The sequence below is a fragment of the Lissotriton vulgaris genome, chromosome 8, assembly GCF_964263255.1.
Source record: "Lissotriton vulgaris chromosome 8, aLisVul1.2, whole genome shotgun sequence".
NCBI lineage: Eukaryota > Metazoa > Chordata > Amphibia > Caudata > Salamandridae > Lissotriton > Lissotriton vulgaris.
Genome location: NC_141696.1, coordinates 10,918,970 through 10,991,058, shown reverse-complemented (window position 1 = coordinate 10,991,058; position 72,089 = coordinate 10,918,970). Strand labels below are relative to the sequence as shown.

General features: G+C 48.5%; 1 protein-coding gene across 1 annotated transcript; it reads left to right on the top strand.

Moving 5' to 3' along the window:
* The first annotated feature begins 15,287 nt into the window (after nt 1-15,287).
* LOC147693219 (uncharacterized) lies at nt 15,288-54,949 on the top strand. Its single transcript, XM_086933612.1, has 2 exons — nt 15,288-16,275; nt 54,861-54,949. The coding sequence occupies exons 1-2, from the start codon at nt 15,288-15,290 to the stop codon at nt 54,947-54,949; spliced, it is 1,077 nt and encodes a 358-aa protein (XP_086789738.1).
* Nucleotides 54,950-72,089: the final 17,140 nt, after the last annotated feature.

Sequence of the window (72,089 nt, the reverse complement as noted above, 5' to 3'; positions counted from 1 at the left end):
ACACGGCCTCTTTGTAGCACAGAGGTAACAAAGCAATGCTATAAACAGCAATAATTATTTATAGACAAACTCTTTGCTTCCAGCCACCTCCACACCACATACAGCATTATTCTGGCAGGGAGAGACATGCATAAAGGACACAAAGAAAAGACAGAAACAAGCCTTCTCTATGCTCCCATGCTCTGCAACACGCAGAGACGTCTTAAGGATTTTGGGGGCCCTGGGCCAAAATTATTTTGATGGCCCCTATTCAAAGCAGTTTTGAATTTATGATCTTATTTCAGCTATTTAATTCCCTTTTTATCCAGATCACTATTTTAGGGACCTTACTGCCCCATCCACAGAATACATACACTGGAATCAAGTTGGATAGAACATTTTTCAATGATATATTCAAGTTTTGATGAATCAAAGTCGGTGATGCCAATGAACAGCGATAATACATGTCTCTCAGGCCTCTTTCAAGTGGTCGCTGTCCTTTATCCCCAGCCACCACCCCTCCCAGGAGAGGCTATCTGAGGGATAGCCCCGGGAGCCACAAGCTCTAGCTACGCCTCTGGCTAGGGTATTAGGCAAGGGTGGTAGTTGGGTCACACACCTTTATGGGGTTACAGCGGAAATTAAACAACCAGCCAAGAAACTCTCTAGGGGGTGTCACTCCATATGAGGTCCTCTTTGGGACACGATTGTGGGTACCTGATCTTGATTGTGAAGGAGCAGTGGCAGATAAAAAAATATTTGATATCCATGATCGTTTGGCTGTTTTACAGGATCTAAATGCATCCAGGACAAAACAAAGCAATTGCCATCTAAAGCAGACCGCCACTGAGGAAATCAAGGTAGTCACGGTAAGACCTGCATGGATCCCAAAAGTCGGGGATCTGGTTAGAGAGAAAATTGAGGATAAAAAGGAATTTGGACTCTCTAGCAGAAAACCTGTACCAGTCTGTAGGAAGGTGGCTACCTGACTATGGTTACCCCAGATTTTTTGCCTTGTGTTTAGCTGGTTTTCGACTTAGTTGGCCTGGTTCCCTGCTAATCAGGGCCCCAGGCTATCTGCTCTCTCTGTAAAATGGATTCCATGTACCCTAGGTGCATAACTAGATTGGCTTGGGTCACCTTATCAGCCCCTGTACAGAGCACTATAGGTGCCCAGGGCATAGGTGCATCCAAGGCCTACCAGGGGCTGCAGCATATCTTTTGCCACCCCTGGCTGGCTATCTAAAATTGACAAAACTGGATGATCACTCAGCTGGGGCAAGGTGGTGTAATCACCCCTTGCTTAGATATAGTATGCCTATATCTAACCCTAACTGGACACATATAAACCTGTGAGTCACTCCTATGGCAGGCCTTATCAATCCTGGAGGCAGAGTGCGTGGTTTAATGTGAGATGGTGCTCTAGCATGAGCTGAGCCTGTCTGCAGCTGTCGGGACCAATCCCCTTAGCTGTTCCGGGATAATGCCAAACCATATACTATTAAGTGCATTATAATCCTCGCGGTTATATGTCAACTTTGGTTTGGCTTTATCAAAACATGTCGTGTAAGGTGTCATACGAATTGGAATACTACCCCCTCGCCAGTCCTGGCGACGGGGGTAGCATTCCCCCCCTCTAGAGGGGACGACATGTTACTTTTGCTAAAACGCGGTTGATTTTTAAAAGAGCCTCAGATCCACAAAATGGATGCTTCTGCCACAGACACGGGTCTGGCCTCCTGCTGCTGACCGAAACTCAGCAAATGGTGGCCTGGACAAAGAGTTTCCTGTCGCAGGGCGGTGATAAACCACCCCAGACAGGAGATAGTGGATTGTAGCAGGGAGGTTTCAAAGAAACCAGACACTGCCTGGGGAGCACAAGGCTGCCCCTTGCATAATCCGGCCAAACCGGTTCTGGGGCCCACCAGCCCCAGTCCCAGGGCGGCCTGGATCAAAGGAGAGGGGTGTACCCACCCCCTTCCTGGGTCCCACTGAGGAAAATTAAATTTTGGTCATGATGTGTTCCCTAGCGCGTACCCCACCGACTCCATGTATCAGCTTAAAGTGCATGTAACTTCCCTCCTGTGCCAGCTATGAAGACGCAAATACATTTGCGTCCACCGTTAACTTGTCCTCTTTCAGATCCACCATGAATGGATTATATAGTCCGTTCCCAAGTATGCTATGCCACCGTCTTTTTGTAGTACACTTTTCGTATTTTTCCTGCTCTAGCCAGAGTAGGCCCTGAATTCCTGCCATCTGAACCTCTTTTGTGGCTCCTGGCTTTGCCCAGGCTACCTCTGTACTCGTGAACTCTGTCCTACTTTCAGCGCGGCCCCTCGCGCTCAGCTCAAGCCTGCTTTCTGCCAAGACTGACTATAACCTTCGAGTTATCTGTTCCGCTCCCCGAGAATACATTCCTGCCTACTAGATCCTGTAAACATCCTCTCCAGCTGCAGAGCCAAAAGGGCCGACCTGTCTTAATGCAAGTAATTCATAGCCTCCGTTGCCATGCTTCCATGGAAGGCCCCGTGCCCCCACGCTTCACATGTAGACACTTAGGCGCTCATACACGCATCCACAGTTAGCATAGAATAGCTTCTGCCCTAGAGACCTTTCCGCCCAGATAGTATAGTTCCTAAACATCAGATATCAGATATGATAGAAGTACAAGTTGATCTGACATGCCAGACTTCTGTCTCTTTCCGTCAGTGTAAATGTCAAGTCCCCTGCACCCCGTCAATCACACGTCATGCAGCTGCGCGCGCATCCAAGCTTCCGATTTTCTGCTGACATTGCAACATTCTGTTAGCACCACCCCTTGGTGCCACCCACTTGCGTCACCTATCAGTGACGTTTCTAGCACACACCTCTAGTTCACGCCTAGTTTACGCCTCTTGATGATGTACTAGTACCACGTGTATACTGTTATCTTGCCTTCTCTCAGCTGTTACGCCTCTTACATTGATTTCTATGTATAAATCAAGTATATAAGCTATGTATTGATAATAAACTTCAGCGCTCTATCCCTTCTGACACCCCTGTGGTGGTCAGAACATGATATCCTGATTCCTTTATGAGGAATAAAACCCTTAGAAACTCTAACACCACGGACTCTGTTTTCTTTCCTTCTGATTGAGTTATTATTGATTAAGGACTTACCTGCATAGAAATTAAGAGAGTAAATTAATTATTTACGTCATTTTGGCGCCCGAATAGGGACCCCTCCCCCACCTCACGCGCCGGTTGGTGCGTTGCATACTGTGTCCCCTGCCATCAGTTAGACGGACTACACGTGTACTGGCAGGATTTCCTGCATCCCCCTCTGACCCACGGAGGTGACGAAGACTGCGATCAGTGCCCAGACGAGGCGGTGAGGAGTGCGGAGGATCCCGACCAGAGCCCAGCCGAAAGAAGCAAGGTCCGAGGTGTGAAGAGGCCCACCAGTTTTCCGAAGTTTTCCGAAGTTTTCCGAAGTTCCGAGTCGAGTCCAGTCGAGTTTTCCGAGGCCTTCTGTTTCCGTGCTTCCCGGTGAGTACCATTGCTGGGTCGTATCTAGACGGGTTTGGGTACGCAAGTCCGGTCTGCACTGTTTTTAGGCAGTGTATCTGTACTGTTTAGCAGTATATCAAGTATTCCGAATTTCTGCACTGTTACACCAGTGTATCCGTACTGTTGAGCAGTACATCTAGTATAGGGGGTTAGTCATCTATGTTCTCAATGTTTTTATGTGATTAATGTTGTGGTATGAATGTGACTGTTCAAACGTGTATTATTGTGTTTCTCGTATAATCTAGCTGTCAAGAGTATTACGGAATAAAGACCTAGCGTTCAGTAATAAGTAAGCAAGATGCCGTTCTTTAACAAGTTAAAACAGATAGGAACTAGGAAGGGGTTACTGGAGGAAGAAATTCCTATCCCCCCTAGGGACACTCCAGGCAATTTTATGTATCAAAAACACGGCATAGATGCCATATTATATCTAGATTTATGGGCCGATTATACCAAACACCTAGACGAAAGACACAGATGGCCTGTTACCGGAACGTGGGATGCCGAGTGCATCATGAGGGTAGAAGAAGCATTATGGAAAAAGAAAGCTAGACAATCACAGAAGGACGCCATAGAGTTTTGGCGTAAGGAATCACGTAAGCGTGCTGACAAAGCACTTCGTAGAGAAGACAGACTTAAAGAATCAGATAAAGAGCAAGAAAACGAATTAGTTACTGAAGGGATCCGAGTAAAAACAGAACAAATAGACCGTGCCCGAAATAATCTTGTAAACGGTATGTATCTTGCAGCGGATGGCACATCTGAAACTGAATCAGAAATACCGAAAAACTTACCGACACCATTAGTTCCAACGAAAGTAATGCATAAAACTACTAAAGACATATTCCTAAATTCATATCTAGAGGATGTAGTACCAGCTTATACCAATCTGCCTGTTCGTGCCCTGCCTACTGACAGGGACGGGGGTGGCACTCCGCCCCCAGATCCGGCTCCGCCGGCACCGCGACAGACCCCCACTGTTCCGCTAGCTCCGCCACTTCCCCCACTCAAAACAGATCTACCGAAACCAGTCCTACCTGATCTTACTAAACGACAAATTCAAGTCCAAATCCAGACTCCGCGAAGAGATAATGCCCAAGCATCCGCCTCGGGAGGTGCGACAGCGGGTCTACAGACCCCGCCACCGACACACAGATTGCATTTAAGGGACACGCAGAATCCTTTCCAGTCTCCCTACTCATCCCGGCTTGACACCTTCAAAGATAGGATGTCAGTTTGTAGATATGATCCGGTACCCGGAAAAGACGATTTAATGGTATTAGCATCACTCCGATTAAGATCTGCCACCGATAACCTGCTATGCTATGTAGGAATGCAGGAAATTCTCGACAGACTATATAAGTTCGTACTGACAGGGAAAGACCCCGAAAGCGTTAAAGCTGCCATGCATAAACAGAAAGTTGACATTCAAGCACAGATATTACGATTTTTCATAAATTGTGTGATAAGAGAACGAGACAGGCCTGGGACAGATCAAAGTGAATTAGACGCATTAAACAAGTGGGGTCAAAATATAGCAGACGGAAGGCACGATAAAGGGGCTTGCATAGCCAGTATGTCCCAGAAAATTAGAAAGGCAGTATTGACTGCACACCAGGAAGAGAGTGACAAAGCTTCCTCCGAGGAGGAAGATGAACACGAAACACCAGGAAGGTCTACAGATACTATAGCGTATGTAGGTAGGGGAGCTTACCTTAGGAAAGGTGTCCGTCCAGAAAGCAAGAGAGTCTTTCTCTCGGAGTTAACAAATCCGAATTCTTCTGAACATCAGTTCCAGGAAACTGATAAAAGGCTTCGAGACCGAGTGGGGTACCATGTACTGAACTCTATGGACGAACAGGAACTAGCCCGGTCAGCCGTATTATGGGCCGAAAACCCAGACATGTATAATGATGACACGTTAGTGCAGACATTCTTGAACCTTTCCCCAGAAGAGCAGAAAATAGCAGGTGTATATATGATTCAGCACCTCCTTATCAAGTTCAGAAATCATCATTCTGATCCAGGTCCCTTACACGAGACATTAGAAGCACTACTCATGGATAGATGGAGAGGTTTTAGTACCAAATTAATACAAATAATTCTAGAGCAACGACGTAAGTATTACAACTTCCTAAGCTCCGAATATGTTCCCGCCCCGCCTCCAGAAAGAAAAACGTACCACATGCAATGCGGTGGTGGCATTGAAAGTCAGAATCCCTTACGAGAAGTACACCCAGTTATGGGTACGGACCAACGCTTGAAGCGTGTGTATGTTCACACACCCCTGACTAAGTTAGAACTGTTAGAAATGAAGAAATTAGTTCCGTGCCATGATAAAGACCCTGCAGGTTTTCACAGAGAGCTTAAAGACATGTTACTGATGGGAGATTACACGTATGATGATATTACGAAAATGTTGAAAGTACTGTTGCCCACGGGCATTTACGAGAAATTAAAGGAGAAGGATTGGGAGGTGGGAGAGTCAAAGATAGCATGGGCGGAAATAGAAGACGAAGAAAGCAAACGAGTCCCAGGGTTAGGCCTTGGGGATCTGACTAAAGCATTACCAGGTTTAATAGTACAGGTTTTGCCAAGATTATTGACAACAAGAAAGGAAGATTGGGACGCAATCTCGTCCTGTAAACAGAAACAAGATGAAGATACTAGTGACTTTTATTCAAGATTCGAGAAATGTTTCATCATAAATAGTGGCCTAAAAGTTAGTAGCGAGTCATATCCACACCTTTTTGTAACAAAATTAGTAGAGAACGCCCTACCACTAGTTAAAAATAGAGTGTACAAGGTTGAAAGTACTTGGCAGGCAAATACGCCATCACAGATGTTACAAATGTTACAATATCACCAGAACAGAATAAGGGAAGAACAAGATCAGGAACAGAAACGTATGAAAGACACGAAAATGAAAATGTTAGTAGCTCAGACGATTCCAGCCGAGGGTCACAGAAAAGGTGGGGCCCAGACCAATCATTCTGCCGCTCCCGTTAAAGGGACATGTAATTATTGCAAGCAGCCAGGTCACTACGTACATGAATGTCCAGTCCTGAAACATAACATCGAGACAGGTAAAACTAAAGAAAGACCGCGTCCGCCTAGACATGAACAGGGTCATCAACAGACCTCACAGAACGAACAGCCAACGCAGAATACACAGCCTATGCATGATCAGTCCCATACAGTTCAGACAGTAGCGGTACCACAGCCACAGCATGCTCAGACACAGCCCGCTGCCGCAACCCGGCAAGTCTCACAACAGATGTACCAGTATGCCCAGTCGGCATATCCAGATTATCAGCGATATACATGAAACAGCCTAGAGAGGGAAGGTGATTTGCCTCTTATTGAAATTCCTGTAGATCAAGAAGGTCCTTATGTACATAGTCACGTATTAGGAAAAGACAGAAAGTTTTTAATTGACACAGGGGCAAGTCGCACTACTATAAGTCATAATGAAGTTCCAGGGGCACCCCTCTCAGGCTCACAGAATGTTTCCCTTGGTTTTTCAGGACAGCCTATTGTAAATGAAGTGTCAGAACCAGTACCACTAGCTGTGGGTCCATTATCTCGAGTTACAGATTTGTTACTTACAAAATTATGTCCAGAAAATATGTTAGGAATTAAAACACTGAAAGCTCTAGGAGCTATCATATGCTGTTCCCCGGAAGGAGTCAGACTCTTTCTACGGGATTTCAAGGGTCATTACGTTTTACGTGACTTTGATGTCAGATTGAAAAATGTACCAGATCACTTATGGGCAAAAGGCCCAGCTGATGTAGGTTGTATGCATATCACCCCATATCGTGTTACACTCAAGATAGGAGTTGTTCTACCCAGAATCAGACAATACAAGTTACCACCCAATGCTGTAGTGGCTTTACTGAAAATAATTGAAGAGCTTATTGCCCAAGGAGTGGTCGTAGAGACCGACTCCAATATCTGTAATTCACCCATCATTCCAATTCTTAAACGTACAGACCGCAATGCACCGCCAGTATATCGGCTGGTGATTGACCTTCGAGAACTAAACAAATGTATTGTACCACAGTATCCTGTGGTCCCCGATATCTCCTCCCTATTGACTGCTATTGATTCAGAAGCAACGTTCTTTACTGTAATCGATCTCAAGAACGCTTTCTTCAGTGTACCTATTGACCCGGAGAGCCAATATCTCTTCGGATTCAGTTTAAATGGACGAAGTTTCAAATTTTCCCGCGCACCTCAAGGATTTACAGAAAGCCCCAGCATCTATAGTCAAGCACTGAAAAGACAACTAGATTGTATTCAAATGCCAGTTAATACCGCCTTACTGCAGTACGTCGATGATCTACTGATCACCGCACGAAGTGAGCCCGAATGTGAACAAGCATCACTGACAGTTTTGCATTTCCTGGCCGATAAGGGACACAAGGTGTCCCCTTCAAAGCTACAATTCTGTGTTCAGCAAGTTGTGTACTTGGGTCACTTGCTGTCCAAAGTGGGGAGACAGCTCACTCCCGATCGCATTCAATTAATTGTAAACATGCCACGACCCCAGACACAAAAGGAAGTGCGGGCCTTCATAGGCCTCACCTCGTACTGCAGACAATGGATTCCTCAATATGCATTTCTAGCCAAACCACTCATTCAATTAACGACACAGGAGGCAGCGACTTCGACTGTCCTCCCTTGGACTCAGGAACACACACAAGCCTTTGAGGAATTAAAGAAAGCTTTATGCCAAGCACCAGTTTTAGCGACACCATGTTACAGCAAACCGTTTACACTTTTTGTTACAGAACGTGACGGTACAGCGTTGTCTGTCCTCACTCAAGATCAAGCAGGTTCACATAAGCCTTGTGCTTATTTTTCAAGTACATTGGATTCAGTAGCTCAGGCACTCCCTGCATGTTTAAAGTCAGTAGCAGCAACAGCGTTAGCAATCAGACAAAGCGATTCAATTGTTTTAGGTCATCAGTTAACAGTACAAGTTCCACATTCTGTAGAGGTTTTGTTAAATAGAACCCAGACTCAACACTTGACTATAGCACGACTGACAGGTTACGAATTGACACTATTCCAGCCACACATAGAAATCAGACGCTGCAGTATCTTGAACCCAGCGACATTGTTACCTACAGTTATGACAGATCCAGCTCCACATGATTGTATAGAAATCATTAATGCAGTAACAAAGCCCAGACGAGATTTAACAGATGTTCCATTGACAAATCCAGACCTGACACTTTATGTGGATGGTTCATGCATGAGAACAAGTACAGGAGAGTTAGTGGCCGCATATGCCGTGACCACTGAAACCGAAGTTAAAGAAACACATCGTATTGATACACTGTCTGCTCAAGCGGCAGAGCTCATCGCTCTGACCCGAGCCTGTATTCTAGCCAAGAACAGAAATGTTAACATATACACTGATTCCCGTTATGCGTTCGGAGTCGTACACGACTTCGGCATGCTCTGGCAGGAACGAGGTTTCCTGACCTCTCATGGTACAAAGATACAACATGGTCCACTCATTCAAGCACTATTAGAAGCAATACATCTGCCTTCAGGCATATCCGTCATGAAGTGTAAAGCACATACTAAAGTCACAGATTCTGTTTCCCAGGGTAACGACCTGGCAGATCAGACAGCAAAACATACAGCACTGACTCACACTCAGACAACTGATACGACAAAGACAACAGATCCGACAAACTGCATGACAGTCAGGGATCCCACACTAGATGTTATTGACATTCAGACACATGCTACTCCAGAAGAAATAAAGAAATGGATTGAACTAGGAGGGATCCAGACAGATCAAGGTTGGATGACGAAGGGAAAATCTACATGGTTTCTCCCTGACTCTATGGTTCAAGTCATGATAAATACAGCACATAGTCCTGCCCACCTAGGAGAGAAAGCCATGCTAGACAGTTTGCAAAATCTCTGGTACAATAAACACTTACGAGCAGCAGCAAAACAGAAAGTGCGTACTTGCATGATCTGTTGTCAGTTCAATCCAGGTAAAAGCGTCCCTGTAGAGCAAGGTGGATTCCATCCTCCCGATCACCCTTTTGAAGTCCTCCAGATGGATTATATCCAGATGGACCGTTGTCGAGGATTCAAATATGTTCTCGTAATTGTCTGTGCTCTGTCCCGCTGGACCGAAGCATACCCAGTCCCAGATTACACTGCTCCGACAACTGCCAAACAGTTGGTTCGTGAATTTTTCCCACGGTACGGCTTGCCTCGTGTCGTGTACTCAGATAACGGTCAGCCATTCTCGTCTGCCCTAATGAAAGAAGTTTCCTTGTTACTGGGATACCAGTGGAAGTTCCATTGTGTCCGACATCCAGAAGCGGCAGGCCTTGTAGAAAGGCATAATCAGACATTAAAGATCCGCCTTGCCAAAATATGTCAGGAAAAAGGGGTCGACTGGATAGTCGCCCTGCCGGTGGCACTATTCTATATGAGAATGGTCGCCCATTCGAGATCAGGGCTATCTCCGTACGAGGTGGTTTTTGGAAGACCACCGAATATGTGGGGGACGCCCATTCCTAAAAAGATAACCGATGTTGATTCTAATATGTTGACAGATTACCTTGCCTCCTTGATGTCTGCACTCCAATCATGTCGTTCACAGGTTGCCGCAGCCTTCCCTGACAACACTGATGTGAAGCCGCATGACGTCCGCCCCGGGGACGTTGTCCTCGTCCGAAACTTCGACAGGAAAAGTCCATTGGAGCCCCGCTGGAAGTCTCCGAAGACCGTTCTTCTTACAACAAAGACCGCAGTCAAATTGGAAGGCAGAAAGGGGTGGGTCCACCTAAGCCATATCAAGACATTCCCAGGACTGAAACCGGAACAAGACACACCCACCCCCACCAGAGACTGTGATAACAAAGACTTTACCGAAGTTAAAAGAGAAAAGACTCCTCAAGAACAATACCGTATGAAATTACGATCTAGCAAGTCAGACAGTTTAATTGTTTAAGTCCTCCCCTAGGTGAATCGGTTAAATAGTTTCTGACATGTATCCCCTAGATCGAGTTAGAGAGAGAGAAGAAAAGAAAAGAACATATTGCAAATTACTTCGTAGTCACTGCATAGTGACACTTATAATCATGTTTATTCTCAGTATTTTAATCATTGTTGCTAGCATCTTGTTACCTATCTACTATCCTATTTTCAAGCGTGAACAATCTGCTTACAATGTCTCTGCTGAACACACTTTTAGTGAGTTACCTCCTCATGAGCTTTCCTACAGACTCGCGCTGCGCAACAATACATTCATTAGTATGTTACATCATTCTCATCAAACTAACAATGCTACAAATTGCTGGATATGTGGCCGACTCCCTCCCTACCAGAATTACAAGGGAGCCTTGCCTCTCTTTCCGTACCCATTCTCTCACAATGGCTCCTGCGGAGCATGGTTTAAGATAATTAATTCTTTAGATCCCGACATTGCTGTTTTCGATGGGGGTTGGGTTTGGGGAAACCTGAACTTGGTCCTACTAGACGTCTGTTACCCAGATAAGGAGGGACTCCCCACTAGAATAGGAACTGATCTAGAAAATGAAGTATATGGATTAGGTAATTATACAATTAGCCTTATGATTCTTACTGTCGAATCCGAAGCCACACCAGTTCTACCGATTATGTCAGTGCTGCCAGTCACTGGTGAATTATGTATCAAGAAGAAAGGTTCAGTACACTTAGGTCATAGTAAATGCACTACTGTGGTCGAATTCAGTGATGATGGAAAATCATCTTTCAAAGCTACCAGTCATTCTTATTTTGTTTGTGGTCATACCGCATACATTCGTCTACCTCCAGATTGGGATGGTACCTGTTATATTGCATTCCTCCTACCACCTGTTCTTCTAGCTCCTTCTGATTACCATAGAAATACCAATCTAGTAAAGAACAGACCCAGAAGAGACATCCCACTTGTCGACTACACAGAAACGGCATGGGAACAGTACACTGATTTTAATAAAGGATTCTTTTTCTTTTTTGGCCCTGTCCAGAATAGTAAATTAATACGCAGATTAACTAGAACACTTGAAGCCGTAGTAAATGAAACTACCTCCGCCCTAGGTAACTTAACAGAAGAGCAGTCCGCTATGCGGGTTGTTGTCCTTCAGAATCGTCTTGTAATTGACGTCATCTTGGCAGATAGAGGTGGAGCCTGTAAGGTCATCGGGTCAAGCTGCTGTGTTTTCATCCCACAAAATGCACCCTCTGTATATCAAGCTATCACCCGTCTCCATAAGATTGCAAATCAGATACATCAGACTCCAGGCCCCTGGACTTGGTCCGGTTGGTTCTGGACAACGTTAACAGCTTGGGGATGGAAGATCCTATCCTTCCTAGGCATTGGCCTAGTCCTAGTATTCAGTTGCTGCCTGTGCCTGCAGTGTGGGCCAGCGATTTGTGGACTGTGTGCCACCTCTTGTATTGAACATTCCAGTTTTCATTCAAAACGTAACCGAAAGAAAGAAGAACAAATGATGTTACAAGAACAGACTGATCGATTCATGAGGATCGATATTTCATGAAGGGTCCGTAGGGAACAAGGAGGGAATGAGGAAAATTAAATTTTGGTCATGATGTGTTCCCTAGCGCGTACCCCACCGACTCCATGTATCAGCTTAAAGTGCATGAAACTTCCCTCCTGTGCCAGCTATGAAGACGCAAATACATTTGCGTCCACCGTTAACTTGTCCTCTTTCAGATCCACCATGAATGGATTATATAGTCCGTTCCCAAGTATGCTATGCCACCGTCTTTTTGTAGTACACTTTTCGTATTTTTCCTGCTCTAGCCAGAGTAGGCCCTGAATTCCTGCCATCTGAACCTCTTTTGTGGCTCCTGGCTTTGCCCAGGCTACCTCTGTACTCGTGAACTCTGTCCTACTTTCAGCGCGGCCCCTCGCGCTCAGCTCAAGCCTGCTTTCTGCCAAGACTGACTATAACCTTCGAGTTATCTGTTCCGCTCCCCGAGAATACATTCCTGCCTACTAGATCCTGTAAACATCCTCTCCAGCTGCAGAGCCAAAAGGGCCGACCTGTCTTAATGCAAGTAATTCATAGCCTCCGTTGCCATGCTTCCATGGAAGGCCCCGTGCCCCCACGCTTCACATGTAGACACTTAGGCGCTCATACACGCATCCACAGTTAGCATAGAATAGCTTCTGCCCTAGAGACCTTTCCGCCCAGATAGTATAGTTCCTAAACATCAGATATCAGATATGATAGAAGTACAAGTTGATCTGACATGCCAGACTTCTGTCTCTTTCCGTCAGTGTAAATGTCAAGTCCCCTGCACCCCGTCAATCACACGTCATGCAGCTGCGCGCGCATCCAAGCTTCCGATTTTCTGCTGACATTGCAACATTCTGTTAGCACCACCCCTTGGTGCCACCCACTTGCGTCACCTATCAGTGACGTTTCTAGCACACACCTCTAGTTCACGCCTAGTTTACGCCTCTTGATGATGTACTAGTACCACGTGTATACTGTTATCTTGCCTTCTCTCAGCTGTTACGCCTCTTACATTGATTTCTATGTATAAATCAAGTATATAAGCTATGTATTGATAATAAACTTCAGCGCTCTATCCCTTCTGACACCCCTGTGGTGGTCAGAACATGATATCCTGATTCCTTTATGAGGAATAAAACCCTTAGAAACTCTAACACCACGGACTCTGTTTTCTTTCCTTCTGATTGAGTTATTATTGATTAAGGACTTACCTGCATAGAAATTAAGAGAGTAAATTAATTATTTACGTCACCACCCATAGGAGGGGACCTAGCAGGTAATCACGCCCCCCAGATTCGAATAAGAGTGGGAGCAGTGCCCTAGCACAGCAGATTATCCTGAAGAAACGAAACTCTGGACCCTTCGACATCCTACTCGACGAGGAAGACTGAAGAATCTCCCTTGTGGTCAAGGAGTGACCACCCTGTGCAAACAGGTACCAACCAGCACCTCAACCCTTGCTTTGTTGGAGTTCCCGCCGGAACTCGAGCGACAGAGATCGACGAGATTAAGCTTGCCTGCCTTCCAACAGCCCGATCCGCAGTCCCTGCAGAGCTGGGACCCGTGGAGGCGACCTGAAGCGTGGGAGCCGCCATCTTGAAAAGGCCACAAGACGCTGACCGTGCAGCCCACGAGTGACCCCGAAGCTGTACACCGGGGTTTGAGAAGCCCCAACCCTGAGCTACTTTTGCACCAAAGACCACCCCTCCACACTCGACGAGTGCTGCGTGGGGCCCTTCTGCTTGTGTTGGCTCAACGCGTTGGTCCGGTCACTTGCGAGCCGGCTTGTGGCCCCTGTGCCGACGAAAACCTTAATTCGACCTGCTTTTCTGGTTGCTCTAGATCTGCACCAGCTCCTGTGAAAAGGAGTCCCCACTCTGACCTTCCTGGCCCGAGTGAGAAGCAATCTCCTGGTTCCGCGTGGATTGCTTTTGCCAAGTGTTGTTTGCTCCAATCTTGAAGCCGACTGCGCCGACGGCGAGAGCCTACGTGGGACAGATCGTGACCTGCTCCTGGACTTCGCAGATGCCCCAGAGCCCACGTGACAGTGGAGAGAAGCTCCTCGACGACCACCTGATTGCGCCCGACATTGCCTGGTTCCGTCCTGGTTCCACGCTGGTCACTGCTGAGTGACCCAGACTCTGTCCCCTCTGCTTTCAGGTACTTTTCTACTTGGGTCCACCCTTGGATCCCACCGGACACTTCTGCTTCCCATCGCCTGCAGCCTCTTCAGCTCCAAGCACCAAGAACCTGCGTGTCAAAACCCGACGCCACTTCGACCCTGTGCACCCGCTTCCTGTGGGTGAGGTAACATTGCAACGCCGGTGTTCCCACACTGGTACACACCTCTAGGGTCTGTGTCTTAAGTTTTGTTCCTCTAGGTTCAGCGGAAGTATCTTTTAACTCACTTTGTGTAACTTTTACGCACCATTGACATTGCATTGGTGCAAGCCGCACTTTACGTGCTGCACCCGAATCCCGCGGGCTTTTCCCGACTTCAGCATTGCTAGTCCAGACTGTTCCCAGCGATTCCCTAGGCCCTAGGCCTAACCACTGTTCGATTGGTATCTCTTATACCACTTTCTTAATATATGGTTTGAGTGGCCCCCGCCCTCATCCATAATTTGTGCAACTTTGTATGTTATACTGTGCTTTTGATTTAACGCTTGTGCCCCTTTGCTCATAAAGAGTACTGGGGATTATTTTAGAAATAAACACATATATTTTTATAATATATACTTGTGTGGTGTCCTTTCATTTGATATTACAGGATTGTATGTGGTAAAACAGCTCGCTTAACACGACCTCTTAAGTTAAGCCTTTAAGGCTGCTTAGTCCATGCTACCCCTAGGATAGCTTGTCTAACAAGGTTGACTTACAACCAGACACCATAAGGGATTGTTTGGACTGATACAAGGTGGTTCCAGAATTGGAAACATCACATATCAGGCCAACTTCTCACATTGGTGCGCAGCGGTGCGGATTTGAGCTTGCTGCTGTTTTACCATTGCAATCTTTTATCAAATTGAAAGATCACATCAAGTACCTTAGGTACATATAAATCAAAAGCTTAGCATATTAAGTTCTACTGAACTTAGTAGTTGTAGATTAAAGGGATTAGCACACCCTGACTACCACTCACTAGCAAGGTACAGTAGGAAAACACTTAGTGTAGGTAAGTGCATCACTTACACCTCACTAGCAGTCATGTCTGACACAGGATCTGCTTCAAGCTCTGCCCCTGTGACAGTTGACCTTACCAAGGCAACTTCCAGATATGACAACCTTAGCAACAAAGACTTGGGTACCTTGTGTGCTGCAAGAGGGCTAAAGAAGGGCAGAAGCCCTACCATTCCTTCCCTGATAGCCATCCTGGAACAGGATGACTTAGATAAGGCGAGTCTGGCTCCCTTAGAGACAGGAGATGGAGTGAACCCCCCTGAGACTGAGCCCACCCCAGAGGTGGAGGAGGAAGTAGAAGAGGAGGAGGATTCAGACTTGGATGACCCTGAAGATCAGGATCAGAGAGGGACCCAGGCACAGGTTGGCCGGCTTAACCAGGCCAACTTGGACCTACATGGGAATGGAGAGGGCCAGCACCTCCCCAGACCCCATAACTTGATTCCCCCAGGCAATAGAAGGAGGAGATCTTCATCAGGAGGCTCTCATATTTCTAGTGCCTCAAGGGAATCACAAAGAGGGATGACTCCATCCCAGAAAAAGGAGCATAGGGCCAGAATGAGGGCTGTCCAACTCCAGATAGAGAGGGAGGAGGTAGCCTTGGCTCAAGCTAGACTTGCCTTGGCAAGAGAGCAAAAATTGTGTGGATTAGATTCCACTGGTGGCAGCAACATAATTCCTAAAGAGAAGACCAGGTCCTATGATAGTAGAAACCTGACAAAGATTGTGCCCCCCTACAAGGAAGGGGATGACATCCACAAATGGATGACTGCTCTGGAGAGAACCTGCATAGTACAGCAGGTTCCTGAGGAACAGTGGGCAGCAATCTTATGGTACTCCTTTTCAGAGAAAGGGAGAGATAGGCTCCTCACTGTCAGACATGAGGATGCCAACAATTACAAAGTCCTGAAGAGTGTTCTGATAGATGGGTTTGGCTTAACCACTGAACAGTACAGGTTAAAGTTCAGAGACACCCAGAAGACACAGACTCAGGACTGGACTGATTTTGTTGATTGTGCAACTAAGGCTCTGGAGGGTTGGCTAAATGGCAGCAAAGTACATGACTTTACAGGATTGTATAATTTGATTATGAGGGAGCAGATCCTAAGTAATTGTCAGAACCAGCTCTTACACCAGCACCTGGTGGACTCAGATTTGACCTCTCCTCAAGAATTGGGAAAGAGGGCAGATAAATGGGTCAGAACCAGGATTAGGCCTAAGAATCAGGACAGTAACCAGAAGAAGGAGTCTACCAAGCCTCAAGATAAGGGTGGGGATAAAAGTAAAGAAAAGACTTCCCCAGGGCCCCAAAACTCCAAGAATAGGGGTGGGTCCCAAGACACTTCATCAACTGAGAAAAAGCCTTATTGTCATGCCTGTAAACAGGTTGGGCATTACAAAACAGACAGCTGTTGTCCCAAGAATGGCAATAAAGAAAACATACCTCCAAAGCCAGCTCCAACACCTGCTGTTACTGTCAGCAGTAATCCCCCAGGAAGTGGGAGCACACCCAGGAATCTGGGTGGGTTTACTTTTGGAGCCCAGGAGGACCCTGGCCTATCCAGGTCCTCATCCCCAAATAATCTTGTTTATGAGACTGGCATGGGGTTTGCCAACTTCTCTGATTGCCCAAATACCTTGAGCAAATATAGACAAGAACCCATCATCAATGGTTTGAAAGTTGAAGCCTTTAGAGACACAGGGGCTAGCATCACCATGGTGGCTGACTGTATAGTCCCCTCTAAGCAACTTTTACCTGGTGCCACATACCAGGTAACAAACATTGATGGCATCCAAACAAATCATCCCATGGCAGTAGTAAGTCTCAGCTGGATGGTGTCATTGGCCCAAAGAGAGTGGCAGTGTCACCAAACTTGCCTGTAGACTGTCTACTGGGTAATGATTTAGAAATCTCAGCCTGGGCTGAGGTTGAACAGGAAATCCATTCTAGAATGGTAAACTCCAATGGAAAGGTTAGTGGGGCTGTACTGGCTATGGCCCCAACCCAAGATGTCCTTCCTGAAAAGGTTGGTAGGGCTGAGCAACTCTCTGCCCCATCTTTAACAGAAGCTCTTCCAAAACAGAATAGCAAAGCTGTTATGATAACAGCAGAAACCCAAACTGAGTCTCCTCCTGAAAAGGTTGGTGGGGCTGTGATGGCCACAGCCACAGCCCAAACTCAAACAGATACGGTTGTTGTGAAGCCTGAAATGATGGATCACTCCACCCAAACTGAGAGCATGGAGGAGGAAGAGAAATCTTCCCCTCACCAGACATTAGGACAGGATCAGCCTCCTCAGGGAACTGATCTTACCCCTGATGAAGGAACTGCCCCAGAGGTTGTTGGGCCTGGCCTGACAGAGCCTCTGATGGCAGTGGACCCTTCTCAGGTGGGACCCAGTCTGGAGCAGGTAACCTGCCCCTCTCTACCTTGCCTTAGTCAGCCCAGGGCTGCAGAGGACAAGAAGGACAGTGAGACCCAGAGGGCCCCCTGTCAAATAAAGCACCCCCCATCAACAGATTAGGGGCACCAAAACTAGTAGCCCTAGTGAGGTGAAAACTTTAAAAACTCCTGAGGGAGCCCCCTTAAAATCAGTTAGGGACCTCCCACAGGTGGATTCTGTTGGGCACAGCCAAACCTGGGACCCAAAGGGCCCAAACCTGAACTGTCCCTCCAGTAAGCCAAACAGAGGGACCCAGCCTCCAGCTTTAGGTAGCCAGAGGTTGACCCTGAGAGCACAGTGCAACTCAGTTGAAGAAAGAAAGGCACACATGGTGGAAGATAATTGGAGGAAGCTGAGCCCTAAAATAGTGGAGCCTCACTTCAATACTCCATATCCAAACCAGCCTTTTGCTTTGCATAAACACACCCAAGGTAGTGATTCCATATGGTGGAGACCCTCTAATACCCCAAGGGTGAGGGACTGCTTAGTGGACCATGAGACAGGGGGTACCCATGCTAGTGCAGGTACTTCCTTATATGGCCACTCAGGCAATATAGGCTTACCTGGACAAGGATAGCCTTATCTCCTTTCGTTTAGGGGGGGGGGGGTTGTGTAGGAAGGTGGCTACCTGACTATGGTTACCCCAGATTTTTTGCCTTGTGTTTAGCTGGTTTTCGACTTAGTTGGCCTGGTTCCCTGCTAATCAGGGCCCCAGGCTATCTGCTCTCTCTGTAAAATGGATTCCATGTACCCTAGGTGCATAACTAGATTGGCTTGGGTCACCTTATCAGCCCCTGTACAGAGCACTATAGGTGCCCAGGGCATAGGTGCATCCAAGGCCTACCAGGGGCTGCAGCATATCTTTTGCCACCCCTGGCTGGCTATCTAAAATTGACACAACTGGCTGATCACTCAGCTGGGGCAAGGTGGTGTAATCACCCCTTGCTTAGATATAGTATGCCTATATCTAACCCTAACTGGACACATATAAACCTGTGAGTCACTCCTATGGCAAGCCTTATCAATCCTGGAGGCAGAGTGCGTGGTTTAATGTGAGATGGTGCTCTAGCATGAGCTGAGCCTGTCTGCAGCTGTCGGGACCAATCCCCTTAGCTGTTCCGGGATAATGCCAAACCATATACTATTAAGTGCATTATAATCCTCTAGATAGAAATTTTCCCTTCTCCCCATAGTGACCTTGAGTCACCCGGTTGATTGAGATTTATCTAGATTGTGCATTCTTTGCTCGTTAATTGATTTGACCAAGTATTCACTGCTATTGTATTTGAATTTTTTTCATGTTTATCACGTTTTTTCTGATTTTCTCTACTGGTGTACATTGTATATAACAAGAATCCCTTTTCCCTTGTACATATCCCCACAAGATCCTTTCACTTGTCCTAAAGTTTTTCATGTAGTATGACTGTGAGTATGAATGGTGAGATTGAAAGAGCAGTAGTTGATATTTGTTTTGTCATGTAAACATCCCACACTACCCACACTCAACTTCTATTTGACAACCTTTTTGTAAATTGTTTTTGATGTTTCTTTGTTGTGCTTTCATGTATATATAAATTTTCCAAAAAAACTTTCCAAGAAAACTTGGAATCAATTTTGAATTGGTGGAAGTAGATAATAAAATTTCCCCTTTGGTATACATTAGTTGTTGACTGAATAATTGGTCGAAGAGGTTGAGAAAGGTCACTCGACTTCTCTTATCGTTTATAAATCACCAAGAGCAGTACTGGCAGTTTTTTTGTTTAGATACTGGCGACGGGGGTAGCATTCCCCCCCTCTAGAGGGGACGACATGTTACTTTTGCTAAAACGCGGTTGATTTTTAAAAGAGCCTCAGATCCACAAAATGGATGCTTCTGCCACAGACACGGGTCTGGCCTCCTGCTGCAGACCGAAACTCAGCAAATGGTGGCCTGGACAAAGAGTTTCCTGTCGCAGGGCGGTGATAAACCACCCCAGACAGGAGATAGTGGATTGTAGCAGGGAGGTTTCAAAGAAACCAGACACTGCCTGGGGAGCACAAGGCTGCCCCTTGCATAATCCGGCCAAACCGGTTCTGGGGCCCACCAGCCCCAGTCCCAGGGCGGCCTGGATCAAAGGAAAGGGGTGTACCACCCCCTTCCTGGGTCCCACCCATAGGAGGGGACCTAGCAGGTAATCACGCCCCCCAGATTCGAATAAGAGTGGGAGCAGTGCCCTAGCACAGCAGATTATCCTGAAGAAATGAAACTCTGGACCCTTCGACATCCTACTCGACGAGGAAGACTGAAGAATCTCCCTTGTGGTCAAGGAGTGACCACCCTGTGCAAACAGGTACCAACCAGCACCTCGACCCTTGCTTTGTTGCAGTTCCCGCCGGAACTCGAGCGACAGAGATCGACGAGATTAAGCTTGCCTGCCTTCCAACAGCCCGATCCACAGTCCCTGCAGAGCTGGGACCCGTGTAGGTGACCTGAAGTGTGGGAGCCGCCATCTTGAAAAGGCCACGAGACGCTGACCGTGCAGCCCACGAGTGACCCTCGAAGCTGTACAGTGGGGTTTGAGAAGCCCCAACCCTGAGCTACTCTTGCACCAAAGACCACCCCTCCACACTCGACGAGTGCTGCGTGGGGCCCTTCTGCTTGTGATGGCTCAACGCGTTGGTCCGGTCACTTGCCAGCCGGGTTGTGGCCCCTGTGCCGACGAAAACCTTAATTCGACCTGCTTTGCTGGTTGCTCCAGATCTGCACCAGCTCCTGTGAAAAGGAGCCCCCACTCTGACCTTCCTGGCCCGAGTGAGAAGCAATCTCCTGGTTCCGCGTGGATTGCTTTTGCCAAGTGTTGTTTACTCCAATCTTGAAGCCGACTGCGCCGTCGGCGAGAGCCTACGTGGGACAGATCGTGACCGTGCCCAACCATCCCAATGGAAGCTGATGATAACCCTTCGTTCCACAGATAAAATACGTGTTTCGAGATGCTACAAATGAGATGCCATTCGGGCTATCAAAAGTAAGTGTGGTGTTGCATTCACTTTTCCCTACCGCAATCGAACCTTTATTTCTAATACACAAATCGGCTTTAGTAGCAATGACATTAATGACATGTGAGCTAGATACATTGATATTTCTTTGATTGCTGTACACACGCGGGGCAGATACGTTGTCGGGCCTGTACTCTTCCCATTCGAATCGAGTACCCTCGGCCCGTGGAAACCCATCCTAGTCATGGGAGCATATTTTATTCAAACGGAAAAGCACCCCCCCTTTTGTTGGCCATCTCAAAGTAAAGAGGAGGGTGTACCAGGCATTGCAGGATCCATTATGCGAGAACGGGAGTGGAATGAGTGGGGTGCCCCCTCTCTTCTGGTGCCCCGGTAACATCCCACATACCCAGCAATTGGAAGTATTGGTCATATTATGTGTGTGATGAAGAATCTGAATAAAACTGTTATTCAGATAAGTTTGCCGATGTCGTTCTTCATGGTAGGGTAAGGTAAAGTGAAAATGTTCAGATGGAGCCGGGGTAGTCGGCAGCAAATGTTCACGTGCAGGTACCACAAGTTCAACTACCCAGGCTATTACAGCTATCACCACAATAGTCAAGACAAAGAGAATGGCACCTAATATTCGTTTATCTCGTGATGCTGATGATGCCATAGTTCAGAAAAGTTCTTGCAGAGTCTCAAATAGTTCGAATTGTTCACAAAGTCCCAAATACACATGCGTGTATACCTAAAAAAAAAGAAAAATACGGTGCTGAACTCCGAGGTAGCCGTTGTTTTCCTCTCCGGGCCAAGACGGGTGTCGCTACACTGGCAAAACTGATCCCCCCCCCCTTGGAATTCCCGGTTTCCGTTTCACAAACCTGGAGCGGTAACCAACCAGTCATATACAAAAAAACAAAAATCTTCTTATCGGGGACGCAGGTTGTAGTGCTCTCATCCGGCAACAGCGTGGTCCGGGAAGGCTCCCTCAACTTCGGCCGACGTCACAGCTGGGCTCTTTTCTTTCTCCAGAATCTCTTTGTAGTCAGTCAGCACAGCAGGAGTCACCAGATCCGGAGAGACACGGCGGCAGTGTGTCGAGTGCACCCACCGCTTCCTGTTGGTCACTCGTACAGCGGTCCGGGTCGCAAGGAGGACCTGTTCGGGGCCCTTCCACCTTGGCTCCAAACTGCTCGCTCTCTCAAACGATCGGATCATCACATGGTCGCCGGGGCGAAGATCATGGCCCTCTCCAGTAGAGTTGTCAGGGAGCGCTTCTCGAACCTGTTGATGAATAGAAAGCAAATCATTTGTTAATCGTGCCAAATAGTCGTTCATCATAACACAAGGCACATCATGTATTAATCGCGGCTTGGGCACCCCCCAGATATTCATGGGGCGCCCAAACACCACCTCATATGGTGTAAGGCCAGTTCGTGAATGGGGTACTGATCTAAGAGAGAGCAGTGCTAGCGGCAAAGCATCTGGCCACTTCAACGACGTGGATGCCACAATTTTGGCCAATTTAAGTTTCAACGTAGCATTGTACCGCTCAACCAGACCTGCCGACTGAGGGTGGAACACAGCGTGGAACTTCTGCTGAATCCCTAACCCCTTCAGTACATACTCCACAATCTTCCCAACAAAATGAGGCCCATTATCGCTCCACAAAAATTTGCAAACTCCAAAGCGAGGAAAGAATTCCTTAAGCAACACCTTAGCCGTTGTTAGAGCTGTGTTGTCTTTCGTGGGGAAGGCCTCAACCCATTTGCTAAAGGCGCATACCACCACTAGGACGTACTTCAGGTTGTTGCAACGCTCGAGTTGGATGTAATCCATTTGGAGTACCTCAAATGGTGCAGAGGGTGGAACGAACCTTCCTTTCGGAGTATGGGTCCCCTTTCCAGGATTGTGTTGTAAACATACCAGGCAGGTCTGCACTACTCTCTTGGCTGTATTAGCAATCTCGGGATGTTCCCAGACTCGTGTTAACAGTCGAGTGATTGCAAGAGCTCCGACATGCGCCAGTCCATGTGTCATCTGGACCATCGCCTGCAAGTAAGCCGCAGGCAATTTCCATTTCTCCATGTCTTTGCTTCTCCAACAACCCTCATCATCTAGTACCCCATCTGTTGCCCATGCCGCAAGTTCGGATTCAGTAGCTGATTTTTGAATATCCAAGATTTCTGCTCTAGCATCGCTCCATCGCTCAGCCTGCGATTGTGTCACATACATGGGGGAGCTAGTCCGGGACATAGCCGTTTGTCTCGCTATGCTGTCTGCGAAGGCATTTCCTTGGCCCACTTTATCCGTAATCTTTTTGTGGGCACTGCATTTTACTATCGCCACTTTCTTTGGGCCAAGCAACGCGTTTAGGAGATTACGCACTAGTTCTCCGTGCATAATGTGTTCTCCATGTGATGTCAAAAACCCACGCTCTCTCCAGAGTAGCCCGAAGTCATGTGCTACCCCGAAGGCGTACCGGCTGTCTGTGTATATGTTCACACATAGGCCAGCACTCAATTCGCAGGCTCTTGTTAAGGCTATCAGCTCTGCTGCCTGAGCCGATTTCTGTGGTATCCTAGCTGTTTCTACCACTGTCTTAAGTGTCGTGATCGCATAGGCTGCGGAAGTCGTACCATCTGGCAGCCTTAAACACGATCCATCAACCCACAGTTCCCCATCCACATCTGGAAGTGGCACATCCTGTAAGTCGACACGACCCTTTGTCTGTTCTTCGGTCAGGAAAACACAGTCGTGATGTTTTTCTTCCTGACCCTCCTCGACCGGATAGGGCAATAAAGTGGCGGGGTTCAGGGTAGCGCATCTTTTCAGTGTAATATGTGGCGCCAAAAGTGTCAGCTCATATCCTGTTAGCCGCGCACTCGTAAGGTATTGGGTCTTTGTTTGGTTTAGCAGAGCATCCACTGCGTGAGGAACTAACACCAGCAATTTATGCGATAACACTATTCCCTCACCCTGCCGTATGGCTACTGCCGTTGCTGCTACCGCTCGAAAACACCCAGGCAACCCTCGTGCTACAGGATCAAGAATGGCAGAGAAGTATGCACATGGTCTCTGCTTGTCCCCATGTACTTGTACTAACACTGACAACGCGCACCCATCATTCTCGTGCACGTACAATGTGAAAAGTTTCATGTAGTCTGGTGTGCCTAACACGGGTGCAGAACAAAGGGCCTGTCTCAACTGTTCAAAAGCCTTCTGACATTCATCTGTCCACTCAAGGGGCATTGGTGTAGCTTTGGACAGTAACGCTAGCAAAGGTTTTATGATGTGTGAAAAACCCATGATCCACTGTCTACAAAAGGACGTCAACCCTATGAAGGCACGTACATCTCTCTGCGTGCGGGGGACAGGTGTGTCTAGAATTGCTTGAATTCGATCAGATGTTAATGCACGCCCCTCCTTAGACAACAGATGACCGAGGTAGGTCACCTGGGGTCTACAGTATTGGAGCTTTTTCTTCGAAACCTTATGATTGTTCTGTGCCAAAAAGGAAAGCAACGCAATTGTACTTTCTTCACATTGTGCATAAGAGTCTGCAGCAAGCAGAAGGTCATCCACGTACTGGATGAGAACAACGCCAGTCTGCAACTCAAAGGAATCTAGCTGTCTTTTCAAAGCCTGGCTGTAGATGCTAGGGCTTTCAGTATAACCTTGGGGAACACAACAAAATCTATACGATTTATTATTTAACGTGAAGCCAAACAAATATCTGCTATCAGGATGGACAGGGATGGAAAAGAACGCGTTTTTCAAATCAATAACACTAAATGTTGTGGCCGTTGGTGGTACCAATGTAAGCAAGGTCGTAATATCGGACACCACCGGGTATTGGGGAATGACAATTTTGTTGATCTCTCGCAAGTCGATAATAAACCGATAGACTTTGTCGTCAGTATCTCTCTTAAGGATCGGAAGAATAGGGCTATTACAAACATTATAAGGAACCTCCTCCACCACTCCTGCAGAGATCAAATCCTGAACAATATGTGTCAATGCAATTTCACCTTCTCTCGAAATCTTATACTGCGGCACTCGTGGTAGAGGGGCCCCCTCCTTAACAGTAATGTGTATTGGTGGAATACGCATCTCTCCCACATCCGTATCTGAGGTCGCCCATAACGTGTGCGGTAGAGAGGCCAAAGCTGGAATGTCTAAGATAGTGTAAAACCTATCTGGGTCAGGATAATTGTCATTCAGGATAACCCGCACTCCCTCAGGAGCGCACCGTATCGTTGCTCGAAAATATTTAAGCAAATCAATGCCCAGGATATTATCTGGTGTATGGGGCGATAACAAAAATTGGCCAAAACTGAAAAATTTGTCAAGACATAGTGCAAGGGGCTTTGACAATGGGCTAGGGGAGGGTGTGCCATCAAACCCTACACATGTAATCATTTCGCCAGACAGGGGAGCCCTCTGAACCAAGTTTTTTGACAAAGCGCTACGAGTAGCTCCTGTGTCGACTAGAAATTGATCAGTAGAACCCAGAATACCCGCTGTTACATATGGACCCTGCTGATCTACCGGCACTTCAATTGATTCCTTACCCCATCCTACGCAGTCCTATGCATGCACATAATCCTGGTGCTCCACATTCTCACCCTCCGAAATCTGATATTGATTACGTCTATCAAACGTGTTTCGTTCATCCTGGCCACGGCCCCTTTCCTCAACTCTTCCACGATCACTTCCGCCGCCTCTCGCTCCCGTATAACCTCCTCTCGACCTACCACCTCCTCGACCACGCTGGCTACGCTGCTCACGAAGTACCGGACAATCATCAGCCCAATGCCCAAACTCCTTACAGTAGGCACACTGATCCTCCGCTATATCCGTACGACCATACGACGTATTCCCTCCACCTCGTCTACCTTCATCATTCCCTCTACCCTGTGTTCCCCGAACCTGCGCCAACATCACCTTCGTTTTCAATTCTTTCGCCTTTTTATCAACACTTTCTTTAGCCTCCAATTCCTGCCACTCATAATACTGAGCCATAGTTTAACAAAGACGCAGGGGTCGCCGTGGCCCAGGAACTTTCACTCGATTTCAATCGTTTTGCAATCTCCAGTAGGAGATTAGCCACATACTTATCTATGAACAAATGCCGACCCGCATCGTCTGTTAAAGATTGACCACTGTAATCATGGAATGCCTCCTCGAAGCGTGTAAAGAAATCTGAAACCGTTTCATCGGGCTTTTGTTTGCACGAGGCTAACATAGTCCAATCGATCTTTTTAGAAGGAACAAGCGTTTTTAATTTAATCAAGATAGCCGCCGGGAGATCTAAAATCAACTGACAAGGCTTACATGCCGGTTCCCTATCTAAATCGGCAGCATTTATTTCTTTCCATGTCCCCCCCAGTATTGTTTCATCATTATTTTTACGAATTTGCCTCCACATATCAGGTGGAAGAATTAGCCCAAAAAACAAATCTCTGTCAACAAGAGTCATCACACAAGACGAGATAGCCCCTTCCACCCCTTCATAAAATGCCGCCGGATTTTTTCGAAGGTCAGGTAGAGAATTTTTCAATGCCATAACATCTGCTCTATTCCAGGGCGTGTACACCCAATTGTATATAAAATACCCCTTCGCATCCTTTGACAATTTATCCTCATCTGTACCTTGCCCTTTAGGAGGGACATACAAAGGTGCGGCTTCACGCATAGGCATAACATGCAATGCAGAACTCTTATCTGAACCCCGGAGAGAACACTGTTTAATCTGCTCGTCAGGCTCCGGCTCGGCCTCCTTTTGCCTCCTTTTCCGCTCCTCCCGCAATCTGGTCGTTTCATCCCGCAGCTGGATCAGTTGCTTGAAAAGGCCGTCAACATCTGCAAGATCAAATAAACCTTTATCCAAATTCTCACGATGTACTGACACAGATTTAGGTTCTAACGTGTCTGAAAGGTCACGATATGCGGCAAAAACTTCATCCGCCAAATTAGACAAAAAATACATTAATTCAAGATCCGACCACCTACTCCTCTCCGCAATCACCTCATCCTGAGAAACACATTTCTTATTCACTTTACGAGCCCAACTACGTAAATGTGCGGACCTCTCCGTAGTAAACCTGAGAGCGGATATACCCTTCTTTTCCGACTTATCCTGCCCATCATCTCCCGAATCTTCAGCTGGAGCCGTTGGCGAAACGTACGGAGGCGGTGACCGATCTAGCAATGAAAAATCATCAACTTCATTATTAAGGACAGGATAAAGCGGTCGGCGAATAGGAAACTGACCAGTCGTTTGCAATTTACGTTCCCGTTCCTCCCTCTCTCTTTTCTCCTGAGCCTCTTTTTCCTCAAGCTGTAAAGCCTTATCCCGAGCAGCCTTGCGCTGCTCTTTGTCCGCCAAGGCAACTTCACGCTTCATTCGCTCGCGCACCGCTTTCTCCCACATTCGCACACAATCAAACATGTTTTGTCTAGACCTGCGTTGAAACAAACATTGTTCCACAAACTGTACTTTACGTAAATCGAACGACCCATGTAGAGGCCATTGCAATTCAGGATCGGTTTTTGTGTACTTATGCCATAATTTGCTGTACATAATAGGGGGAAGGCCAAATTTAATGTACATCTCACGGTTTGGTGTTCCTTCTGGGGGAGCCGGCTGTGCTTCTGCTAACCTAATTGTGGTACCATTTCCAAGACAGCACATCCCTCGGAGTGTGCTGAAAACAGGCATGTTCAAAAAGTATCACGAAAGCGTGACACCGTATAAAATGGCACTTACAGTACTTCACACAAATGTGCCGCTCAGAGGAAAAAAAACAAAGTTAGAGAAACATCTCTACATGCCTGCCTATGTGAAGTGCACTACACATATAAGTTCAAAGATCACAAATTCACAAACGTTAGCTAACTCAAATCAAATCATAGATCGTAGGACTTCGGCAAGCGTCCGAGGACTACCTTACCGATCACAAATCATAGAACTTCAGTAAGCGTCCGAAGACTACCTTACCGAACACAAATCATAGAACTTCAGTAAGCGTCCGAAGACTACCTTACCGAACACAAATCTTACCCAAATTCTCAAATGTCCAGATCAAATCAGCCAAACGGCACTTTCCCAGCAACGCAGACACTCGAAAACTCAGTCGGATACCGGCGCCACCTGGAAGGTCAGATCGGAAGGAAAGGAAGAAACACCGTGGGAGCCAAGACTCGGGTCACTCAGTGGCAGCGCGCGTCCATGGCGAGTTTCCAAGCCTTCGTCACGACCTCTCCTTCGGGCATCCGAGTCGCCGATGAGTCCCTTCGTGGTCGCCAATTTGTAGTAATCAGGGTTCCCAAGGCCTACATGCTCCAAAGATAACCCACTTACACTCAAGAACTGTTGGCACGGAAACTGTAAAAGGCAAAGAACAAGTTTATTAAGACCCCATGGGGTGGTGGTACACTCATACAGCACCCTTCGGTAATGCAAGAGGTATCACATCGAACACCGGTGTGACCCTGATTTATATACAGTTTTGGGGCAATAAAAGATAGGCGGCACAATTTAGAACACATTTATGTACATATATGGTCATGTTTTGGAACACAGCCAGCTCATTGGAGGGGGCACAACTCCGCTGGTCAGTTTGGCGCACATTCCTGAGGGGTAACTGGTCAATTGGGACTGCGCATGTGCAAGCTTGACCAGTACTAAAAATAGCCTGTTGCTGGGCAGACTGAAGTGGTCAGTGGTACGGACAACGGACTAAAGGGCACGCCGGCCACGAGGCCGCTTATGGTCTAAGATGGCCGCCGCAACATTCAAAATGGCGTTTTCATATATAGCCAAGTTAAGGAGGAAAACGTGTAGTTTCAGCTAATCGCTAACGCGGCCATGCCAATTACGACACTGGAACAGGATTTAGCCATATTACAACACAGGCAATCACAGTTACATTCTATCATGTTATTGCCGCTGGCCGCGCGACACGAAGGGGAGATAACGCGAGACAGCGTCTTAGTGACACATGCCTCGCGAGCAAAACGTCACCAGCGCGACCGTCAGGGCGCCGCCCCCCTTTTGGGTGTGGCCAATGCAGGCGCGAGCATGTAAGGTGGTGGGCGGGCCTAGGGCCTTTATCTAGGCCAGCCCGGTTCGGTACTTCCTCTTTCCGCCGCGTGTTAGCTGGACTACTCTGCGCTGTTTTCCGTGGTTCAAGCGCCGTTCTTGTGGCCATCCTGCCTGCCTGCCTCGCGTTTCTTGCGTCGGGTGGTTTCCCTCGACGGGTTTGCGGTGAGTTCAATGCAAAGGGTCCGCTTGCGCGGGTTCTGCGATGGTGGGGCTCAGAGCGGGACGTTTGTTGTCTCCGATGCAGAGCAGCAGTTTGTGTGGTCTGGGGCCGAGGCAGAGCGTGCGGGCAGTGTCGGTTCCGGCGGTGTTAGAGAGCTGTTTAGATGTAAAGTTTCAAGCCGCAGGAGAAGCTAATATTTGATGCTCACACCTCTGGACGCTCACGTGGGGCAGTCTCGTTTCTCAGGCACTATCGGTAAAAGACGGGGTGAAATCTCCGTGCGTGAGTCGGGTCGTTTGTGTTTTGTGCGCTCTCCCCTCCGGCTCTTCCGATACGCTGGGAAGGTTGAGACCCTGCTTTGGGTGTTCGAGGCTGCTGTTGTTCAGTGTACTGTGCTAACAGGAAAGCATGGGGACGCACACTCCGAGACATGTTTATGGTTGTGTGTCGTGGGTGTGACGGTGTGAGGAAAAGATTGCATCAGGCACGGTGGCGAATTCCGCGAGACTGGATGTGGGTAGCGAACCCCCCTTATCAGGTAGTCTCCCGTTTAGGAAGGTTGAGGTTGTAGTTGCTCCGATCTCCCTTGCACAGGCTGGCCCCCTCCCCTTTGCTCTATGTCTGCCATGGGTCCCGAGCGGGGCGTTCGCCATCGCTTGCGCGGGCCGGGTTGTGTATGAGGTTTTTTAGTCTGGAACCGTCAGACATTCTGCAATTTCTTACAACGTTTTATCTTATCTGCGGTGGTATTAATAAGCAACGCTGATTTCGATGGATTATTTTGCCTATGCAGCATACTGACAATTATATTCATTTATATCTCCAGAAACCGAAGCTGCTTTGTTTGCACTTGCAAATATTTACCTATGCAGAGCACGTTGTCCGCTTCCTAGTTTCGGCCTCTTTGTTTATGTAATTGTGTTCCATTATTCGGAAAAGGGGGGTTCTGGGAGTAGCGTGTGGAGCCGCTGGGAGGAAAAGGGTGCAGGCGAAGGTATGGGTCCGTGAGAGCGCTAGGGGCATGGTTTACAGGTATCTATTGGCGAAGATATGGGTCCGTGAGAGCGCTAGGGGCATGGTTTACAGGTATCTATTGTCCTTGCACTAAGTATCGATCATGCGGGGTATATCATTCGATATTCCGTTCTTGCCATTGATCATGTTACATGTCGCCTTTTTGTTGATCATGCGGTTATGGGGTCGGTGACCGGGCTACGTGGCTATAGGACCCTACATGACTGCTGTAATTAAATTGTTCCCGTTGTAATGTTTTGGCGTAAAGTTCTGGCACCCTACAGAAAAGTATCATAGGATATTTGTGCTCCTTCCTTCCATGAGTCCCCCTCGTAGCTGCTTCTGGCGCAAATTTTATGTTGGCGCAGAACACCCGCCTTGGCCGCGTCCATTAATCCCGGAGACGATGGCTTTGTTCTCGAATCCACGGGCAAACCAGAACATGGCGGGTAGCACTTAGGGCAGCAATTTGTTGTAGCCGCCCTCGAGAGTACACATTGGCCGATCGAGCGGGGAACCCTGTTCCACTGTAAGTTGCTAAGAATTCCAAGTGCGGGGGACCCTACAGTAAGCAACCAGTCCGTTTTCCTGTAGAAATGTTTTTCTAGTAGCAGAATTATATGGTTATCTTGGCCATAAGCCTCACAGCATCATTCGGTTGTATTTCTTAGCTGTTGCAAGGCGGTCTTCATTTAGTAGAAGTTCATGAAACATGCTTGTGGTTCGGTAAGACAGGCATGTTTCCGCATACAGCATTTGTCTCGCTTTGTGTGTGCGCACGAGTCTGACTGCCACTTGGCTGGGGATGGCAGTGTACGTCGCTTGGCTATTTGCGCGCCTATTTCGGGAATTTTCGCCGTGGAAGATACAGGGCAGCTGCGGCCTTTGTTCCCGTGTCTGGGTGGAGCCGTTGGGCAGTGAACATGGTCGGCGGTCTGAGCTTGCTGGCATGCTTTCTTGGCGCTTGCTGCTAGAGGATCCTGTCGTTCTCGGGTCGGAATATGCTGCGTGCGTGGATGTAGTTTTGCATCGGTTGACTGGGTAGGTGATTCAAGGCGACGGCATGCTATCTTGGCCAAATATATATTTGCTGGAGGTTAATAACCTAACACATGGTGAGGGTGGGATACATTGTGGTGCTCGGATGTTTGCTTTGTTAATAACCTAATACATGGTGAGAGCGAGATACATTGCTGTGCTCGGATGTTTGTTTTGTTCAGTAGGGTAGGAGTTGCAGAGTACATTTACGTATGCAGAGGGGAAGTAGACATGCGTCCTGTCCATTTGGAAAGCCCCAATTTTAGAGAAATGGTCTTCTCTGTTTATTAAGACCGTATCAGCCAGTGCTCGCGTGCTGTTTAAAGAACCTTAATTGACAACACATAGTGCCGAATTCACGGGGATATCGCGGGAAGTTAATAACCTAACACATGGGGAGAGTGAGTTACATTGTGATGCTTCGTTGGACAGTTATTCGGTAATAAACAGCAATGTGAGTTATAAATTCGTTGGTTGCAGAAATTTTAACCTCAGAAACGATTAAACTGAACAGTTCAATGACGAATCCAGGTGGAAATGCAGGCTATTTATCCTGTGGCACATCTGAAGCTAACGCTTGTTACGTATGATGATGAGCTATCCAATGCAGCACGCCCCATAGGCTTATTCAGAAACTGCCCGGGTGTTTTCTCTAAAGGATATTGTATTTTAGGAGTTGAGGTGCGTATCAATCCGCATGCCACGCACTGCAGATACACCAGCAAGTGCTTACAGCGTGTGTACGACGCCCATAGCAACCAAGGCTTGCAGGGGCCAGTGGTGGTTTTAAAGGAGGGAGCGCATATTGTTCTTGATTAGCTTTTAATAAGATGCGTGATGCAAATAATCTGTTCATATGCTGCGCAGCAGGCTGTCAGGCCATGAAGTAAAATGCACCCACGCGCTGCCTGACACGGTCATTCATCCGGAGAGTGTTAGGGAAGTAAGCGAGGCTTGTTGCAAGAATCTCGTGGGATGTTGCTCCCTCACATGCCTTCGTTAACTTAATCTCAAATAGACGAGGCATGAGGCAATTGGATATTTCTCCTGAGCTCCCTTCGTTGACTAACCTTGGATACCAATTAGCTGGGAAGTTAGCCTTCTAGTGTTTAGGTTTCTCTGGTACAGTGCCCCGGCCCAGGGAACCATGTGCTGCCTCGCACCTTCACACGTTTACTAGGATTTGTGAATCTGCTTGATTTACGCGACACTCGGTGTTGACAATGTTTTATAGTTTCAAGTTGGTAGATCACAGCATTTGTGAAGCATCTTTTGATACTGACCAGTAGAGCGACATATTAAAGGTAGCGTAACATTATCGATAAGGCGCGAGGGTCTCAATGCGCTTTATCTGGACATGGGCACATTTATTTTGTTAGTCACATGAGATTAGGTGATTTGTCCAGAATAGTCAGCCGATCGGGCCGCTGCACTACATTCATATAGATAATTTTGTTACTTAAAGATGTTTGTTCCAATATATTGGCTAAATAGACGGCAGTGGATAAGGGGAAACTGTCTTCAACTCCGCCTGATGGTGGAAAATACTCCGAAGCATTATTCAGACTAATCCAGACTAGTACTCCAGTTTCGCCTGAAACGGAGCTTAAAAGCAAAATCGTCAAGAGTGGAACACTCCTGGGTCGTGCAATGTTCCTTTTCGAACATCTGCAGCATATCCTACACAAGTGTTAAAGTTATTAATATCGAGGATGTCTGCATCAGTTTCATACCTAAGGCTACAGTTGCCGACAGATTTTCCTTTGAAATGCTGGTTATGTTAACCTATCTGTATATACTCCTACTAGGGTTCAATTCTACTGAGAAATATTGTTTTCGATTTTAGTTTCACACATTAAAGTGCAAAAAACTTTCAGACTGAATTGTTCGTTTTCAATAAACTAGCCTAGCATCAGGAGCCTTTCATGAGAGAAGCAATGTTTGATGGACACAAAGTGATGGATAGAAGACCTTCCTTGCTTACGGGATCAGACCTTCCGTATTGTTTACTAACTTCACTCCACAATTGCAACTTAACAGAAATATTCAGCCCAAAGTATGCTAATGCAGTTATCCCCCAAGTTATTCACGGAACCTCAGTCGTTAGGATTTCAGTGTCCTATCGGCTGTTGCGACGGGACCCGGGGCTAAACTAATTTTTCCTTAATGGACTAGATAGATTTTGGTGATCTTTGGTCTTAAACCCTTAGTGAGTCAAATGTCTTTAGTGGCAAATCTGGGAGTACTGAGATGGTTTACATGCTGGTATAACGATTCCACGTATGAAATGGGATATTTATGATACGTTGTTTTATCTAAATATGTGTACAGCGTGCAAGCTCTTGGTGTGGTAATTGGTGTGTAACACTGCTGCAATTGATTGTAAACTGGAGCCTGACTATGTGGTTGGCCGGGTTCTGGGGTGGAGGGTGTCCCATGTAGGAAGAGTGTGGTGTGCATGAGGGCAGAGATGTGCTCCGATCGTACAAATCACTCACACTTCGTGATGCGGCCTGGAGTTGAGGCAAAGTTTTCAGTCACACAGTCTTCCACCCAGCCACTAGACAGCGTTTACCCCTGACATTATACTTTTGCTTGGTTCCTTTCAAAACGAAAAGTAGTACACTAAGTTCAACATAGTCAATTTTCAAGATACACACATCACAGAATTAATCAATCAGGGATTATGCAAGATGCTCATGTGGAATACAAACTTACTAGAGTCAGTCTCACAGGTGGCGACAGCTCGTAAGAGGGTCCATATTTGTATATCAGAACAACATTCAATAAAGTGCATCTGCGGTTTATACCAACAAAATAATCCCTGGTAGACATGTGCCTAAAATGCCAGGCGAGATTTAGTGGTGTGGCTGAACTCAGGCTACTTCGAGCGGGACGAGAAAGCGAATTTTGAATCGAAATTTCAAACTGGGGCAATCATAAATGCTTAGAACCCCGGGAGTTTGTAGTACCCAAGTAGTGTGGGCAGGCGAAGGAGGTGCAGCGGATCGATTATGCCATGCTTGGGCAGCAAACAGGCCACCCGGCTGTGGGGCTCGATAGGTATAGTACCCGATACATACCAGACACCCAGGCACAAGAACAAACGTGACGTGGGCAATGATGGTACTTGTGCAAGTGCAAAGGTTAACGACACGCGAGAGATAGCGAACAGTGTGTAAGAGAGGGGTGGCGGGGAAGGCACCAAAAAGTGCCAACCACAACACTTAGTGTCCTGCTTGGTTTCTTGCGCTAGATCGGGATTGCGCTTGGTTGGTTGGTTGTGCTTCATGCAGCCACTTGGTATTTCATCTGGGGTTAGTCATATGTGCCGCTGTCTTTCAACTAGCATCATTATGCCACATTTCTTTCTGCGGCGTCCGCATAGGCTCGCCATGGTCATGACGATGGTGAGGCTATAAATTATCAGGGTGCTGGCAGCTTGCAGGCCAGAGACATCCAACCGAATATTAAGGAAGCAGTCCAAATTTACAATGAGTTAGACAAAAACAATTCCGCAGGTTATGGGTCCTGTTTACTTCACGCACAGTCCCAATACGTAGTGGGGATCCTCCGGGCGCATCCAGTTAAGGTTAACCCAAAATGCTGTCCATAAATTTTCTACAACTCGTTCAATATTTAACTTCAAGCAAGAAAACTTAATAGAGCTGGTGGGTAGGACCCGTGAAAAAATATTGTATAGGGGGATTAATCCGGCAAGCATAAATCCAAATGTGCCCAACTCACACATGTAATCCTGAAAAGGCACCGCAGTATGCAGCAAACCACATCACTGTAGGATTAGCCATTTCGGATGTTTTGACATATTAATGCAGTACCATTCAACTGGACGCGCAGCATCCTGAAATAGCACTCTATCCTTAAAGGGTATGTTGCCCTTAGTTCGGGCCTGGTCCAATGCCACCGAAAGCATCACAGCATCCACCTGGTAACCATTAGGACACAAAGTGTTTTCATGTTTAAAGCGTAGTGTATATGACAATTCAGGCTAGCTTATGTGTCTCCTTACGGACTACGACACGCATCTGCTGTACCTTTTATGCAACAGTTCCATCGTTAGGTCTGAGCGAGTTTATGTACACAAATTCAGGCTAGCTTAGGTGTCTCCTTACTGACTACGTCACACATCTGTGGTTGAGGGCGCGGTAGGTGACATGGAGCGCACAGTGATTGGATTGATACGTTATGTATCAGATTATTAGCTAATATATCTGGTTGTACTAGCAGTGCACAGACAGGCTCAGACAAATTTGGAAGTATGGCAGATTAAAGCTGTCGTTAGGGGCGCCAGTCGAAACGGCCCATGAACTTGTCTTCGTCAAGGAAGCAATACATGCGCGACAAGAAGGCGTGGCCTAAGAACCGTATCTAAGCAATCCCCATCAGAGGTGCGGCTCATGTAACTAGGGCGTGTCATAAGAACCGTTCTGAGAAATCGCCATAGTGGTGTGGTGAGGGGTACTTCGAGTGAGGTGCACTTAAAGGCTTAGTAAAGGAGGAGAGACTACATCACTCACCCGAAAGGCGATGGTCACTATCAGGCTAAGCACCTGAATAATGGGTTTAAATTAAATGGTTACAACGGCAATGGTGGGTTCAAGGTGAAGGGTGCCTCTGTAATGATCCCGGATGTGATGTGCGGGATAAGCAACACCGCTAGGTAAACAAATACGTGAGTTAGCCAACAGTTCTTTACAGAAGGGAAAAGTGACAAGGGGCAGGTTACAAGAGAAACAAAGTATAATCGGAGGCGAATTACCGTGGCAAATGTCCCACAGGGACTTAAGAGAGGCTTCCCTGATGGCACCATAATTACACGGGCCGCACCACCTGCGGGTTATAAAATTGTTGCCTTGTAAGAAACCAATTTCTTAATGCAAACTGCACTGCGCCTAATTGGTCTCTACCTTTACCTCTCCCCTCATTGTCCCGGTTTGGAGTTTGGTTCGACTCCTGTTTATTTAGCTTGTACCTCACCCTCAACATTTCATCACGCGTTGGGGAGGGTGACATTTCGGTTCATACTAGTTACCTACAACGTTATGCCTCCTTGAGTTAGTTCTTCACAAATTGGAATTCAAAGCAGGCTGTGGATACCTTGCTAGCTTCCCAACATTTCTTGATCGCTGAAGCGAGTTGAGCCACTCATCCATAAGATAACTGTCCAGTGGGGACAAATGTAATTTGCTCAACATTTTAAAATCCTGTGTTTACAGAGTCGAATTAAATTTTTGCTTGGCTGGCCTTGTGCTTTGGTGTTTTATAAACAGTACGTCTTTGTTTTCACAATACAATTTAACTGATATACAGATTGAAATGGCACAAAGGGGAGCTAAATATACACTGCTGCAAGTTGAAAAACTGGACAGGCTACCATTCACAGTGGCTGAATTACCATCAACAGAGTAGCTGATCCGTGGCCAAATCACTCTCCCGGTTACTACCTTTCAGTTTCACTACTGCCTTGAGCAAAGGCAGGCAGGCAGATATGAATGATTGGGTAAAGAATACATTAGGAAATCCTGAGATTACCATATAGATTTCTATGCCAGAGTGGGGATCGAGAAGTGTTTCTTAGTGGTACTAAATGCAAGAGCACTTTAAGCGGATCACTCATGTTCCAAGTTATCATTTTTCACGGGGCCAGTAATGGTTCAGTTTCGAATCTGTCTTGCCACATGATAGGAACTCCAGCTGCCATGATCACGCCAGCGTTTGAGTTACTTTCAAATGGGAGTTACTTGATGCTGAACGATCAAGGTTGTTGTGGGATGCTCCCGGGCTTTGACTATCGGGTCACCGTGAACACCAGGGTTACTTGCTGTAGGAAAGTATTCTTTCCTCTGACAAATAGAGTCAGGAAGGAGCCATCCTGCCATCGCAAGCCCTGTGCGACTCTCTCACCACTTTTTTTCCACAGCAAGATAGCAGACATCCATGACAGCATCATCACCCAGACAGCCCCAACAGACAGCAATACAACAGACTCTTCACACACCATCGACCATGACCCCCTGCTAGCCTGGACCAGCGTGAGCATCGATTATACCATCAATACCATGAGCGCAGTCCACTCCGGCTCCCCATAAGACCCATTCCCGCACCACATCTTCAACAAAGCCAGCAGCTCCATCGCACCCCACCTGCGCAACATCATCAATATCTCCCTCAAGACTGCGACCTTCCCAGAGAGCTGGAAACACACCAAGATCAACTCCTTACTCAAAAAACCCAAGGCAGACCCTTGAGACCTCAAGAAATTCTGGCCCATCTCTTTTCTCCCGTTCCCGGCCAAGGTCTACGAGAAGATCGTCAACAGACAGCTAACCCGATACCTCGAAGAAAACAGAATTCTGGACCGTTCCCAATCAGGGTTCCGCAGCAACCACAGCACCAAAACCGCCCTCATCGCCGCCACTGACGACATCGGGACCATGTTGGACAATGGTGAGACCGCAGCCCTCATCCTCCTGGACCTCTCCGCTGCCTTTGACACAGTCTGCCACCGCATATTACGCGCATGCCTCCACGCAGTAGGGATCCAAGACAAAGCCCTGGAATGGACCATCTCCTTCCTCTCCAGCAGAACCCAGCGCGTCCGCCTCCCCCTTTCCGATCCAAAGCCTCCGAGATCATCTGTGGCGTACCCCAGGGATCCTCCCTCAGCCCGACACTGCTCAACATTTACATGGCCCCACTCGCACACGTCCCCCGACAGCATGACCTCAACATAATCTCCTACGCCGATGACACTCAACTGATCCTCTCCCTCACCAAGGACCCCATTACCGCCAAAGCCAACCTCCACGAAGGAATGAAGGCCGTCGCCGACTGGATGAAGCATACTGAAGCTGAACTTGGACAAAACGGAGGTCCTCATCCTCGGCTCCCACCCATCAGCCTGGGATGACTCCTGGTGGCCGACGGCCCTGGGGGCAGCCCTGACACCCACCGACCATGCACGCAACCTGGGAATCATCCTCAATTCAATGCTCTCCATGACCAAGCAAGTCAACGCGGTCTCCTCCTCCTGTTTCAACACCCTCCGCATGCTCCGCAAGATCTACAGGTGGATCCCGACAGATACAAGAAGAACAGTCACCCAGGCCCATCAGCAGCAGACTCGACTACGGAAACGCCTTCTTCGCAGGAGCCCCGACCAAGCTCATCAAACGACTGCAACGCATCCAAAACGCTTCAGCATGACTGATCCTCAATGTCCCATGCCACGGCCACATCACCCCCCACCTGAGAAACCTGAACTGGCTGCCCGTCTACAAGATGATATCCTTCAAGCTCCTCATCCACGCACACAAGGCACTCCACGAGACCAACCTACCTCAACAGACGACTTTCCTTCCACATCCCTAACTGCCAGCTCCGCTCCACCGACCTCGTACTCGCCACCGTCCCGCACATCCGAAGAACAACCACTGGCGGGAGATCCTTCTCCGACCCCGCCCCCAAGACCTGGAATACCCTCCCACTGAGCCTACGACAGACCTAAGACCTGCTGACCTTCAGGAGACTTCTCAAGACCTGGCTGTTCGATCAGTGGAGGCCCGCCCTCCCCTCCCCAGCAACATGAGACCCTCACGGGAATGTAACGCGCTCTACAAATGGTTGATTGATTGATTGATTGACTGTGGCCTTCACTGAATGATTCTTTTATATAGTTTGATACTTTGAGCAGACTGAAAACCATGCTTTTACAGCAAACCGTGCCATTAACCTCCGCTTGAGAAACCTTTGAACTTCAAGTTGCAAGGACCTCGACAGAAATTCAGGCACTAATGCGTACTAACTGCCCCTGACATTTCGTAGAAATGATTGATCGTACTGTTAATATGTCAGATACGAGTGGCATTGTACACCTATTTAAGACCATTGGGTCAGGATTCCTTAACATCTTCCCGACCATCCTCGGAGTTGTTACTAACTTTATACACTTCGTATTTGAAAGCATTTTCGGGGGTCTACCTCTGATCCTGCTTGCTATTGCTTGAAACCTGATTGTCGTTTACCTGCAATGCAATGGACAGACCATCCGCCAGTGAGATTGCAAAAGCTCTTCTGGAAAGATATTATAGTGAGCGCATGGTACAACATAAGGGTGCATCTCGCCTTTGAGAACGAAGTGCTTTTTTGGTTCCTGTCATTCAGACCAGTCTTCGAAGACTGCATCTTACCTGTTTTCCGATGCCTGTTTTGCGGAGGAGAATGCAAGTTGGACATCTGTCTAACACCACTAATGGAGATGCCAGCGTACTTAGACTCCAGGCTGGAAGCACTACAGCCCCATGCTCAACTCGGTCCTCAGTGTATTCCCATCTTGACAAATGCATTCCTCGAGGATCGGCAAGTGCCCTTATCTGAGTTGGATTTCAGCGCCACCCTTGGCACGCCCTGTGCCAAGGGTGCAAAGTGCAAAGGGAATTTTTTCTTCTCATTGATATCGGGGATACTTAAATATGGCGAGGCTGGGTGTGGTAGTTCCCTACACTGCTCTTGATGACTGCAGTGATATCTCAGAAAAGGGGGTGGTGATGAACAGAGTGTCTGAATTAAGCAGACCACTCTTACCCAGTCCAAAGATCAGGGCTTGATCCATCACCGTTATTTATCTCACTGCACCATCCCAGCTCAGAACCTGGCTATATGCAAATCAGTCTGTCCCTGGCCCAGTGCATCATGGGAACAGGGCAGACTAAACTACAAAGCCAATTCTTCACCAGAAAGGAGACAAGCTACCGGGGACCGGTTTCTGGCATTTCAGCCGTCTTCGGCCCGGCTTGCTTGAATCCTGATGGTGCAGTGAGAAAGGGACTCATGTCTGAGTATACCCTGCCACACCTATAGTGGCCAAAAATGATTCAGAAAAGGGGGTGGTGATGAACAGAGTGTCTGAATTAAGCAGACCACTCTTACCCAGTCCAAAGATCAGGGCTTGATCCATCACCGTTATTTATCTCACTGCACCATCCCAGCTCAGAACCTGGCTATATGCAAATCAGTCTGTCCCTGGCCCAGTGCATCATGGGAACAGGGCAGACTAAACTACAAAGCCAATTCTTCACTAGAAAGGAGACAAGCTACCGGGGACCAGTTTCTGGCATTTCAGCCGTCTTCGGCCCGGCTTGCTTGAATCCTGATGGTGCAGTGAGAAAGGGACTCATGTCTGAGTATACCCTGCCACACCTATAGTGGCCAAAAATGATTCAGAAAAGGGGGTGGTGATGAACAGAGTGTCTGAATTAAGCAGACCACTCTTACCCAGTCCAAAGATCAGGGCTTGATCCATCACCGTTATTTATCTCACTGCACCATCCCAGCTCAGAACCTGGTTATATGCAAATCAGTCTGTCCCTGGCCCAGTGCATCATGGGAACAGGGCAGACTAAACTACAAAGCCAATTCTTCACCAGAAAGGAGACAAGCTACCGGGGACCGGTTTCTGGCATTTCAGCCGTCTTCGGCCCGGCTTGCTTGAATCCTGATGGTGCAGTGAGAAAGGGACTCATGTCTGAGTATACCCTGCCACACCTATAGTGGCCAAAAATGATTCAGAAAAGGGGGTGGTGATGAACAGAGTGTCTGAATTAAGCAGACCACTCTTACCCAGTCCAAAGATCAGGGCTTGATCCATCACCGTTATTTATCTCACTGCACCATCCCAGCTCAGAACCTGGCTATATGCAAATTAGTCTGTCCCTGGCCCAGTGCATCATGGGAACAGGGCAGACTAAACTACAAAGCCAATTCTTCACCAGAAAGGAGACAAGCTACCGGGGACCGGTTTCTGGCATTTCAGCCGTCTTCGGCCCGGCTTGCTTGAATCCTGATGGTGCAGTGAGAAAGGGACTCATGTCTGAGTATACCCTGCCACACCTATAGTGGCCAAAAATGATTCAGAAAAGGGGGTGGTGATGAACAGAGTGTCTGAATTAAGCAGACCACTCTTACCCAGTCCAAAGATCAGGGCTTGATCCATCACCGTTATTTATCTCACTGCACCATCCCAGCTCAGAACCTGGCTATATGCAAATCAGTCTGTCCCTGGCCCAGTGCATCATGGGAACAGGGCAGACTAAACTACAAAGCCAATTCTTCACCAGAAAGGAGACAAGCTACCGGGGACCGGTTTCTGGCATTTCAGCCGTCTTCGGCCCGGCTTGCTTGAATCCTGATGGTGCAGTGAGAAAGGGACTCATGTCTGAGTATACCCTGCCACACCTATAGTGGCCAAAAATGATTCAGAAAAGGGGGTGGTGATGAACAGAGTGTCTGAATTAAGCAGACCACTCTTACCCAGTCCAAAGATCAGGGCTTGATCCATCACCGTTATTTATCTCACTGCACCATCCCAGCTCAGAACCTGGTTATATGCAAATCAGTCTGTCCCTGGCCCAGTGCATCATGGGAACAGGGCAGACTAAACTACAAAGCCAATTCTTCACCAGAAAGGAGACAAGCTACCGGGGACCGGTTTCTGGCATTTCAGCCGTCTTCGGCCCGGCTTGCTTGAATCCTGATGGTGCAGTGAGAAAGGGACTCATGTCTGAGTATACCCTGCCACACCTATAGTGGCCAAAAATGATTCAGAAAAGGGGGTGGTGATGAACAGAGTGTCTGAATTAAGCAGACCACTCTTACCCAGTCCAAAGATCAGGGCTTGATCCATCACCGTTATTTATCTCACTGCACCATCCCAGCTCAGAACCTGGCTATATGCAAATTAGTCTGTCCCTGGCCCAGTGCATCATGGGAACAGGGCAGACTAAACTACAAAGCCAATTCTTCACCAGAAAGGAGACAAGCTACCGGGGACCGGTTTCTGGCATTTCAGCCGTCTTCGGCCCGGCTTGCTTGAATCCTGATGGTGCAGTGAGAAAGGGACTCATGTCTGAGTATACCCTGCCACACCTATAGTGGCCAAAAATGATTCAGAAAAGGGGGTGGTGATGAACAGAGTGTCTGAATTAAGCAGACCACTCTTACCCAGTCCAAAGATCAGGGCTTGATCCATCACCGTTATTTATCTCACTGCACCATCCCAGCTCAGAACCTGGCTATATGCAAATCAGTCTGTCCCTGGCCCAGTGCATCATGGGAACAGGGCAGACTAAACTACAAAGCCAATTCTTCACCAGAAAGGAGACAAGCTACCGGGGACCGGTTTCTGGCATTTCAGCCGTCTTCGGCCCGGCTTGCTTGAATCCTGATGGTGCAGTGAGAAAGGGACTCATGTCTGAGTATACCCTGCCACACCTATAGTGGCCAAAAATGATTCAGAAAAGGGGGTGGTGATGAACAGAGTGTCTGAATTAAGCAGACCACTCTTACCCAGTCCAAAGATCAGGGCTTGATCCATCACCGTTATTTATCTCACTGCACCATCCCAGCTCAGAACCTGGCTATATGCAAATCAGTCTGTCCCTGGCCCAGTGCATCATGGGAACAGGGCAGACTAAACTACAAAGCCAATTCTTCACCAGAAAGGAGACAAGCTACCGGGGACCGGTTTCTGGCATTTCAGCCGTCTTCGGCCCGGCTTGCTTGAATCCTGATGGTACAGTGAGAAAGGGACTCATGTCTGAGTATACCCTGCCACACCTATAGTGGCCAAAAATGATTCAGAAAAGGGGGTGGTGATGAACAGAGTGTCTGAATTAAGCAGACCACTCTTACCCAGTCCAAAGATCAGGGCTTGATCCATCACCGTTATTTATCTCACTGCACCATCCCAGCTCAGAACCTGGCTATATGCAAATCAGTCTGTCCCTGGCCCAGTGCATCATGGGAACAGGGCAGACTAAACTACAAAGCCAATTCTTCACCAGAAAGGAGACAAGCTACCGGGGACCGGTTTCTGGCATTTCAGCCGTCTTCGGCCCGGCTTGCTTGAATCCTGATGGTGCAGTGAGAAAGGGACTCATGTCTGAGTAAACCCTGCCACACCTATAGTGGCCAAAAATGATTCAGAAAAGGGGGTGGTGATGAACAGAGTGTCTGAATTAAGCAGACCACTCTTACCCAGTCCAAAGATCAGGGCTTGATCCATCACCGTTATTTATCTCACTGCTCCATCCCAGCTCAGAACCTGGCTATATGCAAATCAGTCTGTCCCTGGCCCAGTGCATCATGGGAACAGGGCAGACTAAACTACAAAGCCAATTCTTCACCAGAAAGGAGACAAGCTACCGGGGACCGGTTTCTGGCATTTCAGCAGTCTTCGGCCCGGCTTGCTTGAATCCTGATGGTGCAGTGAGAAAGGGACTCATGTCTGAGTATACCCTGCCACACCTATAGTGGCCAAAAATGATTCAGAAAAGGGGGTGGTGATGAACAGAGTGTCTGAATTAAGCAGACCACTCTTACCCAGTCCAAAGATCAGGGCTTGATCCATCACCGTTATTTATCTCACTGCACCATCCCAGCTCAGAACCTGGCTATATGCAAATCAGTCTGTCCCTGGCCCAGTGCATCATGGGAACAGGGCAGACTAAACTACAAAGCCAATTCTTCACCAGAAAGGAGACAAGCTACCGGGGACCGGTTTCTGGCATTTCAGCCGTCTTCGGCCCGGCTTGCTTGAATCCTGATGGTGCAGTGAGAAAGGGACTCATGTCTGAGTATACCCTGCCACACCTATAGTGGCCAAAAATGATTCAGAAAAGGGGGTGGTGATGAACAGAGTGTCTGAATTAAGCAGACCACTCTTACCCAGTCCAAAGATCAGGGCTTGATCCATCACCGTTATTTATCTCACTGCACCATCCCAGCTCAGAACCTGGCTATATGCAAATCAGTCTGTCCCTGGCCCAGTGCATCATGGGAACAGGGCAGACTAAACTACAAAGCCAATTCTTCACCAGAAAGGAGACAAGCTACCGGGGACCGGTTTCTGGCATTTCAGCCGTCTTCGGCCCGGCTTGCTTGAATCCTGATGGTGCAGTGAGAAAGGGACTCATGTCTGAGTATACCCTGCCACACCTATAGTGGCCAAAAATGATTCAGAAAAGGGGGTGGTGATGAACAGAGTGTCTGAATTAAGCAGACCACTCTTACCCAGTCCAAAGATCAGGGCTTGATCCATCACCGTTATTTATCTCACTGCACCATCCCAGCTCAGAACCTGGCTATATGCAAATCAGTCTGTCCCTGGCCCAGTGCATCATGGGAACAGGGCAGACTAAACTACAAAGCCAATTCTTCACCAGAAAGGAGACAAGCTACCGGGGACCGGTTTCTGGCATTTCAGCCGTCTTCGGCCCGGCTTGCTTGAATCCTGATGGTGCAGTGAGAAAGGGACTAATGTCTGAGTATACCCTGCCACACCTATAGTGGCCAAAAATGATTCAGAAAAGGGGGTGGTGATGAACAGAGTGTCTGAATTAAGCAGACCACTCTTACCCAGTCCAAAGATCAGGGCTTGATCCATCACCGTTATTTATCTCACTGCACCATCCCAGCTCAGAACCTGGCTATGTGCAAATCAGCCTGTCCCTGGCCCAGTGCATCATGGGAACAGGGCAGACTAAACTACAAAGCCAATTCTTCACCAGAAAGGAGACAAGCTACCGGGGACCGGTTTCTGGCATTTCAGCCGTCTTCGGCCCGGCTTGCTTGAATCCTGATGGTGCAGTGAGAAAGGGACTCATGTCTGAGTATACCCTGCCACACCTATAGTGGCCAAAAATGATTCAGAAAAGGGGGTGGTGATGAACAGAGTGTCTGAATTAAGCAGACCACTCTTACCCAGTCCAAAGATCAGGGCTTGATCCATCACCGTTATTTATCTCACTGCACCATCCCAGCTCAGAACCTGGCTATATGCAAATCAGTCTGTCCCTGGCCCAGTGCATCATGGGAACAGGGCAGACTAAACTACAAAGCCAATTCTTCACCAGAAAGGAGACAAGCTACCGGGGACCGGTTTCTGGCATTTCAGCCGTCTTCGGCCCGGCTTGCTTGAATCCTGATGGTGCAGTGAGAAAGGGACTCATGTCTGAGTATACCCTGCCACACCTATAGTGGCCAAAAATGATTCAGAAAAGGGGGTGGTGATGAACAGAGTGTCTGAATTAAGCAGACCACTCTTACCCAGTCTAAAGATCAGGGCTTGATCCATCACCGTTATTTATCTCACTGCACCATCCCAGCTCAGAACCTGGCTATATGCAAATTAGTCTGTCCCTGGCCCAGTGCATCATGGGAACAGGGCAGACTAAACTACAAAGCCAATTCTTCACCAGAAAGGAGACAAGCTACCGGGGACCGGTTTCTGGCATTTCAGCCGTCTTCGGTCCGGCTTGCTTGAATCCTGATGGTGCAGTGAGAAAGGGACTCATGTCTGAGTATACCCTGCCACACCTATAGTGGCCAAAAATGATTCAGAAAAGGGGGTGGTGATGAACAGAGTGTCTGAATTAAGCAGACCACTCTTACCCAGTCCAAAGATCAGGGCTTGATCCATCACCGTTATTTATCTCACTGCACCATCCGAGCTCAGAACCTGGCTATATGCAAATCAGTCTGTCCCTGGCCCAGTGCATCATGGGAACAGGGCAGACTAAACTACAAAGCCAATTCTTCACCAGAAAGGAGACAAGCTACCGGGGACCGGTTTCTGGCATTTCAGCCGTCTTCGGCCCGGCTTGCTTGAATCCTGATGGTGCAGTGAGAAAGGGACTCATGTCTGAGTATACCCTGCCACACCTATAGTGGCCAAAAATGATTCAGAAAAGGGGGTGGTGATGAACAGAGTGTCTGAATTAAGCAGACCACTCTTACCCAGTCCAAAGATCAGGGCTTGATCCATCACCGTTATTTATCTCACTGCACCATCCCAGCTCAGAACCTGGCTATATGCAAATCAGTCTGTCCCTGGCCCAGTGCATCATGGGAACAGGGCAGACTAAACTACAAAGCCAATTCTTCACCAGAAAGGAGACAAGCTACCGGGGACCGGTTTCTGGCATTTCAGCCGTCTTCGGCCCGGCTTGCTTGAATCCTGATGGTGCAGTGAGAAAGGGACTCATGTCTGAGTAAACCCTGCCACACCTATAGTGGCCAAAAATGATTCAGAAAAGGGGGTGGTGATGAACAGAGTGTCTGAATTAAGCAGACCACTCTTACCCAGTCCAAAGATCAGGGCTTGATCCATCACCGTTATTTATCTCACTGCACCATCCCAGCTCAGAACCTGGCTATATGCAAATCAGTCTGTCCCTGGCCCAGTGCATCATGGGAACAGGGCAGACTAAACTACAAAGCCAATTCTTCACCAGAAAGGAGACAAGCTACCGGGGACCGGTTTCTGGCATTTCAGCCGTCTTCGGCCCGGCTTGCTTGAATCCTGATGGTGCAGTGAGAAAGGGACTCATGTCTGAGTATACCCTGCCACACCTATAGTGGCCAAAAATGATTCAGAAAAGGGGGTGGTGATGAACAGAGTGTCTGAATTAAGCAGACCACTCTTACCCAGTCCAAAGATCAGGGCTTGATCCATCACCGTTATTTATCTCACTGCACCATCCCAGCTCAGAACCTGGCTATATGCAAATCAGTCTGTCCCTGGCCCAGTGCATCATGGGAACAGGGCAGACTAAACTACAAAGCCAATTCTTCACCAGAAAGGAGACAAGCTACCGGGGACCGGTTTCTGGCATTTCAGCCGTCTTCGGCCCGGCTTGCTTGAATCCTGATGGTGCAGTGAGAAAGGGACTCATGTCTGAGTATACCCTGCCACACCTATAGTGGCCAAAAATGATTCAGAAAAGGGGGTGGTGATGAACAGAGTGTCTGAATTAAGCAGACCACTCTTACCCAGTCCAAAGATCAGGGCTTGATCCATCACCGTTATTTATCTCACTGCACCATCCCAGCTCAGAACCTGGCTATATGCAAATCAGTCTGTCCCTGGCCCAGTGCATCATGGGAACAGGGCAGACTAAACTACAAAGCCAATTCTTCACCAGAAAGGAGACAAGCTACCGGGGACCGGTTTCTGGCATTTCAGCCGTCTTCGGCCCGGCTTGCTTGAATCCTGATGGTGCAGTGAGAAAGGGACTCATGTCTGAGTATACCCTGCCACACCTATAGTGGCCAAAAATGATTCAGAAAAGGGGGTGGTGATGAACAGAGTGTTTGAATTAAGCAGACCACTCTTACCCAGTCCAAAGATCAGGGCTTGATCCATCACCGTTATTTATCTCACTGCACCATCCCAGCTCAGAACCTGGCTATATGCAAATCAGTCTGTCCCTGGCCCAGTGCATCATGGGAACAGGGCAGACTAAACTACAAAGCCAATTCTTCACCAGAAAGGAGACAAGCTACCGGGGACCGGTTTCTGGCATTTCAGCCGTCTTCGGCCCGGCTTGCTTGAATCCTGATGGTGCAGTGAGAAAGGGACTCATGTCTGAGTATACCCTGCCACACCTATAGTGGCCAAAAATGATTCAGAAAAGGGGGTGGTGATGAACAGAGTGTCTGAATTAAGCAGACCACTCTTACCCAGTCCAAAGATCAGGGCTTGATCCATCACCGTTATTTATCTCACTGCACCATCCCAGCTCAGAACCTGGCTATATGCAAATCAGCCTGTCCCTGGCCCAGTGCATCATGGGAACAGGGCAGACTAAACTACAAAGCCAATTCTTCACCAGAAAGGAGACAAGCTACCGGGGACCGGTTTCTGGCATTTCAGCCGTCTTCGGCCCGGCTTGCTTGAATCCTGATGGTGCAGTGAGAAAGGGACTCATGTCTGAGTATACCCTGCCACACCTATAGTGGCCAAAAATGATTCAGAAAAGGGGGTGGTGATGAACAGAGTGTCTGAATTAAGCAGACCACTCTTACCCAGTCCAAAGATCAGGGCTTGATCCATCACCGTTATTTATCTCACTGCACCATCCCAGCTCAGAACCTGGCTATATGCAAATCAGTCTGTCCCTGGCCCAGTGCATCATGGGAACAGGGCAGACTAAACTACAAAGCCAATTCTTCACCAGAAAGGAGACAAGCTACCGGGGACCGGTTTCTGGCATTTCAGCCGTCTTCGGCCCGGCTTGCTTGAATCCTGATGGTGCAGTGAGAAAGGGGCTCATGTCTGAGTATTGTCAAAGTAATACGAAATGACGTCAACTTTGGGGAATGGCTTAAAATATCCTTTTAACTCGTCGTTTCTGTACCTTGTGATCATTTTATTTCTGATTTCATTTGGCTGTTTCTTAATTAGCACACGTTAAATTGTAGGCAACATATTTTCGGTTTGCACTCAAATTTGGAAAACAGCTTCAAAGGCATTCAAATTTATGCTTGTATCGGAGGGTCGAAATAAATGGGAAATATATCATGTAATCCATACTAATATATTAAAGAGAGAGACTAAACCTTTGAGGCGGGTAATCTCAGGAACCACAGAACCAATCACAACACCCAATACAGCGTTGGAAAGGCCAGTTGCATCAGAAGGACATAGGTTATGCAGACGCCCACCATATACATTTAAAAGGTAAAAGAATCGCGCCAGCAAAATAGTCCCTTGTGGGCGTGTCTGCGTTTTGCTGTGGGCGTGTGCTCGGGGCATGACAAACACTGGGGGCGTGTGGTACGTTCCGCCCTTCATGCCATGTCTCATATCATGTGCTGTGGGCGTGTGCTGGGGGAGTGGGTGTGTGCGGGGCGCGGGATTACGGAAAAAAAAGAGAGCGTTGTGCCCAATATTTCATTGTTTTTTCTTCCCAGGTTCTGTACATTTCAGCTCCGGGTGTCCACCCTGCTCCCTTTAAATACCCCTGCACCCCATAATCATAACCCTCCCTTACTTCTTAAAATACCCCAACACCCTTAAACATTAACCCATCTTAACCCTATAAATATACCCTGTACCCCAAAACCCAAACCTATCCCTAAGCCCTAAAAATACCCCTGTACCCCAAAACCCAAACCTAGCCCTGAACCCTATAAATACCCCTGTACCTCAAAACCAAAACCTACCCCTGAACCCTAATACCCCTGTACCCCAAAACTCAAACCTAGCCCTGAACCCTGAAAATACCCATGTACCCCAAAACCCAAACCTACCTCTAAACCCTAAAAAAACCATGTATCCCAAAACCCAAACCTACCCCTGAACTCTTAAAATACTCCTGTACCCCAAAACCCAAAACTACCCCATAACTCTAAAAATACCCCTGTACCACAAAACCCAAACCTAGCCCTGAACCATAAAAATAACCCTGTACCCCAAAACCCAAACCTACCCCTGAACCCTAAAATACCCCTGTACCCCAAAACCCAAACCTAGCCCTGAACCCTAAAAATACCCCTGTACCCCAAAACCCAAACTTAGCCCTGAACCCTTAAAATACCCCTGTACCCCAAAACCCAAACCTACCCCTGAACCCTAAAATACCCCTAACCGCAAAACCCAAACCTAGCCCTGAATCCCAAACATACCGCTGTATCCCAAAACCCATACCTATCCTTAAACCCTAAAACTACCCCTGTACCCCATAACCCAAAACTATATCTGAACCCTTAAAATACCCAAACACCCCAAAACATATACCTCAGTACCCCAAAACATATACCCCTATACCCATACTTACCTTATCCAAACATTAAAAAAACATGCTTTTACCATTCACACATTTACAACGAATTTCGTTGTAAATGTATGCGTGGTAAAAGCATATAAAATGTAATGCCATGCGTTATAATGGCATTGCGGAGTCATGGTACTTTCGTAATGAAAGTATGCGGAGTGATGGTATGCGGAAAGAAAGTAGCGGAATAATGGGTGTTTACCATCCCTCGGTAAGTACATTGGTGGCACGGCGGCCCATATCTCCAGCAACATACTCATATTTTTTCACCACCGATTTGAAAAATGCACAGGTCTCTCTCATTGATGGCCAGCACCGACATACACTTTTAGACACACCTCCCGCCACAAGTTCTAGAATTGCGAACTTTAGAGCTGGGGAGCTACGTTCGAATCTCGGCATCAGCTCAACATCCTGTGATTCCAGGCAAATCGCTTTGTCTCCTCGTGCCTACCACAAATGAATGTGTTCTTCTGTAATGTAAATTGTGCTCATGCGATGTTGTTGAGTTCGTGCTATATAATATTGCAAGGAAAAATAAAGTAGGGAAACTTGAGTTCGTTCACACACTATGAACGCGCACTCTTAAGTGCATCAGCAGTGCACTGCGAATCGGAGCGTTTCACAGGCCTGTCACAGATAAGAAATGCTATCAAAACGAAATCCTACAAAGCAATATACTACTGGCCGGCAGCAATTCATACCCGGATAACGTCGGGACGGGCTGCTAGTAAATATATAAAGTGTATTAAAATTGAATGTATTTATAATGCTATTTTAGCATATTAACGTGTTTTTTTTATTATTGAATCCTCCTTTATGAAAGCTGATCTTGTGCTCTAATGTCTTTATTGGTATAGCAGTAATGAATGGTACTTGTCAGAACTTCATCTCTTTTCATTGATCTGCACTTGTTCTGTAAGCTCACCATATCATTGTCTGGTTCTGTACTCATAGGGAGTAGTGGTCTTTATAGTTCTCGCCAGAGACAGCGCATGCACTGTCAGATCTATTAAGGTTTTACAAAAAAACAGAAAAAGGATTGGAGCCCACCCATTTTTTGGCTATGTCATCACTTTCATTTGTATGGTTTTCATTTGTTTGCAACAGCAGCTGGTTTCATTTTGTAGGTCACCTCGGGCAGTTTTTCGAGGAAATTGGTTTCACCCATTTAGATTCGACATACAGACAGCAACTTAGAGTCCTAGATTCTTTCAGCGTGCATCAGTATTGGTTTGTATTTGTATTTGCTAGAAGGTGTGGCGACCTTGGTGAGCATTGGATGTATGTATATGTGTCGATAGCTTCATGCATGAACGTATTTGTTATCTATGTGTTTGTGTTTATGCATATTCTGTCTCCGATTCCATGCACTGGCTGAATAGAAGATAATTCTCTTCTTTTGTTTAGAATTACACATTTAGACAGTGCGGTGGTTTACGTGGGTCGGGTCTTGCTGGTGTCTAGGCGGGTCCCTATCGGAGTCTATATTTGTGCCCTCCCCCTCGATGAACATATAAATCTTACGTTTGCTGCAGTACCATTGCTCACTACCTTTGAGGACTTCAAAGAGAAATGTTATAGTTCTATTACAATCTCGTCATTTCAAAATGGAAGCATTTATAATATTATACATACAACAAAGCCATTGTTGTTGCTTATTAAGATAACAACAATTGGCAAACTCAATTGTCCTGCCTTCTTTTTATTGTTCACCATGTCTTTTTTTAGGTCTACTATATCTTAAATAGGCTGCCCCAAGGCTCCCCTATCACCTTACAAACACTCCCAATACTAGAATGCTGCCAATAACCTTATACTGTACACAATATTACACTACAGTTTATGCTTGCCCAACTTTGCTTACTAACTTTTTGCCTTTTATGTGCCTTTATATACTGGAAATATTACAAACAGCTATCTTTTCAAATAAATTAACAGCTTTTTGCATGCTGTACAAAATGTTTCCCTAATTTTTCTGTGTACAGAAAATTCCTGATTATACCATTTTTTTATATGCACTGTTTAAAGCCTAAACAGGCAATTAAACAAGCTGGGCGGGGCGGGGCAGGGTCTGTGTTTTGTATGCAGTACATGCGCTCACTGTGTGTGTGTTGCTTTTTTTGTGTGTACATCACTGTCTTTGTGTGCGTAACACTCTTTTGTGTACGCATTTCTGTCTGATTCTTTGCATCTGTGTATATACGTCTCTGTATATGCATCTCTGTATGTGCATCTTTGTATGTGCGTCTCTGTATGTACGTCTCTGTCAGTGCGTCTATTTGGTGTGTGTCTGTCGGTGTGCCTCTCAGTGCGTCTCTGTAGTGCGTCTGTCCCCTCACCCTCCCTCACCCCCTCACTCTCACCCTCTCACCCACCCTCACTCACCCTCACACCCCCTCACCCTCACACCCCCTCACCCTCACACCCCCTCACCCTCACCCTCACACCCCCTCACCCTCACCCACCCCTTCACCCTCACACACCCTCTCACTCACCCTCTCCCCCACCTGCACCCTCACACACCCTCTCACCCCCTCACCCTCACCCACCCCTTCACCCTCACACACTCTCTCACAAACCCTCCCACACACCCACACCCTCACACACTCTCTCACCCTCTCACCCACCCTCACCCACCTGCACCCTCACACTCCCTCTCACCCTCACCCTCACACACCCTCTCACCCTCACACACCCTCTCACCCACCCCCACCTTCACACTCCCTCACCCTCACTCACCCCCTCACCCTCACAAACCCACCTCACCCTCTCACCCACCCTCTCGGCCTCCCTCACACCCTCACCCTCCCCAAAACCCTCACCCTCACACCCCTCACCCCCCTCACCCTCACCCTCACGCACCCCTTCACCCTCACACACCCTCACTCACCCTCTAACCCACCCCCACCCTCCCGCACCTTCACACACCCTCTCACCCTCACACACCCTCTCACCCGCCCTCACCCACACTCACCCTCACCCTCACACCCCTTCACCCTCACAAACCCTCACCCTCACCCGCCCTCACCCTCACCCACACCCACTCACACCACCACACCCCCTCACCCACTCACACCACCACACCCCCTCACCCTTACACCCCCTCACTCTCACACCCCCTCACACACCCTCACACACACCCTCACCCTCTCACACACCCTCACTGGGGTTGGTGTGTATCTGGAAGTGAAGGTGTTCGGCGGTTGTGAGGGTGTCGTCGGAGTTGGTCGTGATGCGGATGGTGTTCTTGTGGACGATGGCAATGCCTCCTCCTGTCTGGTTGACGCGGTCCCTCCGGGTGATCTTGTATCCGTCCGGGTTGGCGATGGCGATTTCGGGTGCTGAGGAGGCGTTCATCCAGGTTTCCGAGAGGAAGGCGACGTCTGGAGATGTGGTGTCGAGCAGGTTCCATAATTCCACGGCGTGTCTGTGGACGGAGCGGGTGTTGAGCAGGATGCACTTCAGGTGGTTGCTGTTGGTGCTCGGCTTGGCGGGTGCGGTGCAGGTCCGGTTGCAGGAGAACTTGCAGGATTGGCAGGCGAAGGGTCCGTGGGTGCGTCCTGGGGTGGCTCGGTGGCCGCCGGAGGTCCGGCCGGTGTTGAGTGCGCTGAGGGTGGCGGTGTCGTACGTCCGGCGGGTGGGATGGCGTCTGTGGAGGCAGGGGGTCTGGCGCTGGGCGCGGGCCAGACGCGGATGGGCACAGACGGGCTTGCCTTTGGCGCGCCTTTGGCGCACAATCGGGGCGCCCGCTGCGCGTACGTGCGGACTCTGCCGTAAGTGGAGAGTAGGGGGGGCGGAGTGAGGGAGGAGCAGCTGGGAGGCGGGAGCGGGGTGGCGAGTGGGGAGGGGGGCGGTGCGGTGATGCTGGAGGGAACGGGGGTAGGACCGCAGGGGAGCAGCGGCAGGGAGCGGGGTGGAGCAGCGGCAGAAAGACAGCGGAGGGGGCACAAAAACAATCTGGGGCACAACAGTGGACGATAACAACAATATCAGGCACAATACTGGAGATCGAGGACAGGGGAAAGATACGATTCTGGCGCAACACTGGGGAGCGAGAACAGGGGCACAACCGATGACGATGCAACCGATAAAACAATTACAGGCACAATACTGCACAATACAGGTCAGGGGGGCAGGGGGCAGATACAATACTGGCAGCGGCGGCAGCAAGCGGATACCGGGCACACTTAGGATGGGCCACGCGGCGGGAGGAGCGACCGGCTCTGACCAGGTCAGGTCAGGTCACCTTGACTGTTTATTGCAGGGTAATACATTCCTGACAGTGGTTTATTACATCCCCGGAATCCCCGCTTCCAACTTGTTCCCACACATACCCAACAGCAAATGTCCCCCATCCTGGTCTCAGCAGGTGATTGTTATCGTGCAGCTGGGCATTCATTCCGGCAGGGTCTGAAGTATGCAGGATTGGTCTGATCTATGAGGGTTGTGTCATTGATTAAGTTCGACCCCTTTGATGGGGAGCGAGTTCCTACTGTCCGGGGGTAATAAACTGTATCCGCAGGGGCTGGTTATTGCCTGGCACCGGATCGAACAGCCAGGTGCAGGGAAGGAGGTTATCAATGGGCCTGTTCGTGCGAGGGGGATGAAAGGACATGAGCGTTAGGCACGGGAAGTGGCTCCGGGGCTGGGTTGCGCTGAGGATGCTTTATGACTCTAGCATGTGTGCTTGGGGGTTTCCAGAGCGCGGGGGAGGACTGTGAAGTCAGGGTGACGCGCTGGTGATCGGCAACGCATGAAATGGCTGCGGTATCTAAAATGGGTGCCGTTTACGTGCATACGATGGCTCTTGTTAGGCAAGATGGCGCCGGCGATGTTCACGTCTGTTGATTATATTTCAACAGTCGCCCCTTTAAACATTCCAAGACATCTTGCTAATCTATTTCAATCCCCATGATATTCTGTATCTCTCTGTCATACATTGCATTAATTTGTTCTATGCGAGTATCTACAGTCTTTGGACACAAAGAGTTCAGACATAGAGAACACAAGGGAGGTATGCATTGTATCCCCAAACAGCAGCCACATATTATGAAAACTGGTAAAAAGATGATGATCATCAGTTTCCAACCCCAATCTTCTAATATGCCCCAAAACCAGCTCCCAAGTGTCCAAGTCTCTTGTTCTTGGTGGATCTCTGATGCCAGTCTGTGAAGTAATTGTAAATTGTAATTGTGAAGGTGTTCAATTGCCTTATAGACAGAAGGCGAGCCATCCGGGACAAAAGTGCAACAGCTGGCACCGATGATGCGGCAGGCCCCTCTGCGGTCTGCCAGTACAAGGTCTAAAACAAGGCGATTCTGCAAAGCCAACAGGATTGAAGCTCGGCGGTGTTATTGGTGAGGATGCCGGCTGTGACGTTCAGAGCTGTCTCTACTGCCAGTCAATCAATCAATCAATCAATCAGTGACACTTATAAAGCGCGCTACATACCCGTAGGGTCTCAAGGCGCTGGGGGGGGGGGGGGGGGGAGCCGCTACTGCTCGAACAGCCAGGTCTTCAGCTTCTTCCTGAAGGAGAGGTGGTCTTGGGTCAGGCGCAGGTCGGTCGGGAGGGAGTTCCAGGTCTTGGCGGCCAGGTAGGAGAAGGACCTTCCTCCTGTGGTCGCTCTTCGGATGCGGGGGACGGCGGCGAGGGCGTGGTTGGCTGATCGGAGGTGGCGTTTGGGAGCGTAGAAGTTGACTCGGCTGTTGAGGTAGCTCGGGCCTTGGTCGTGTAGGGCTTTGTGTGCGTGGGTGAGGAGGCGGAAGGTGATTCTTTTGTTGACGGGGAGCCAGTGAAGGTCTCTCAGATGTCCGGAGATGTGGCTGGTTCGTGGGATGTCGAGGATGAGTCTGGCTGAGGCGTTCTGGATCCGCTGGAGTCTCTTCTGGAGCTTGGCGGTGGTACCGGCATAGAGGGCGTTGCCATAGTCCAGTCGGCTGGTGACGAGGGCCTGGGTGACGGTCTTCCTGGTCTCGGTGGGGATCCACCAGAAGATCTTCCGTAGCATGCGTAGGATGTTGAAGCACGCCGAGGAGACATTGTTGACTTGCCTGGTCATGGAGAGGGAGGAGTCCAGGATGAAGCCCAGGTTGCGTGCATGGTCTGTCGGTTTGGGTGCGGTGCCCAGGGCGGGAGGCCACCAGGAGTCGTCCCAGGCGGAGGGAGAGGAGCCCAGGATGAGGACTTCCGTCTTGTCCGAGTTCAGTTTCAGGCGGCTGGTTGTCATCCACTCGGCTACCTCTTTCATCCCTTCGTGCAGGTTGGCTCTGGCGGCGGCGGGGTCGTTGGTCAGGGAGAGGACCAGCTGGGTGTCGTCGGCGTAGGAGATTATGCTGAGGTTGTGTTTGCGTACGATGGCCGCGAGGGGGCTCATGTAGACGTTGAAGAGGGTGGGGCTCAGAGATGATCCTTGGGGGACGCCGCAGATGACTTCGGTGGCCTCTGACTTGTACGGTGGTAGGCGGACTCTCTGTGTTCTTCCGTCGAGGAAGGAGATGATCCATTCCAGCGCCTTGTCCTGGATTCCGACGCTGCTGAGGCGCCGTACTAGGGTGCGGTGGCAGACCGTGTCGAATGCCGCGGAGAGGTCTAGGAGGATGAGGGCCGCTGTTTCTCCGTTGTCCATCAGGGCTCGGATGTCATCGGTGGCGGCGATGAGGGCGGTCTCGGTGCTGTGGTTGGCTCGGAAGCCGGACTGTGAGGGGTCGAGGGATCCGTTCGTCTCGAGGAAATCGGCCATCTGCTTGTTGACGGTCTTCTCGATGACTTTGGCTGGAAACGGGAGGAGCGAGATGGGGCGGTAATTCTTGAGGTCGGTGGGGTCCGCTGTTGGTTTCTTGAGTAGAGCGCTGAGTTCGGCGTGTTTCCAGCTCTCAGGGAAGATGGTGGTGTCGAAGGATGTGTTGATGATGTCTCGCAGGTGGGGTGCGATGACAGCGTCGGCCTTGTTGAAGACGTGGTGAGGGCAGGGGTCGGTCGGTGATCCGGAGTGGATGGAGTTCATCGTGCGGATGGTGTCTTCGGTGCTGATCGGGGTCCAGGCGTGGAGGGTGGTGGTGGGGGGTGGTTGTTCGGTCATGGTGTGCGTTGGTTGGTTGTTGAAGCTGTTGTGTATGTCAGGTGTCGAATGGCCCGGGTGTTTGTCATCGGACCCCAAAGCGGGACAAGGCCTTTGGCTGCATCAAGAAACTGGGATGCAGCAGAGTCCGCTTGGTCTGTGTCTCCGGATCGCCTTTCTCGGTGGTGTCCGGCAGGTGCAGTGTAGGTTGGAGGCAGAACAAAAGCGATGTAGCATGTGCCCCCCCAGTCTTTTGGGAGCCAGATGTAGGCTTTTGTACCACAGATGAAGTACATGTTGGGTGATGCAACGGGGGTCAGCAGTGTTCAGTGTTCTCGTTATCTGGCAAGTGCTGTGGCCCATGATTTCAGTCCCATGGCCTTCGATGCAGACAAGACCTAGGACGCTTACTACAGATAGGGCTAAAGTTGTGGTTGCAGCTGTTCTTTTCTTTAGCAAGGAGAAGGTTGGTCTGGCTGGGTTATTCAGTATTTGCATTTCCACTCGTTCTTTTGCAGGAATGTTCAATGGGAAAGTTGCGTTTGAAGTGAGAGGACAAAAGGGAGCAGTCGTTCTTCCAGTTTTGTTCAGCCAGAACTCGTTATAGAATTGTTTCATTGTCCCATCGGATGTGGCATTGTCTTTGTAGCTCTCTTGCAGGAGCATTAACCAGGCAAAGCAGGACCCATGAACAGAGAAGGGTGAAGGGATGAAAGGAATGGAGTGTTCAGTGGCATGTGGGAGCAGCCCACAGATCCAACATTTGGTGGCATTTGCGGCAAGATTGTGTTGGTGCAACAACTGTACAAAAAAATTGTTCCAGAACTCTTTGCGTCGTTCTTGGAGTCGTGGTGCCAGTGAAACCAGATAGTGTTCCTTTTCAGTGGTGGGTTGCATGGTCGGTATCAGTGTTTGGTAAGCAGGACCACTCTCTTCGATGATCCAGACTATGAACATTAGTAAGAGATTGGCAAGAGATGTGAGGAGTATGATTGTCTTTATGCTGTGGATCTTGGCAGTCTTGGTGTCATTGCGGTGGTTCTTCGGATGTCCGGGAGCTTCCATCACTTTCAAGAGGCTCAGTGACTGGCAAGACCACATACTTTCGTCTAGCATTTCTCCTGGTAGCCTTTGTAGTGTTGGCTACCGCTCTGAGACTTTTGACTTAGTTAGTGGCCTGCTTCTTCGGAGCACTCTCCTTTCGTCGCAAGTTGTACCCTTCTTTGGACGGCACTGTGGGGTCTGGAAATCCTGTTAGTTGAAGTGTCTCTGTTTCAGGGTAACAACTCAGGGCTGGTCGATCTTTCGTCAGGAGCTCGTCTTGGGTGCCCAGTCTTCTTTTGTTGCCAGTGTCGGTGCTATTCGTTTGCAGTGGTGAGCCTGCAGCCAGTTTTTCTTTCCTTCCACTCGAATTGCAGTTCGGGTGGTGATTAAGACTTGCCAGGGGCCCGTCCACCGGGGTTCCAAACTCTTCGACCTCTGGAAGTTCCGAATCAGGACGAAGTCCCCGGGTTTGATATTGTGTCCTGGGCCCCTGGATACATCTTGTATGGCTTGCTGCCCCTGTTGGTGGATAACAGTTAGTTCGCTCATCAGTTTACACAAATAGTCGGACATGAGTATGTCTGGGACATCATTAATGGTTGTTGGTTTCGGGGCCGCCCACATATTCATCAGCCTGCCGAAAACAGCCTTGTATGGGGTCAATAGGTGTCTGGTTGGGGTAGAGCGCATGGATAGCAATGCCAGCGAAGGGCATCGGGCCATTTCAGCCCAGTGGAGGCGACTATTTTGGCCAGTTTCAATTTCAGCGTGGCGTTGTGCCTTTCTACTAGGCCCGCTGACTGGGGGTAGAAAACGGCATGGAACTTTTGGTTTACTCCCAGCCCCTTCAGTATGTGTCGGAAGACCTCAGCTATAAAATGGGGACCATTGTTGCTCCATAAAACTCTACAAAGGCCGTATCGGGGGAAGAATTCCTTCAGCAATACCTTTGCAGTGGCAGCGGCGGTATTGTCACGAGTGGGGTATGCTTCCACCCATTTGCTGAAGGCGCACACAATAACTAGAACGTATTTCAGACCATGGTACCTTTCTAGTTGAATGTAATCCATTTGGAGGATTTCGAAGGGATGGTCGGGGACTCCAAACCCTCCCCGTGGTACTACTGTCCCTTTCCCTGGGTTGTGTTGCAGGCATACCATGCATTGTTGCACTAGGCGTTTTGCTGAGTCTGCTATCTTGCCGTTATGTCATACCCTAGCAATCAGTTCGGTCATGGGAGCGGATCCTATGTGTGCAGGTAGGTGTGCCATGGTCAATATGGGGATCAGATAGGCGTTAGGTAGCAGCCATTTGTCTCTGTCTTTTGTCCTCCAGCAGCCTTCGTCGTCTTTCAGTCCCACCCGAGCCCATTCAGTCAGTTCGTGTGGTGTACTCGTCAGTTGGATGTCTCTTATAGTGGCCCTAGCATCTGTCCATTTCTCAGCTTGTGACCTAGTCACATACATTCGTGTTGCAGTTCTGTCTTCGGCCGTGGCTCGGGCAGTAACGTCAGCTAGTGCATTTCCCTGTCCAATAATGTCTGTCACTTTCTTATGTGCTTGGCATTTAATTACTGCTAGCTGCTTGTGGAGGAGGACTGCTTCAGTTAAGGTAAAAACTAGATCTCCGTGTAGGATCGGTGTGCCGTGCGAGATCAGGAATCTTCTTTCCCTCCACAGGAGCCCAAAATGGTGAACCACCCTGAAAGCGTACTGGCTGTCCGTGTATATGTTTACTGTCTTTCCTGCTGCTAAGATGCATGCTCGTGTGAGGGCAATCAGTTCTGCCGCCTGCGCAGATCGTTGGGCAATGCGGGCTGTTTCTATTATGGTTTGGGCCGTGGTGACGGCGTATGCAGCTGATGTCGTGCCATCTGGGAGTTTGATGCACGAGCCATCTACCCATAGTTCCCCATCAGGTTCTGGAAAAGCAGTGTCTCGGAGATCTACCCTGCTCCTTGTCTGTTCGTCGGTGTTGGTCACACAGTCATGTAGGGGAGTCACGCTGGGGTCGTTTTCGGGCAGAGATAACAACTTAGCTGGATTTAGAGTGGTGCATCACTTCAGAGTAATGTGTGGCGCTAGTAAGGTCAACTCGTATCCTGTCAGTCGTGCACTAGTCAGAAGTTGGGTTTTGGTCTGATTCAGAAGTGTGTCAACTGCATGGGGTACTAACACTGTAAGGGAGTTGGCGAGTACTATTCCCTCACTCTGGCGGATCAAAACTGCTGCAGCTGCTACGGCGCATAAGCACGCCGGTAGCGCTCTGGCTACTGGGTCGAGGGTGGCTGAGAAATAAGCACAAGGGCGCTGCTTGGGACCAATCAATTGTGTTAGGACAGATAAGGCACATCCCTCTCTATCGTGTATATAGAGGGAAAATGGCTCGGAGTAGTCTGGGGTTCCTAAAACGGGTGCTGAACAAAGGGCATCTCGTAACTTCTTTGAAGGCCATCTGGCATTCGGGGGTTCAAGGGAGAGGTAATGGAGTGTCTTTGGCAAGCAGGGAAAGTAGGGGTTTGACTATGAGACTGAAGTTCAGCAACCACTGTCGACAGAATGAGGTGAGGCCTACCAAAGAGCAGTCTTGCCTCTGGGTCTTGGGGACGGGAGTGTCTAGAATAGTCTGGATTCTGTCAGGCGTGAGCTTCCTCCCTTCCTTTGATAAGAGGTGTCCTAGATACGTGACTTGGGGTTTGCAAAACTGCAATTTCTTTCGGGAAACTTTGTGGCTTTTCTCTGCAAGGAAGAGTAAGAGCTGGATGGTGACAGTGACTGCTAGTGGAGTGGTGTCTGCTGCTAAAAGGATTTTGTCTACATACTGTATCAACGCCACCCCGTCTGGTAACTGAACTTCGTCTAACTGTCTTTTGAGCGCCTGGCTGTAGATGCTCGGGCTCTCGGTGTACCCTTGGGATGCTCGACAAAATCTGTACGAGTGGGATCTTAGGGTAAATCCAAAGAGATAGCGGCTGTCTTGGTGAATGGGTATGGAGAAGAAGGCGTTCTTAAGGTCAATTACGGTGAACGTGGTGGCAGTGGATGGGATTAGAGTCAGGACGGTGGTAATGTCAGAGACTACAGGGTACTGTGGCACAACTATTTTGTTGATCTCTTGTAGGTCAATGATGAAGCGGTATGCTTTCCCATCTCCCTCTCCTTGTCTCTTAATGATCGGTAGGATCGGACTGTTACAGACATTGCTCAGTACCTCCTGTACTACTCCTGCTTCTACCAGTGACTGTATTATTTCGATCAATGCTTTCTCGCCCTCTGGTGATATCTTGTACTGGGGTACTTTCGGTAAGGTTGCGTCCTGTCGTATTGTCACATGCACTGGGTCTATCATCATTCATCCTACGTCTGAGTCAGCCTTGGCCCACAAGTGCGGTTGTAAAGTGTCCAGTAGGGACACATCTGCTTCGGTAATGGGGTACATGTGTTGGTATGGGTGAGGTCTTAGATGGTGGTGGTTGTCATATAAGATGACTCGTACTCTGTCAGGCGAGCATCTGATGGTCGCTCGAAAATGCTTCAGCAGATCGAGACCCATAATGGCGTCTGGGGTATTGGAGGAGAGGAGAAATGTCGTGTCGATGATATTTTGTCAAAGGGGATCGGTTTGGACAAGGGGTTAGTGGAGGGCGTACCATCAAATCCTATTGATGTCACGTGTGAGACAGACAAGGGTGCCCTTGGAATCAGTCGCTTAGATAATGCACTACGTGTTGCTTCCGTGTCTACCAGAAAGGGTGACTTCGTGCCCAGTGCCTTTGCTGTAACATAAGGGCCTTGCTGGTCAACATAGAGCTCGACTGGATCCCTCCCTTGCCCTAGGCAGTCCTATGCGAAGTCATACGTGTTGTCGTAGTCAGATTGTTGGTACTGATTCTGTCGGGGACGGTCAAATGCATTTACTCTACCGGGTCTCTCTTCACTAGCGTCATTTGCATACCCTCTCCCACGTCCTCTACCTCTCGGTCCATTTGTCAATTCTCCCGCCCCTTTTTCCTTATTCACTCCTAACAGAATCGGGCATTGGGATTTCCAGTGTCCGTACCCTCTACAAAATGCGCACTGATCTTCTCCTAAGTCCCGACGTCCAGCGTAGGGGGTGGAAACATTATTTCTGAGTGGTGGTGTTCGAGGGATACTTTGCTGATATCCTCCCTTGTACTGTTCTTTCCCTAGGTTCACCACTTGTAACTGCGCTATCATAACTCGTTCTTTTAAATCCTTCTTTTTCTTTTCGGTGGCCCTATCGTTTTTGTTTTTCTGGTGTTCACAGTACTGGGCCATCTAGAGGATGGCCGCTGGTTTAGAGGCCGCCCGACTGCTTTCGCTGGTCTGTAGCTTCTGCGATACCTCCGGTAACAGACCCTTAACATAGTTCTTTATGAACAGGTGGTGTCCGGTCGCAGTGGACATGTCTTGTTCACTATAATCGGAGAACACTGTTTCGAACCGGGACAAGTATTCTCAGACATCTTCTTGGGGTTTCTGACGGCAAGCGGTTACTATGGGCCAATCTATCTTTTTCTCAGGAATCAGGGATTTTACTTTTTGTAATATCTTGTCAGGGAGATCTAATATGGCTTTTACAGGTTTCTGTCCGGGGTTTCGTTGTTTGTCTAGTACATCGAGTTGTTCCCAGGTATGACCGAACAGGTCAGAGTGTTCTATTTTCCTGATCTGTTTCCATACATCAGCTTGTAGGCATAGCCGAAAGACCAAGTCGATGTCGGCAAGCGTCATAATCGTCGATCTAGAGCAGTACCTAATTCTGTGTAAAACGCAGTGGGATTCTTTCGCCAGTCCGGCAAGGATTTGCGGAACGTCAGGATGTACTGTCTATCCCAAGGCTGATACACCCAATTGTAAACCACTCTCCCTTTGGCGTCCTGGTGATTTATGTCATCGTGAGTTCCTTGTCCTCTAGGGGGGACCCAATAGGGGGCAGCTTCTTTTATGGGCATCATATTGTCTAGCCTCTCCATCGGAGGCTCCGTCAATTCCGATGTCGTGTTTTTGACTACCCGTCCTTGTTCTATGAGGCGGCGGAAGACTTCTAGGGTATAGGAGAAAAGTTCCGCCACATCACAGTCATTCTCGTCTACTGTATCTACTTTCCTGCATAGAGTCACAAGTTGGTCAGGCCCTATTTTCTTGTACTTTTCCTCATAAGCCGTAAGGGTGTAATAGCAAAAACTCCCGGCAAAGTGTCGCTTGTGATTGTCCACATAAGAGTTACATATATCTGTTATATATTCTTCGGTTTCCTTCCTGTCTACCAGAGTTTTGACGATTTTCTCAATACCTGCTCGCTCACTCTTACTCAACCGCGTGATTCTTACTAGCCCTTTTTCTGTTTTTACTGGTGTGTCGTTTGACGAGGTATCAGGCACAAGAGGCTCGGTCGGCGCGGAGGCCGTGGGTACCGAGGCCCTGGCGCCACCTTCGGTTACGTTCTGAGAATCTTGGTGTTGTATTAGAGGATGAGTAGGGGCATAAGGAGGTGGCATGTAGATAATTGGTGGACCTAGGAGTAAATCGTCGTCTATCTTCTGTTTTAATGGTAACTCAGGGTAAAGAGCTGAGGGCACTCTGACAGGGCATTGTCCTGAGATCTCCGATTCTCGCTCCTTCCTAGCATTTTCTCTTTCCTTAATCTCCTCTTCTAACTTTTTACCAGCTGGGTGAGCTGATTTCCATAGTTCCTTATCTAATCTTGCTTCATCTTTCTTCTCTCGTTGAATCGTTTCTTTTCGCCACATGTCGAGACTGTCAAGCATAGTTGGCGGAGTTTTCTTTTTGCGTAGAGCTTTCTCTGTGTTTCTATTTTATCGAGGTCAAAAGATCCCATTAGTGGCCACTGATTTTCTCGATCTTTTTTAGTACTTTTATGCCATAGTTTACTGTAAGCTACAGCGACTAATCCATATTTTACATACAGATCCTTATTAGGGGTGCCTTCCGGTGGAGCCGGATGACTGACTTCTAATAAGCGGTCCGGGCAGAACCAATTACCAATCAGTGGGGAGAAGATAGGCATGACGTATAATCAGACAAACGAATATCTCAAACAATGGTGGACAAAGATCCGCACTACCTATCCTTCACTGTCTGCAAAGAGAGAGAACGTTCCTATTCTTCATTGTTTGCAAGCAGGGAATATCTCAAAAAGAACCAAATATCCTAAGAACCAAAGAACCAAAGAACCAAAGTGCGCAATACTAGTATTTTCAAATCAAACAATTCCAATGCAATCAAACAATCAATCAGATGGATAAACCATCTTACCAATCAGACGTATAAACGTCCTACTCGACCTTACCCGGACCGTTTGGATAGTTCTTAGTCTTCCACTTCCAGTGCCCGATCGTCCTCTGTTCTCCGTTTTTGCCGCGGCACTCCTGTGGGATCCCAGTAAAGACCGTAGATCACTCGAGAGAGGTCCGTTCGGAACCGGTGAAGTTCGGATGATCGGCTGCCAGACGAGGGTCTCTTTTAGGCAGGTGCACTTTTCCCATCATTGCAGTCGTTCACTCCGTCGTTAGGACCGCTCTACCGGACCCACGTGTCGCTGATGGGTCCCCAATTGTAGAAAAGCAGATTTTCTCTAGTTATCATCAATCACTGCTTTGGCGTTAATCGCCTCTGATCTACTTGATTATTAGCTTAATCAAATAAAGAGGCAAGCGCTGGAAAATCTGGAAAGCGATGAACAGATTTATTTCTCCGGAGGAGAACACGTCAATTCGGACAAACGAAATGTCTTCTCGAGGTGCTCTAACTGTACCTCTGTGGCATAGCCTTTTATATACAATCTTGACTGTTTATAGCAGGGTATCACATTCCTGACAATGGTTTATTACATCCCCGGAATCCCCGCTTCCAACTTGTTTCCACACATACCCAACAGCAAATGTCCCCCACCCTGATCTCAGCAGGTGATTGTTATCGCGCAGCTGGGCCTTCTGGCAGGGTCTGAAGTATGTGGGATCAGTCAGATCTAAGAGGGTTATGTCATTGATTAGTTCCGACCCATTTCATGGGGAGAGAGTTTCTACTGTACGGGGGTAATAAACTATATCCGCAGTAGCTGGTTATTGCCTGGGACCGGATCGAACAGCCAGGCGCAGGGGAGGAGGTTATCGATGGGCCTGTTCATGCGAGGGGGATGAAAGGACATGGGCGTTAGGCACGGGAAGTGGCTCTGGAGCTGGGTTGCACTGAGGATGCTTTATGACTCTAGGATGTGTGCTTGGGGGTTTGCAGAGCGCGGGGGAAGACTGTGAGGTCAGGGTGACGCGCTGGTGATCGGCAACACACGAAATGGCCGCGGTATCTAAAATGGGTGCCGTTTACGTGCATACGATGGCTCTTGTTAGGCAAGATGGCGCCAGCGATGTTCACGTCTGTCAATTATATTTCAACAGAGAGGGGGGATGACTGACATTTTTTACCTGTTGTTGTTTACCTGTCCGCTTGTTCACTGTATGTATTTGAATTTTATATAGCGCATAGCTACAATACATGGCTCTGAATGCAAATTCAGAGGAAGCGCATTCCAGAGAGTGGCAGTATTAACAGAGAACCTTCTCCCACCCGTGCGTGCCCTTCTAACTCTAGGAATTTGCAGCAAATACTGTTGATCAAAGCGCAGAGCTCTGCTAGACTTATAGGGCACAACTAAATTCCTCAGAATGGGAGGCCCCTTATCCTGACACGTTTTGTGCGCTATACAAAGCGACTTAAATTTAATCCTTTCCCGCACCGGGAGCCAATGCAGCGTCTTCAATGCGGGTTTGGCTGACTGCATCCTAGGCGAGCTCGTAAGAAGCCTTGCAGCCGCATTTTGGATTTTCTGAAGTTTATTCAGCGTTGCTTCAGGGGAGCCCAGGAAGATGGCATTACAGTAATCTAACCTAGATTCAATAAGCCCCTGAATAAGCAGCTTCTTCGATGTCAACGGAAGAAGGGGCAAAACTTTCCGAGCTGCACGGAGGAGTCCAAAGCAGACTCCTGCCGTTCGTTTAGCCTGGGTCCTAAATGAGAGGTCCTGCTTTAACCAAACCCCAAGGCTCTTAATCTCCTCTTTAGGACTGGGGAGGTCGCCTAGACAACTGGGCCAAACAGTCGCGGGGAGTGAGGGTCCTTTATGCCCTAGCAGCATTATTTCAGTCTTTGACCCGTTCAGTTTTAGAGCTGATTCACACATCCAGGTGTAGACTTTGGACATGCAAGAATGCAGTGCATCTGGATTTTCCGTCAGCTGGGATAAAGCCACCACCAGCTGAGTATCGTCAGCGTAGCTGACGATTTTAAAACCAAAAGGGGCCACCACATCCTCCAGGGGGGCCATATACACATTGAATAATGTGGGGCTTAGGGAAGAGCCCTGTGGCACACCACACTGGAGGGGGATAGATGTCGACCGTTCACTGCCTTCCCAGACCAGGTACGACCGGTCGCTAAGAAATGACGTAAGCCATTTCAAAGCCGCACCTGTGACTGTCACAGTGTGCATTTAACAGCTGGTGCTTGCATCTCTCATACATGCCGCTTATACTAAATGACTCAGTTGGGTAATGTTGCTGGCCCCTCCCGCCTAACCTTGACGTCCTGGAATGTCTGGGGACTCAACAATAATTGCAAGAAACGGCAGGTTATTCACTATCTGCTTCAGCATGAAGTAGACGTTGCGTTCCTACAGGAAACGCATTTCCCCATGTCAAACTCTGGTCGCTTTACTTCAGGGTGGGGGGCTCACAGATATTTTGCTAATTTTAGTAATTACCCAGGGGCACTGCCATTCTCATTCACAAATGGATCCCAGTCAGTTTACATTCAGTCACCAATGACGCAGAAGGCCGATACACTATCGTAGTGGGGACACTAATGGGTCATAGTGTTACGTTGATAAGTGTGTACGCACCGAATACCGACTCGCCAGAATTTTTCCACGCTATCCATGCCCAGCTTTCAAAGGTTGATCCCACATTACTGCTGATGGTCGGGGACTTTAATCTACTTCTTGACCCAGCGTTGGATAGCACTGCCAAATCCCACGACACTAAGCCATGCGCCCGCAGCATTCCCCTTGACTTTTGTGACTATTTCTCCCTTCTTGATATTTGGCAAAAGCGTCACACTACACAAACGGAATTAACACACTATGCAGGCCAACACAACACCTGAACCAGAATAGACTATTGGCTGCTCTCCCCTGAGGTCTTCTGCTGGTAGCACTCTCTTCTGACACTCCCAAGAATGTACTCCAATCACTCCCTGGTTAAGCTCCTCCTGCGGGTTCCACGGCACACTGGGTTTGAGAGACAATGGCCCTTCTGCAGTTGCGCTCTTAATGACAACTTGTTTAACAATGAGGTGCGCGAGGCCATTGAGGATTACTTTACCATCAATAAAGGATCGATTGACACCTGGGCAGTTCTGTGGGAGGGGTTTAAGGCCTACAACAGCTGAGTGTGCATTGCCAAACATTCTGGGGTACTTAAATCTCTCCTTACTACACTTGCACGATTGGAGCATGACCTCTCGGACCTAGACAGTGCATCACGAAGATCCCCTGGCCTGGATACGACGGGAAAATGTTTGGCTCTCCTCACTGAATACAGAGATATGGTTGATTGTGAGATCCTCTTCTTGGGTAAATATCAATCTGCGCAGCCCTGTGGTGAAGGAGAGCACACAGGCTGAGTGCTGGCTCAGGTGCGCCGTCCCCCATATAGCAAAGCCTATGTTACCGAGCTTTGTTCCTCTACCGACCGGATACTACATGACACCGTGGAAATTCGAGACAGATTCCTAGCTTTTTTCACTTCTCTATATACTTCCAAACTAGGGAGTAATCCCACAGCACAGGAAGCTTATCTCTCGGAGTTAGCTCTGGTATATTTTGAGAAAGCTATGCAGGATTTCTTGGCTGAACCGATTTCTGAGGCTGATGTACTTGGGGCCATTGATTCCCTTGTTGCTCCTCTGCTCCTGGGCTACATGGCTTTACTGGGGAATTCTACAAAGCTTATAACGACTTATTAGCGCCAAACCTATTTGAAGTGTACGTGGAAGCCCTCATGAGGCAGATCCTGCCCCAACACTCCATGAAGCGGTTATTATACTTCTACCCAAGCCTGGTAAGGACCAGCCATTATGTGGGTCCTACAGACCCTTATCCCTCCTCAATTTGGATTACAAAATTCTCGCTAAATTGTCGCCAATCGCTTATCCCAATTGATGGAGTTTATTATCTCACCGGCTCAATCCGGCTTCGTTCCCCACCGGACTATGTCCTTAAACCCCAGGACACTGTTCTTGGTTCTTCATAGAATTAGCCCCAAGGACCCAGCTGCTGCAATTTTATTGGACACCAAAACGGCCTTTGATACCTTGGCGTGGCCTTTGTTCATGTCGGTCATGTGCTGCATGGACATGCTGGTAGCACTCATAGCTACCACGGCACTACTATACAGCCGTCCCACGGCGAGGCTCAGCCTAAATGGCACGCTCTCCAGACCTTTCACCCTATCCAGCGGCACGTGCCAAGGGTGCCCCTTGTCACCTCTTTTATTCATTCTCGCCATGGATCCCCTGATTCGGCCCTTTCAGGAGAGGCACCTGCAGAGAGGCCTACAGTTCAGCACTGGCACCATTCTAGTTTTCCTCTACACGGACGACACCATCCTGTACATTAGGGATCCACGGGTGAAATTAGAGCGGCTCATTCGTGAAATTCTCTGTTTTGGGCTGCGGAACCTGGGCATCAAGTGGTGCAAGTCAGTCATTTTCCCCTTAACTTCCAGTACAACCTAATGGGACTGCAAGTTCCCACTTGCGTGGGGATCGGACTCCGTTAAATATTTAGGCATTCACATGCACATAGACACAGAACCGGTCCTCCACCTAAACTATGGACATGCAGTCGGGACACTTGAGGGCTCGGTGGAACGCTAGCTATGACTGCCTTTATCCATCGCCGGCAGAGTTGCCATTATCAAGATGGTCGTCCTTTCCAGGTTTTTGTAACTTTTCAACAATATTGCCATTTCCCTACCTAACAGTTCCTTTTCAATGATACAAACAGCTGATATCCCTGTTTAACCCTTCCATCCACCTCCCTCCTGCTCACCAACAACCACTGGATGTACAGGTCTACTCATCGTGCATCAAACCCCTCGAACTGGGGACTGCCGGACGATGGTGGCGGGGATCGCCCAGCGATGCCTGGAGCAGGACCATCTGGCTTGATCGGGACTGGTCGGCTGACCTCTCCAGCACCGAAGACCTTCAGGGCAGGAGTGCTGGGCGCGGCGAAGATGGACAGCGGATGCCCTACTTCTACAGAGCAACTTGTGGAGCCCCAACGGCATCTGGGTGCTGAGGGAGACTGTTGTGCTGTTCCGTTTTCCCCACTTTCCCTGGAGCCAGGAACCAGGTAGGCTGCGGCTTGGCGAGCGCTCGGCCCACGCCTCTCATGTGGGGCACTGGCTGTCTGCGCAGAGAGCCCTCCCCTCCCTCATCCATAGAGATCACACAGCGGACCGTCCAGATCCGCCCTGGGAGCACTGATCTGCACCATAGCAACAGCGGACCGCCGCAGTTGAGGCCCAGCAGCAGCGGACCTTCCCAATCCCACCGGGGACCTCTTGGTTGAATTTCTGCAGCAGCGGATCGCTTCCAGTCTGCCCTGGGGCCTCTGTTTTGGATCTGGGCCAGCTCTTCCCCTGTTTCTACTGACCACAGGGGAAAGGGGGGTCTCGGATGTCCAGATCTGAAACTCCTCCATTTTGCATCAAAGAGCACTCGGCTTCATGGAGAGGATCCTGCAAGAATAGACATTGAAAGAGGACTGAACAAACACAGGAAAAGCGTTGGCCATCTTCCAACTCTAGCACGTTTCAAGCGTGCTAGAGTTGGAGGGCGCTCTTTTTCTTACCTGGCACCCATGCTTTGGAACTCGCTCCCCATTCCTTTGCGGTCTGAAACATGTTATTTCAAGTTCCGCAAAGGAGTGAAAACCTGGCTGTTTTCCCTATAATCTGTTCTCTACAATTCCGTTTGCCTTCTACTACTTCTGTTCTCCTAGCGCCGGGAAACCCACGGGTAGCTGTGCGCTCTACAAAATCAGATATAATAATAATAATAATAATAATAATAATAAAACTACTGTAAGTAACAAATATACACCAATACTACGCTGTTAAGTGCCACGCGATGCTGCTAATGCAGCAGTGTATATTAAAGTAATTTAAATTAACCTTAAACAGGGAGCAACGTTTCTTAAAGTAAAGCAAATTCACCTTAAACATGGCATTATGGGCCCTACTAAATCAGCGGCCAACACACAAGGGCTGACACAATTGTCACTATAAACAGCTGCCCTCTTCCAATTTGGCCTATAAACCAATTTGACTGACGTTTTTATTAAAGCTAATCCCGACCCATTACTCAAGACTGTCAAGCAACCTACTTCAGCCGCTCGAGTTCCATCCTGCTGTGGTACCTGGAGACCCATCCTCTCTACTGCCTACTAGCCCCTCTCCTACCCAACCATGTTGAGTCCTGACCTATTTGTGTCTGGGGAAAACTCCTATACTATTGTCCAACCCCCAAAGCTCTCCAAAACCGCCACTAAATCATTGAAGCACGCTGCCCTAAAAAGACACCCTGAGACTCTGATATCCAGCATGTGCTACTGCGCAGACATCGGCACAGTCATTAATGACCTCATCTTCTATTCCAGAAGAACCGCCTCCTGGCGAAAAACCCTTGCGCACCTTCTCAATATTCGTTTAATCAGGAACATTCCACACAGCACTAAGCTCACAATAGCACCCTCCCCAACCTTGCGAGCTGACCTCACCATCACCCTCCACAAAAACGACATTGTTCTAATCTGAGCCTCAACCTACAACCTCAACAAATTCTCAGACCTCTTCCTCCTTCTCAGAAACCATGTGCATAACTCCGACTGGATAACCAACACCCGTACCAATGACCGACCACCACGCCATCCTAACAGATCCAGCAATTCATTTACTAATCCTCCAAGGGTCTCCACTTCGGCTCACCCAATCCCTCCTATCATGTCTCCTGTCCCTGGCGTCTGAATTTCCCCTACACCTGTGATCTCCTCCCACCTAGTGCCCCCTCTGTCGAGGAGACTGATACACTCCTAATGTCCCCTGCCCCTGAGAGAGCCAGACCTCTAATGGCTCCCTCAGCTGGTCACCCCGACCAAGGCATCTATAACAGAACCACCCCTAGACCTCTGAGCTCCTTCCCGTCAGTCATCCACCAAAATCACGTGCTAGATACTCCTCCTCCAAAGACCCCTAAGCCTGCTCCAGCCAATCCTTCTCACCTCCCACTGTCACATGCCCCCTCGACTGATCCTGAAATTTTGAACCCTCGTCCCTTCGTACCCCTTGTTTATACTAATCTTGAAACCCTGCATTCCAGAGCGGCCAAACTCACCCAGAGCATTTGTAGCTCCATTCTGGACCTTATGAACCTCCTTCACCTTGCAGAGATCTCACTGTCTAACCTCTAGTCACCACATGCTTCCCCCCCACCGAACACCGAGCCTCCCAAGCAACCTCTCCCGCTACCTCTGAGACATTTACGCCCACGCAAAAAACCCTGCCTCCTCTCTGAGGAGGAATCCCAGGCTCTCACACTTACATACAACGCTCCCACCGCCTCCTCTAATCCTCTAGACCTCACACGAAATGAAATCCTAGCCATCCTCCAAGACCACAACTTTACCCCGGCCATCCCCCATCCACTTAATACGAGTCCCTAACACTCCATCAGCATGGTTACCTTTAACCCCAACAGGCCAGCTACCCTCCATAACAGAAGTGTCGTAAAAAGCAACCTGGCGGCTGTAATTCTATCTGTCCAGACTCCTGACTCTCCTTCAGACACCCCCTTATCTGGTCTTTTAATCAACTGCCGTTCAGCACTCAAACATGCCGCTGGCATTGCTGACCTCGTCCTGGACAAAAACCTAGACCTAGCCATACTAACTGAATCCTGGCTAAATGAATACTCTTCCCCTTGCCTGGATCTATTAGTGCCGCCCAATTACAACATCGCCAGACTGCATAGACACTCCAATGAGAAAGGAGAAGGCATAGCCTGCATCTACTGATCCTCCCTGCATGTCACAGAACTCATTTCGGACACCTCGACTCCTGCGAATACCTTGCACTTTCCGTCTGCAGCAACTCATAACACCTCTGTAACTTGCACATCTTTTACCACCCACCAGGTCCAAATGACGCTTTCACTGATCACCTCCTGGAAATCAAGACAACA

Bases quoted from the DNA above. Each gene is read 5' to 3' on its own strand.
- LOC147693219 (XM_086933612.1), top strand. From the start codon at position 15,288: ATGTCTGACACAGGATCTGCTTCAAGCTCTGCCCCTGTGACAGTTGAC. The intron at 16,276-54,860 runs GTGCAACTAAGG...ATTGCCTTATAG, and splicing joins CTGGACTGATTTTGTTGATT to ACAGAAGGCGAGCCATCCGG.